This window comes from Podarcis erhardii, assembly GCF_964252035.2.
Source record: "Podarcis erhardii genome assembly, chromosome: 12".
NCBI lineage: Eukaryota > Metazoa > Chordata > Lepidosauria > Squamata > Lacertidae > Podarcis > Podarcis erhardii.
In genome coordinates this window covers 28,272,750-28,344,838 of record NC_138513.1, presented here as the reverse complement: position 1 = coordinate 28,344,838, position 72,089 = coordinate 28,272,750, and the positions used below count along the sequence as shown (strand labels likewise).

The 72,089-nt window shown below is 42.9% G+C and overlaps 1 protein-coding gene and 1 long non-coding RNA gene across 6 annotated transcripts; both read left to right on the top strand.

Moving 5' to 3' along the window:
* The first annotated feature begins 25,270 nt into the window (after positions 1-25,270).
* Positions 25,271-31,703, top strand: LOC309326333. Its single transcript, XR_014150283.1, has 3 exons — positions 25,271-25,483; positions 29,461-29,545; positions 31,218-31,703. It is a non-coding gene; the product is annotated as an uncharacterized lncRNA (long non-coding RNA).
* A 12,402-nt stretch (positions 31,704-44,105) lies between these two features.
* Positions 44,106-67,125, top strand: TMEM196 (transmembrane protein 196). 5 transcript variants are annotated; one of them, XM_081833937.1, is made up of 6 exons: positions 44,109-45,512; positions 58,115-58,171; positions 60,870-61,124; positions 62,170-62,243; positions 64,384-64,465; positions 66,393-67,125. In XM_081833937.1, the coding sequence occupies exons 1-6, from the start codon at positions 45,354-45,356 to the stop codon at positions 66,453-66,455; spliced, it is 690 nt and encodes a 229-aa protein (XP_081690063.1). In that variant the 5' UTR covers positions 44,109-45,353; the 3' UTR covers positions 66,456-67,125. The 5 variants fall into 5 exon arrangements, with proteins under 5 accessions (XP_081690065.1, XP_081690063.1, XP_081690064.1 ...); XM_081833938.1 differs by having other exon boundaries at positions 44,110-45,500; XM_081833935.1 differs by having other exon boundaries at positions 44,111-45,518.
* The last annotated feature ends 4,964 nt before the right edge of the window (positions 67,126-72,089 follow it).

Sequence of the window (72,089 nt, the reverse complement as noted above, 5' to 3'; positions counted from 1 at the left end):
GAAAACAGCCCTGAGTGCTCACTGGAAGGACAGATCCTGAAGCTGAGGCTCCAATACTTTGGCCACCTCATGAGAAGAGAAGACTGTCTGGAAAAGACCCTGATGTTGGGAAAGTTGGAGGGCACAAGGAGAAGGGGACGACAGAGGATGAGATGGTTGGACAGTGTTCTCGAAGCTACCAGCATGAGTTTGACCAAACTGTGGGAGGCAGTGGAAGACAGAAGTGCCTGGCGTGCTCTGGTCCATGGGGTCACAAAGAGTCGGATACGACTAAACAACTAAACAACAACTAGAAACTGTTAAAGGGGGTTTATACATGTTCAGAGATGGTATGTAGGAGTCATAAGAGGGGAGTAAGGTGCCAACTTGAAGAAAATATTTTTTTAGGGGGCAGATAAACCCTGCCCTCCAGTCATTTGCACATGCACAGTCCATTTGCCTCTGTAGGCATCACTCTCAGCCCCCCAAGCCTGGCACCAGAGCGACAGTGGGCAGGAGAGGGAGAAGAGATGGGGAGCATGTGAGCAAGTACTGGGAGGCAGCTGTGTTCCTCCGAGGTGGAACAGAGGTTTTTACAGATACTATTCACCCCAAATATAATGCAGACTGCTCTTGTCACATAGCAGTAGGGTTTTGCTCCATTTCCTCCCCATACGTCTAAATCTGGATCTCATCTCACTTGGCTTGGTGACCAGCTGGAATAACTGGAATACCTCACATTGCCCTCAACCAATTGTTTCCAAAATTCCTGTTCATCATTTCTTTTTTGCTAATGAAAAACCAAAAGGAGACACACCATAATAATGTTATCGCCAGTTTCGTTTCCCATCTTAGCTACAGTGCTATGTAACAGGAGTTGATTTCCAATTTTTCATTTTTAAAAAACTTGGACTTGGAAGAGATCTTGGAGCTGAGGACTCCCCACAGGAACCTGGCCTCACAAATGTATGAAAATAAATTCTAATTTCAACTGCACCATAACTAAGAAAGCTTCTCTGGAAAGACTTGTTCTCCTAGGTAATGCATCCTTGAGTGAATTCTTTTTGATATGATAAAGACTCTCCATCCATCATTGATCATCCATCAACCAAATAAAGAAGGATGAGGTCTTATTTGTGCTAACACACCATTAATTCACCGGCATTCAATCAAGATTAACATTTGACTCAGCTCTCTCTCTCAACATTTTTTTAATGTAGCAAAAAGGGTGTTTGTGTTCAAATCAAGAAAATCAACACAATGTTCAGAGAAATGGTTGGGGGGAAAAATGCCCCAGAGCTTCATCAATTATAGCAATTAATAGAGAGAGACTCTGGAAGGTTTTTTCTTTTTTGAACCAAGTTCAAAATGGTTCGCTATTAAACTAAAAACAGAGTCCAAAATGAATGCCAACTGTACTGAGAAGCAGGATCATTGTTAGGGGGTAGACCTTCTAGAACTTTTGTGGTGGTGGGCCCCAGTTCTCCTGTCTCTTTCCCCCACCTTCCAATGCTGTGCTTATAGGGTGGCTGGATGCAATGGAAAACACAGTGTAATGACAAACCCTCCAAGTGTCCCTATTTTCCAGGGACAGTCCCAGATGAACAGAAGTTGTCCTGGTTTCTGATTTGATCCTGGAATGTCCCGCTTTTCCTTAAGACGTCCCTATTTTCATTGGAGAAATGTTGGAGGGTATGGTCAGTTACGTGACCCCCCAAGGAGTTATGTAACTATAGAACCTTTAGAAGACATCTGAAAGCAGCCCTATATAGAGAAGTTATTTTTAATGTATGATCATGTTTTTATATATGTTAGAAGCCATCCAGAGTGTCTGGGGCAACTCAGTCAGATAGGTGGGGTATTAATAATAATAATAATAGTAACAACAACAACAACAACAACAACAACAAAACTTTCATTATTTATACCCCACATATTATTATTATTATTATTATTATTATTATTATTATTATTGGTGGTGGTAGTAGTAGTATGGAATAGAACCTTCCTATTTTCATCAGAAAAATGTTGGAGGGAATGTAGTGAGATCCCAGCCATCCGAAGACATCTAATACTTAAAAATCAGCATATGCAAATTTTATGTAAAGTTGTGTCATGGACTTGAGCCTGGGCCTTTTAAGTACCTAGCAAGGCCTCTGCTGAAAAGGTACAGTTCATGAACATTATAGAAGGGTAGTAGAAGCTTGCTCTTCATAGCTCAGACTCTCCCTTCTCAACCTCAACTCTCTCTTTCTTTCTCTCTCTGTCCTCCTATTAGCTCTCAGACCAGCTCCTCTGCCTCCAGCAAAACTGTCTCCCAAAGCAAAGCAAGCAACATGGTGCAGTCAGTTGCTGTGTCCTAGAACATTAGGAAGCTAGAAAGCTGCCTTATATTGAGTCTGACTTTGGTTCATCTGAAGCAGCATTGTCTACAGTGATTGGTTGTGCCTTTCCAGGGTTTCAAGCGGCGTCCATAACTCATGTCTCCTGAAGACCGAATTTTAAAATTCAAGTCACCATGGCAAGGTGGTTCAGGCTTTATGTATACATAGAGTCATAGAATTGTAGAGTTGGAAGGGACCTTGAGGATCATCTTGTCCAATCCCCTGCAATGAAGGAATATGTAGCTGTCGCTTATGGAGATCAAACCTGCGACCTTGGCATTATCAGCACCATGCTCTAACCAACTGAGCTATCCAGGGTGAACACCAACAGCACAACCTTATACATATCTGCTCAGAAAGAAGCCCCAATGATTTTAATAAGGCTTGCATCAAGGCAAACGGGTACAGAATTGCAGCCTAATTTGGTTTTCAGAACCATAAACTGCATCCTACCTGACAGGTCATTTTGAACTTGTGACTCACCAGCAGTATTTCACCGGATGGGGATGGGAGAATCAAGTTTCAGAAAATAACTTAGAAGGTACTATTGATTTGTGTTTTGTACAAACATAGCTGAAAGCAAAATTGATTCAGAGCATTTTTAGCAGGGATGGGTCATGCAGTCATTGTTACCCTGGGGATAAGAGTCCGTAACAAAGATGGTAATATATCAAGACTGGCTATGAAGTCATTCATTGGACTGGCCGTACTATTGTAAGGTGGTCTTCTTTCTAGTGTTGGCCCCTAATCAGGAAGAGCTATAACTTAGCAGCAGAGTAGATGCTCTGCATGCAGAACATCAAAAATTAAATCCCTGGCATCTCCAGGTAAAACTGGATGATAACCCAACCTGAAGCCCTGGAGAGCTGCTAACCAGTTAGGCCACATTCACACCATACATTTGAAGTACTATGATACCACTTTAACAGCCACAGTTTGCCCCATAGAATTCTGGGAGCTGTGGTTGTTAAGGGTGCTGAGAGTTGTTAGGAGGCACCTATTCCCCTCACAGTTCCCAGAGTTCCTTGGAAACAGGGCTTGACTGTTAAACCACACTGAGAATTGTAGCTCTGTGGGGGCTCCTAATAACTTTCAGCACTCTTAAACTACAGCTCCCAGAATTCTTTGGTGGAAGCCATGATTGTTTAAAGCGGTACCACAGTGCTTTGAATGTATGGCATGAATGCGACCTCAGTGTAGACCAGGGTTTCCCAAACTTGGGTGTCTGGCTGTTTTTGAACTACAGTTCCCATAATCCCTGAACACTAATTCTGCTAGCTAGGGATGATGGGAGTTGTAGTCCAACCACAGCAGGAGACCCAAGTTTGGGAAACCCTGGTGTAGACAGTACTGAGCTTGATGGGTCAATGGTCTGGCTCAGTATAAGGACTATGTCCCTATAATCATTCCGCTCAGAGCTATTTACAGCACACACCGGGGAAAATAAAAAGACAATACAGGAACTGGTGCTCCTAACTTCCTAACTTGAGTCAAGGTAATTTTGCAACTGAGGACGGTGGCCATTTTGGTTCTTCCCACAGCATTGCCTAATGCCTCAGCATCTGCTCTCTGTATTAACTGGGATCCAAGAAGCAGCTCAGAGCATGTTGACATTCTACAGCTGCTCTCTGCTGCCAGTAGGTTTATGTGATGCTAATTTTGGAACAGAACTACATTCCAGAAAATGTAGAGCTAAAGAGAGAGAGAGGTAAATTTGATAAATTCAAAGATCCTTTTTGCAACTAATCTAACTTGCCAAAGTAGCCGGACAGGGGCTCATTGTCAGATGACGGAGCTGACTCTGCATTTAAATAGGTTGAAAAGTAAGCAGGTTTGACAGTTAGCAGCCATGGGATTCTCTTCTTGAGAAAATGGATGTAAGCCTGTTAACTACCTTAAATTCAGCCTTAGCCTATTGTTCTGGAGCAGATGGGGAACGCTCACCTCAGCTGCGTACTTGAGGCCCTCGCAGCATTCGACAGCGCTTAGCTACTGAATTGCAAATGACTGTACCTCAGGATCAACAGAAGCATATGATCCATCTCTGTGAGACTTTGAATTCACCCAGTGGAATGGCTTGTCCTACGCACACCAGAGCAGCCATTTTCTGTTCCCCCTGAAAGTAATAGATACAAATAATCTGTAATGAAAACGACTGGGGTTAGCAGCCGTACAGTTTCTAAACCACCAAACTACAGTAGCCTAGTCAAAGGATGGCGCTGAACCTCTGTCGTAAGAACATAACAGCCTACTGGATCAGGCCAATGGCCTATCTAGTCCAGCATTCTGTTCTCACAGCGACCAACCAGATGCCTGTGGGAAGCCCACAAGAAGCAACAGCACTCTCCAAATAAGCTTACTGCCTCTGACAGTAGAGATTTAACATAGGCATCATGGCTAGTAGTCATTGATAGTCATACCCTCTGTGAAGCCATCTCAACTCCTTTGAAGCCACCTAAGTTGGTGGACTTCACCAGTGGTCCAAATATGTCTCCCGTCACCCTCTTCCTTGAAACCCCAAATATTTCTTGCATGTCACAACTGCTGATGCCTTCTGAAATGGTGGGTGGTTCTTCTGCTTCTGCAAAGGGAGCAGGGGGTGGACAACAGACCAGAATTCCTTTACCTCAGCACTGTGCAAGGGAGCATCAGATCAGATAGATGGACTACTATTTCACATCGCTCTTTGCGTACATGAGCACGCTCGTCTGAGAAAAATTAAACCCAGTGTTTTAAAAAGAGACTCCTTGCGGGAATTACGAATCTTTTCTTTCATTGATTTTAGACCCTTTTCATTGATTTTTAAAGCTTTAGGATGTTTCAATTATGGAACTTAAAGTACATTAGAGAAGGTCATTATAGACGTAATTCAGCAAAGTATATCTTCCAGTTAAAAATAGAGGAGGGAATGAAAAATGATTCTTGTGCAATCGGTGGTAGACCAGCTCATCTTGAAGACCTCTTCTTCCTCTTATAAGTAAATAACATTTCTACTGGATTGTAAATAGTCCACTCCAGTTGTCCAAAGTAGTTGCAGCATTTCAACATCCTTGCTGCAGAACATCATCCATATTAATAAACCCTTTTTTGCATGTGGAAGATGTCTGGAATGAAAGGGAAGATACTCACAGCTGTTCTGTTAGGTTAAATTTCTAAAAGTGAAAGTATGTTTTGTGTTGTCTTGCATCTTGGGCTGTAGCCCAGTAGGCAACATCTGCTTTGCATTCCCAGGACCCCTGGGAAAGACTCCCTTCATGAAACCTTGCTACCAGTCAGTTTAGACTGTGCTGAGCTGTACTGAGCAATGGTCAGATTCTGGCAGCAGCGTTCACACAGCAGTTTATTCCATTTCCCTGACATGCCCCTAACTGTTAATTTCGGCATTATATTTGAGCTTTTGCACAATGTAAAAGGCTCTGCTGGAAAACTAATGGAATATAGTGCATTTGGGTGATCATTTCCATGTTATTTGCTTCCAGAAAAGAATCTGTTTGCAGTCCCCTTAACCTGGAAAATGGCAAGAGTAAAGTGATTGAATTGGGGACAGCACATCAACAAACAGCTCTTTCCTGCCGCTTTCATGAGGGAAAAGAAGCAAGCATGTTCGAAAGGGTGGGGAGTAGTGATGTCGTCCGATGACCTTTGTTGTTGTGTCACACCACACCCACAGGTGTGGATGACATTATTTATTATTATTTGTTAAATTTATACGCTGTCCTTCATCTGAAGATCTCAGGGTGGTTCACAAAATAAAAATACAGGATAGAAGCACAAAATAAATAGTTAAAACCATACCAAAACAAGACTATAACCTCCCACTCCCACAAACACATTCAAAAGGCCTTAGAACATTAACCAGCCAAAGGGCTAGTGGAAGAGGAACATTTTTGTGTGGTACCTAAAGATATGTAATGAAGGCACCAGAAAAACTTCTCTGGGGAGTGCATTCTACCAAAGTGCCCGTTCTTTTGTTGCCACCCTCCATACATCTTGTGAAGGAGGCACACCAAGAAGGGCCTCAGATGATGATTGCAGAGTCCAGGTCAGTTTGTATGGGGAGAGACGGTCTTTGAGGTATTGAGGCATTGCCAGTTTAGTGGTCAAAAAGCAACAGAAAAGGGATAAAAGCCCAGACATTATAATCAGGAAAACCATAGCAATATTCCCGATGTCTGAATGTACCCTTAGAATAAATTGGCTCCTTATGTTCCTACACTATTTGAACGTAAATTAAGTCCTGTCAGTATCTTGCTTTTCTTATCTTCCTAAAATGGACATCGTTAGGGACTTCCTAGAAAAGCGAAGGACCCTCTTATGAAGGGCTACACCACAACCAAATCCAATCACCATTTCTGCCACCATGAGGTAACTTCCACCCCTGCCCCTCTGTCGCCTCCCACCACTTATCTGCATGCATATATCTTTTTTTTTAAAAAAATTATTTATAAAATTTTCAAATATAATAAAAGAAAAACATTCCATTTGAATTATACATCCAATTCTAATCTTTCCACTTTCAGACTTCCTTCAGTCTATCTGGGAATTTTCATGTTTTCACAGTTATTCACATTTCTTGCATCTGTATTGTTGTTGTTTTTTTAACCAAATTAATCTTAGCAATTATTATAAAACAATATTTCTTTCCATTATTATCACAGAGCTTCTTGAAAGCCTACAAACGTTAATTGACCTTCACATATATTTTTAATATACTCTGTAAATTTATTCCAGTCCTCGGTAAATCTCTGGTCTCGCCGGTTCCGAATTCTCCCCGTTAGCTTGTCTAATTCTGCGTGTTCCATCAACTTCATTCTCCATTCTTCTTTCGTCGGAATTTCTTCCTGTTTCCATTTTTGTGCCACCAAAATTCTTGCCGCTGTTACTGCATATAAAAACAACTTCTCATCCTTCTTTTTTATGTCATTTCTTAGTATTCCTAACAGAAAAGTTTCTGGTTTTTAAACAAAGGTATATTTCAACATTTTTTTCAATTCATTATAAATCATTTCCCAGAAACCTTTAATTTTTTTGCATTCCCACCACATATGATAGAATGTCCCTTCTTTCTCCTGACATTTCCAACATTTATTACTCACTTTATACATCTTTCCAAGTTTTACTGGTGTAACATACCATCTATATAACATTTTCATAACATTTTCTTTTATTGTAGTACATGCAGTAAATTTCATTCCTTCTATCTGCATGCATATATCTGTGGTGTGGATGACTCAAAGTTGAGTTCTGAGGGCAAAAAGTCACTCTGGGGGAGGGGAAAAAATTATAATGATGTGAATCTGCAATGAGTCATCCGCCCTCACAGAAGTGTCAGTGGGAATAAAGACTATTTAGCTGTTTTGCGTTGTCAAAGTTGCTGGCTGGCAGAAGCAGCCAAGCAGCCTAGGTTCCTCCAGGCAAGCTGGAGAGTCCAGCCTCTGCTGCATACACGCCATCGCTGCTATCACTCTGAACCTACACTAGGGTTTTGTAAAGGGTTGATACAGATAGGTGACAAGCATAATAAGCCAGTGTTGATTGTTCTTGTGTGTTCGTACAGAGCCCCCGGTCGTCTCACGGACTATTGACCCGTACACCCCTAATCCGCTGCCACCAACCAGGTCCTCCCCCGTAAATCACTTAGTCTCAGTCAGGTTCTTAAGTTAAAAATGAAGACTGTAGTTTATTACAAAAACAAATAAATTTTAAATGCATTCGAAACGCTGTTACCCTTTACCCTCTTAAAGGTAAAGGTAAAGGGACCCCTGACCATTAGGTCCAGTCGTGGCTGACTCTGGGGTTGCGCGCTCATCTCGCTTTACTGGCCGAGGGAGCCAGCGTACAGCTTTCGGGTCATGAGGCCAGCATGACTAAGCCGCTTCTGGCGAACCAGAGCAGTGCATGGAAACGCCGTTTACCTTCCCGCCAGAGTGGTACCTATTTATCTACTTGCACTTTGATGTGCTTTCGAACTGCTAGGTTGGCAGGAGCTGGGACCAAACGATGAGAGCTCACCCCGTCGCGGGGATTCGAACCACCAACCTTCTAATTGGCAAGTCCTAGGCTCTGTGGTTTAACCCACAGTGCCACCCACGTCCCTCTTTACCCTCTTAGTCTTATTTTATTCTGTCTCTAACTCTTCTACCTCCCCTCACACAAGAACCAACTGCACTAACTGTCTCTCTAATTCCATTTGTCTGTCAACTGTTTTCCCAACTGCCTTTTCCCAACCAACTAACTAACTAACCAAACCTCGGGCTAAGCCCTTTTATAAACAGGTAGGCTCTGCCTCTGGCTTTTCTATTGGTCTACCTATTAACCCTTTCTCTCTCCCTGTACAGACATTTTCAAACGAACGGGCAATCACCACAGTTCTAGTCATGGGAAGGGATGTAGCTCAGTGGTAGAGCACCTGCTTTGTATCTGAAAGATCCCTGGCATCTCTGAGTCAGGCTTGGAAGGACTCCAGCCTGAAATCCTGAGGAACCACTGCCAGTCAGAGTGATACCTAATGGTGTGGACCAATTGTCTGACTCCATAAAGGTGGCTTCCTATGCACAGTGCAGCATCTTTGCAGGTTATATTTGCTTGAGAAGAGGAACATCTCTGCAGAAGGAGCAGAAGAACCCTGTTGTTATGTACTAAGCTTGGATCCTAGAACAATAGGCAAGTAGGATCCTAGAATGCAACAACTGATTGGCTTGCAGGAAAAGACCAATCAGGCTCCAGGAGGAAGTTAATCAGCCAATCAGACGGGACTCATTGTGTATAATAATGTATATAAAATAATGTATATAATGTATATAAAATAATGTATATAAAATAATGTGTATAAAATAATGTGTATAAAAGCCTGAGGTTTTTTTGGGGCAATTCAGTCACTGTTTTACAAGCTGCAATAAAGAGCATGAAATCACTACAGGACTCCTGAGTATATTTCACCTGTGCTGTATCTCACGCTCCCTTCAGAGCCTCGCTTTCAAGGCAAAATGATTTGACGTAGGGCTGCAAAATGGCCGTCGGGCATTGTGAGCAAATTTAAGCACTCTCAAAAGCAAGTGCAAAAATGCCACAAATTGGAGCTGCGCTGGGAGGGAAGGCATCAGTGCGGAAGCAGTAGACTGCTAGCTCCTTCTTCCTTGGCCTTCCCGTGTCTCTGATGAATGGAAGCCACAAAATGGGGCTGCAATTTCTGGTGGGCTCTGAGGTGCACAAATGGAGACATCGAAAGGAAAAGCCATTTTACTTATGTATGAGCTTAGAATATCAGCTTGGCTCTCTGGAAGGGAGAAGCTTGACACAAACCAGCTCTCTCTCTCTGTGTGTGTTTTAATTCATAAGCAAAGGATTAAAAAAAAATCTGTTGAAGCTCAAATGTTTTCCCCCACCTCACATTTGGATTTCAAATGGACTATATCTCATGGGGATGTTTGCTAAGGAACATATGCACTAGGGAGCAAGCCTATACTTACTTACCACCTGATTTCAAACATCTATTACAGCCCAGCTGCGTTCAGTAGGTTTATATAGTTTACATGCTCTCTAAGAACAGTGTTTCTCTGAGAGAGGCTCCTGACCTTCACAAATTGAATGGAGAAGATAACCATCCTTCTGCAATTGCTCTAACAGAAAGTTAACTCCCACAAAAAATCTGATTCCCACCCCCCCCCCCCGTACTTTTGGCAGAACCAAATGGCTTTTTGCATGCCATTTCCCCTCAGTAACATTTCCCCTCTGTTCACTGTGGAGCTTAAAACTAGAACTAATAATGTATTCAGTAATTACAATATTCAGGTGCTATTGAAATGGAGGATCAGGGGCGCCTTATCCATAGATGTTAGTGGTGTGGGGTGCCGAGGGCGCCACAAGCTGAGTGTCCGAGAAGGAGAGTCAGGGTGTGCTCCTTCCCTGCTCTGGGGCAGCCCGCTCCTCTCCTCTCAGCCGCCCATCGGAGGGCGCTGTGTCAGGTTCAGGGACACCTCTTTGCGTCCCCTCCCGCCGGGGCTGCCTGGGCACCTGGCAGGTGCAATCGGGGGTGGGCATGTCTCTCCCGCCTCCCTCTGGCCATGTCACTGCCTGAGCACCTCCCTGCAGAGTCTGCGAGTGGAGCAGGGAAGCACCCTGTGCAATCCCGGCGCCGAGCGAGGATGGGACAGCCGGCGAGCCACCTGATCTGCTTGCTTGCTCTCCTGTGGTGTGGACTTCCCCAGACGGGGGTAGGTAAGGGGCGCCGGGTGCTTAGAGATGTAGCCTTATTAGACTTTACCGATTGGTAGGGTGAGCGTTGCTCCCAGAACAGGGAGGAAGGAGTCAAATGACACCAAGGTTTGGTTCAGAGAAAGAGTTTATTCTGCTCTGTGTGAATCGGTTCACAGCAAGCACAAAAGCAAGAGAAATTGCATACAGTATATATATATCCTCCAGGCACCCTCTCCCCCCTTCCCAGGAATCCAGACACGCCAGCTTATACATGTAAGTTGACATCCATGACCATAAACAGATATTCCTGTTCCTGTACTCTTGACCATAAAAGGATGTTCTTGTATTCTTTATCTTGGGGTAAGAAGATCACCAACTGTAAGAGCACTCCTGGCATCATTCCAGAGCGTGGGGTGTCTTGCAAGGTCTGTGTGGCACACAAGATAAGATAAGCCCCAGCTCTGTCATCCTGTCTCCACTTCGGAACTGGCAAGGCCATTCATTAAGCATCACGTACTGATAAAGGAGAGAGCTTCGCTGGAGGGCACAGGAGGCAGTCTGGGCTGTGATCCGGGCGCCTCTTACTTACGTGCAGTGCCGAGCGCGCATCAGACCATGTGATGTAAATGAGCCAGACCGAAGCCCCCCCCCCCGCTTAAAAATGGCCAACAGCTCTGGGAAACGGTTTCTGCTCTATAACCAGCCCTTAGCATTTGTTTTTATCCTCTCTTCCATTTTGTTTCTTAACTTCTTTTAGTGCTTCATTTTGTTGTTTTAATTTATTGTTTTATCTCATTGTTTTATTGTTCTAACTCCCCTAAACTGTGAGGCTGCATGAAGCTGGGCTGCATGAAGTTTGGCAGTGCCAAGCGCAAGGTTGAGCCAAAGTTAACAAGATACAGTGGTACCTCGGGTTAAGTACTTAATTCGTTCTGGAGGTCCGTTCTTAACCTGAAACTGTTCTTAACCTGAAGCTCCACTTTAGCTAATGGGGCCTCCGGCTGCTGCTGCACCGCCGGAGCACGATTTCTGTTCTCATCCTGAAGCAAAGTTCTTAACCTGAGGTACTATTTCTGTGTTAGCGAAGTCTGTAACCTGAAGTGTATGTAACCTGAAGCGTATGTAACCCCAGGTACCACTGTGCTAGTTATAAATTAAGGAAGAGAAACATCTTGATTATCAGAACTGTTGACGAGCAAGCCCACGTAGCAGCTGCAGAGAGTCTCCAAAACACTCCCTTCTGCTGGATGGCACTGACTCCAGACTCGTAAACTCAAGGCCGCCACATTTGGAGATAATTGATTTCTGCAAACTGCTGATGAATAATCATAATTATTATGGTACTTACTAGAAAGTACTGCAAAGATCTGGGAATCATGCCAGATTCATTAACCAGCTCCCCGGAACCCTGAAGGAGACAGAGCAAAATCACTCATTATTTTCTCCAAAAGGAGGAGAGTAAGAGGGAGCTGAATGAGTTAATTCTAGATGAGGCCATTCCTCCTCCTTCCACTGTTTCGGATTGGTCAACTCATCTTAAAGGGCTCCGACAAGATTCCGAAAATATTAACTACCCAACAAGCCTGGCTCAAGAACTGGCCTTAGCTGAGAAATCATAGAAGGCAAATATAACTGATATAACGACTCAGAGGCCACCTCCTGAGCTTGGAAAAAAACTTTCAAAGTCAACAGGTTACTTCCAAATGTACTCAAACAGAGGAGAGAGATGGCTAACTTCAGGACCAGTTCCACTTGATATGCATGGACCTCTCCAGCATGAAAAATATTCTAATGATAACAAATGGGCTACTTCTGACTCTAGTGAAAATTTTACACCTCAAGAAAGAGGCACAGAGCCAAATAACACTGACAAAATGAACAACCTACCTGAACCAGCAGATATGAATCACCCAGTAACCAGCAAGAAATCATAGTTGCGAAAACTATAGTGTTCTTATCAGCACAGGACAAAAAAAACCTGACTTTTTTTGGTGAAGCAAAGGGATTTGTGCCTTTGCTACAAGTACCTAGTACATTGCCCCACTTATATAAATAAAGCAGAAGAAAATATTTTTTCTTCCATTTCACTGTGTGCATTTATAGTATTAGAATAGTTTTATCCCACACTAAAATTTCACCCACAATCCTGATTTAATGTTCCTGAAAAGACACAGAAATGAAAACACAATTCACTCTTTGCTTCCCCCTTTTCGCTGACTGTTTTGTTTGTTGTTTGCATCTCATTTTCTCAGCTTGGCATCTTTACAAGAATAAGAAATTAATATATATAGTTATCGGGTGTCATCTGGGCCCAGATGGTTTTCTTTGGGAGGGCTTCAGCAGCGTAACGTGTGCTGGCATGCATAGGAGTGAGAAGAATGATGAAAGACTCATCGCTTCTTAATCTTCTGTCTCTCTGTCTCATTTAGACACAATAGGTATTCCATATTTCCAAACTCTAATGTACCTAATGGCTATTGTTAAAAATGCAACATGTTCTTTGGAAGAAAAATTGTCCAAAACCTGGAGCTTTTCTTTTAAACACAATATGTCCAACAAGCACTTGTCAATCACAATAGTAAATGATAAAGACAATGACAAAACACACACACACACGATGAGGAGAAATAGGATCAGTTTGAATTACAATGTGAATTTACCAAAACTGGACTTCCCAAGCCGATATGCAAACCCAAACTTCAGCAAACACTCCAACATCCCTAAAATGAAAATGGAGACATTTATCACTCACCCCACCAACTGATCTTGACTCCCCCCTTTTTTTTGTTCCTCCCACCCCACAAAGCATTTCCTATAAGGAAGACAAGTGCCACTATAACTATACCAATAGGACACAGCACACATACCTTCCATTGTCCTGAGAAAACCCCAAAATCCCAATTTTATTTTATTTTATTTTATTTCTTTGGGCATTTTTTTTTAAAAAAAGAAAAACACACACCATTAAATAAATTTTAGAAAGTGGCAAGATTCAGTGGTGGAGGAAGGGGTGTGCGGGGTGTGTGGTCCGCCCTGGGTGTCATCACTGAGGGGGGGGGAGGGTGACAAATTGAGTTTAAAATAAAAAATTAAAAATTGGGCTCACGAAAGTTTTTAGGAGTGACTTGGTGGCTTAGGCGCCTGCAGGTACCACACTGCCTAAAGTGGCAGCATGGGACTTGCCTCTGCCTACTGCCTCTCCCTCAGCCACCCTACAGAATAGCACGATAAGGGGTGGGAGAAAGGAATGATTTATTTATTGAAAACATTTATATACTCTCCCTTATCCAACACATCTCAAGGTTGTGGCCAACAAATATATAATTATTAATTATTCATATCCTAAAACACTAAAATAAGGGCATGACGCCAGCAATAAGGTAAGGCAGAAGCTAAGGGCAGACAGCAAGCTAAAGTATGACACTAACAAGCTCAGTTGAGGATGACGTTCCCTCCAGCCCCCTGTGCAATCAATGTTCACTTCCTGGAAATGGAAATGAGGAATTTCCTAGGGCCAGGGCAGCATTGGAGTTGTTAAATTATGGTGTGGCAGCCTATGCCCAGGGGCGTAGCTAGCTCCTCCGGTACCTGGTGGGGGGGTGGTGCGACCCGCCCACGGTGGCCACAGCAATCCTTGCGTGGGGGCCATTTTGTCACCCCCTCAGGGATGACACCCGGGGCACACTGCTCCCACACACTCCTTCCTACGCCTCTGCCTATGCCCTTGTTTGGCTCTCCTGCTTGCTGCACAGCAAATGTGGTGCTGGGCTCAGGGGCAAAACCCAGGGTCTGGCTCAAAGACTGAGGAGGTAGATCCTTGGGGCCAGTTCCTGATGTCAGTCTTGTTTTAGGCAGAGCTATAATTGTTACCAAATGTTCTCTTTTTCTGCAAATATTTCAGTTTTCTAAATGGAAGCGATAACATCCAGATAGGGATCGGTGAACCTGCATAGCTGTCAACTTTTCCCTTTTCTTGTGAGGAATCTTATTCAGAATAAGGGAATTTCCCTTAAAAAAGTGGAAACATTGATGTTAAATAGTGGAAAAGATGGATGAAGGACACACCTCTGTTGGATTCACAGCTCTTTATTGCAGCAGTTAGAACTGCTCCTGGAATCAGACTGACTGCAGCCTAGCTGGCTGCTTTATGTAATACTAAGTAACTTGAAACAGTAACAACTCACAACTAGCTAACTAATCAGGAGTGGCAGTTTTCAATCCTTCATTTACATACTGGTGGCCCTGAGTGAGAACTGCAACTAATCGTAATACATAACAGTTGTGAACTGTTAGGGGTGTGAACCTGTTAGGGGTGTGTGTGTTTGTTTGCTTTGATCCACCATCCTTCCCTCTTCCAGTTTCTTTCTTTCCGTCTCAGTCTGTACCTGGTACTTCTTGCTGCAGGATACAGACTTTTAAGCAACATCCACCGTACAGAGTATTGAACCATTATATTGATAGGATAGCCTCAAGTACCTCTGAGAGAAGCTCAAAGAATAATTATTTCTTATAATTTTTTTTGCCTGTGTACTTTATCTGTAAAGCTACTAGTATCATTTGAAAAGCTGCTAGTCCCGCGCAACACAATCTTGTAACAAATTGCTATATAGTTAAGGAAACAGGATAAGAAACATAACAATTAATATTAATGGTTACTATCATCACCTCAGTAAAATAGAGTTCAAGGAAATGCGTACAGTAGGTCAGCACAGCAGCTCCAAAACAATGACAGCAAACAAAGTAGCATTAATATAATGGCCTGGGTTCAAAAACATTGTTTTTAAAATCATGATTTAAAAATATTTTTAAAAACAAAAACAAAAAAACAGTACCATTAAATATCTCCAGCACTCAAATGAAACCTGACTGGCTCATACAGTTGACGAATCAGAGAACACCGCAGAGCTTGCTTCAAAGTTCAATTACTGTGAATTTTCCCACTGCCTCTAATGATAACCAAGAGCAAGTGCAGACAGTGAATTCTTTTTCTGCGTTGAAAAGGAAAGCTGCTGTCAGCACCGCCAAAGTCAGAAGGATGCTAAATGTTCCAGCACTTCCAGCATTCACAGAAAGTAATGAGGTGAAACTATTTTTGCCGTAATGCGCTGAAGACAATGATTACCCATGGCAGTGTCCACACAAAGGCTCGAAGACTGTTCTCTAGAGGCCTGTATCTGTTAGCTGCAGGCACTATGCCGACTCTCTCCCCAAGCCCACTCGTTTCCTCCGAAACCATATGAAGAGAGCCCACACATTTGGTCTGAAATGAGCTGAAACAAGCAGATAAATATAGGTACAAGGTATTTGCTGAATAGAAGAAAAATGTGCAAGTCTACAGGACATTGTTAACCGACAGTCACTGGCAATTATCTCCCAGAAACATAAGCCTAACTCGAAAGCAGAATAAACAAGAAGATATTAAATACAGCATCTCACTTATTAGAGGCGTTCAGTCACAGACCACTTCCAACCACAAGAGACTGGAGTCTGCTCATTTTTGCCATGATATAAATACAGAATAACACCCGCTTAATTCAAGGATATTTTCTGCAGTGTTACGAAGAGAGAGAGAGAGGGAGCTGGAAGGAAGCTTTACAAAGAAAACAAACCTTCCAAGGTGATGGCACAATTGAAGCTTCCTTCTAATCCCCCCCCAAAAAAGTCCTCCTGGATCATAATGCAATATATCTGGAGCCAATGGCGATTTTGTACATAGCTGCTTCACTTGTCTGAGCTGTTCAGAAGAATCATTGTTGTTTTTGTAAGGGCTCCACAGGAATACAACAGCAACAAGCTTGTAATGCAGAGGTTCACAACCCTTGGCATCCTGATCGTCCTTAAGTCAAGGACAACCCTCGCCTCCAACTCTTTGAGCTCTTGAAGGAGCAATTAAATTAAAACTTTGGGAGCTGCCTTATACCTGGCCAGGCTATGGTCACCCCCAGACTGCCAATATTTTGTGGGAGGGATTGAAGGCCATCCTGAGAAATTCAGGGTGGCACAATTAAAGCCGATTAAAGTGTTCTTTTGTCTTAGAGCTACAAACCCAACTTAGGAAATGCATGGAAAGGTGTTTAGCTGGAAGATGTAGAAATGCCATGAAAGCAAAGCTGAGTGAATACTCATTGCTTTATAAAAGCCCCGCAAACAAATCAGAACAGAGGCTCAATAAAGACTGAGCATTGTCTAAACCCTTTGTCAGCTTTGTGTAAGCAAGTCAGGATGGGTGCTAAATAAACAGGTGATGCGGAGGAGCCCTGTTTGCCCATTTAGGCCAGTTTGTCAACTCTCTGGGGTCTTCAAAATGAGGCTGTTTTTACCATTTGCCATTCAGCTTCGTAGAGCTAAAAGAGAAAGGTTCAGGATCATAACAAAATGCCACTTGTGGGCTTCCCTAATTCAGCTTCTGTGAACATTAATGTCATATCCTCCAACACAACACAGCCCAAATACAGGACACCATTTTGGGGGTCCAAAATCCCATGTGAGTCATGAGACCCATGCAAGATCACGGACCTAGGAAAAGTGCTTTTTCAGGCACTTTCATTCAAAAATGCACATTTTTGGGTGCTGCACAAGATCATGGACCTCAAAATGGTAGCCATACTCTCATGGGAAAAACAGTATGCCCTGGTTTTTCAGGGGCAGTTGGTGGATATGTAATATATTATTATTTTCCCACCTTCCTTCTGTAGCACTCTGGTGTAAAAAGAGCCCTGGTGGATAGAGAATGAGACTTGTTCACGGGGTTATTGCTTTGAGTCCCATGTTGGACGAAAGATTCCTCCATTTCAGGGGGTTGGACTAGATGATCCTTGTAGTCCATTCCAACTCTACACTTTCATGATTCCATGATTCTAGCTCAAAGGCCCATCTAGTCCAGTGTCCTGTTCTCATGGTGGTCAACCAGATGCCTATGGGAAGATCACAAGCAAGAACCAAGGACAAAAGCACTCTCCACACTTGCAATTTCCAGCAAGTGGGAATTCAAAGGCTTACTGCCTCCAACAGTGAAAGTAGAATACAGCTATTGTGGTACATGGAGTCCCGTGCTGGTATTGTATCCAGGAACTAACCAATGGTCTACCATGTGCCTTCAGATGACACCCTGGGAGACAACTCTATATACTCTTTACATTTTTTAAAACTCCTCTTATTTAGATCCTTTGATAGATGGTTATCAGATGTCACAATATTCAAGGTCCCAGGCAATAATTAAGGAGTGCCTACCTTAACAGGCTTTCTTTAATTAACTGATTAATGCTACCAAGAAAATGTTCTGCCAACAGCTCTGAAGTACTGGCAGGTCTGGGCTTCTCTGCATTCTTCTGGCTATAACTGTTGGGCTTGTTCCACCCAAATATGTCTGTCCCCGACAAGGTTTTAGCCGTGAACTTAAAATAGAAAATTGGTATAAATCTCCAATGAGTGCTATGGGCAAAAGGCTTCAGATGTAGATCCAGCACTTGGCCTGAGAGTTCAGAAAAGGAGGGGTGGGGGATCAAAGCTGTTGAGTAAAGCCATAGACTAGGGATCAAGCCCAGTAGCATTTGATGCCTGGCTTAGCTTTGTATCAACTGCTTCTTCTCAAATGTTTTTGGACAGAAAATAATAGGGAAGAACAAGACAAGAAGAACAAGACAAGAAGAGGGGGAAGGAGCAAACACAAGCAAGCATGGAAAAGGACAGGAGCATCCTCTGAATTGATAAATGATAGCCAACACAAGCTATTACCCCATCTCTGTTTGGCGTTACGAGAAACATGATTGTGGACGAGATCAACATCTGGTCTGATCCAGGAGGGGGGGTCTTCTTATGTTCTTAAAGGTAAAGGGACCCCTGACCATTAGGTCCAGTCGTGGACGACTCTGGGGTTGTGGCGCTCATCTCGCTTTATTGGCCGAGGGAGCCAGCGTACAGCTTCCAGGTCATGTGCCCAGCACGACTAAGCCACTTCTGGCGAACCAGAGCAGCACACGGAAACGCCGTTTACCTTCCCGCTGGAGTGGTACCTATTTATCTACTTGTACTTCATGCTTTCGAACTGCTAGGTGGGCAGGAGCAGGGACTGAGCAATGGGAGCGTATGTTCTTACACATTAACAAAAGGGTTGCAAAAACAAACATTTCTTGCAAAGAAGCTGCAACGTCAAGTGCAGCAAAGCAAGGCCATGCAGAAAAAGCACGGTCAAATAAGATACAGGAATGCCATATGCAAAATAAAAAGATACAACATGGATATATATGTAAGTAATTGCAAAAGAGTCACATATAGCAGTTCAGTAGGGTTGCCATATTTCGAAAAGTGAAAATCTGGAAAATGTTTTGTTTTGTTTCGCTGACCTTTCTTTTTTTTTTTTTTTGCAAAATAAAAAAGTAAAAAAGTTTTTGAGCTATTTTTTTAGGGAATTCACCCAAAAAATCAATACTTCCAATATGGGCTGCCATACACCTGGATTTTCCTGGGCATTTTAACTGATTTCTGAAAATTCTGCCCAAACGCTATTTTCAGCGAATGAATCCTGAATATGGCCGGGAAATTCCGGACATATGGGAGCCCTAAATTCGGCATTTCACCTTTAATTTAGTTTTGTCTAGTATTATGCAGGTTGTTAAGTATATTCCACTGCATTAATTATCCAGGAGGGCAGGTCATCTTGGTTGAGTTTTGCTATTCGAAACGATTTCTTCAGGAACTAGTCAGTGTTTTGTGGGAGTTACCCTGTAATTTAAAAGTGCAAGATAAGGATTGGAATCAACAGATTTCCCACTAGCCCACTGAACTGTAAGAACTGTCAGAGGTTTTCTGATAGAATCCATATTTGTATGCAAAGCCGTCAAGTTCATGACAATCAATATGAAAGGCATTAGCTGCCCTCACTGGTTCTGGAATCTCATAATCGACACCACTGCTTCTGAAACCTTGTGGTGTATATAAATTGATTTTATGCAAAGCAAGGGGGTCGGAACATCTCAGTGGTTATTAAGTTTCTGAACAGGGCTGGGGAGGAGGAAGGCTGCGGAAGAGGTCAATTTCAGGACCGGGGGGATAATCATCCATCACCAGACTGCAAGTAATTATTTCCTGCTTGCACAAGCTGACCCATACAGCTCACTAGGTGGAAAGCATGGAATTAGGAACTTTATTAGAAGTGCCATTGGCACCTTCCTTTGATCTGACCTGTATTTATGGCAAGCGGTGCAGGTCTACTGTTTATAGTTTCCTCTGTGTCAGCAGCTGTAATATACTAAGCCAATATAAAGCATCTCATACTTTGTTCGCACACACACACACACGTGTGCTGGAACTCGCTGGAACTCAGTTCTGCCATCTCTCAGGTGGGCCTGAACCATGTGCACTTTGCTGTGGAGATTGTTGAACCCCTGCCTGTCGCTTAGACTATAATGCATAAAGCTACTCATTAAATCCTGATAATCAATGAAACCAGAAGACACCGCACCTCCCAAATGCCATAGATAACCAACCTTGAAATTCCAAAACAACGAAGGGCTTTCATTCTGTGCCATTGCCAGCTCCTCCCTTCAGCCATCTAGGAAGACCGCTTTAGGAAGATACCATATGAGGACATGAAATGCCCTTGTGGCTCTGGGCAACTGGAAACAACAGAACATGCTTTTTTTCCATTGCCAATACTATACAGATATGTGAGCTAGGTTCATCTTGCCTATACTACATAAATTTCCAGGTTGCACAGAACAGCTTTATACCTCTCTACTACTTCAAGATGAAAACCCATCTTGAAGTAGTAGTACATACTTTAGTTGCTAGATTTTGCGCTCCTGTGATGGATACTCGTCAAAGGATGGCTTGCACCACAAACTAGGCTTAAACTGAAGGACCTGTGCTCCTAAACCAAAATGCAGGACCTGTGCTCTTTTACACCCCCTCCCTTAACAGTTTGTCCTTGTTTTTATGTTATGTGTGGTATAATCAGCTTTTAATTACTAGTTTTTATCCCTTACCTGTTTTAAGCCTTATGTGTTCAGTTTATCTGTATGTTTTATCTAATGCTGGTCTGTGACTGAAATAAAGTTTGATACTGATACTGGTAATTTTAGATCCCAGAGCACAGCTTGTCAGTGAACCTTCTACACTGTTATCTATTGAGCTCCCAACTTTTTAGATCCGTATGAAGGGACATTTCATATATTGACGAAGGTTATATTAAGCATGATGACCAAGATTAAAACGTGTGTTCCCTTCTTCCAAACACCACACCACATTCTCAGGCCATGCACAACTTAAACCTAGATGAATAATTGCCTGCATATTAGCTGAGGTGACACATGCATCGAGGATGTAGCACCGGCATTTTGCTTTTTGATGCAAGGAGGCTGCATTTTGATGTTTTCCTGCCTTTTCAGATTGGGCATCCCTTGTGACTTGTGTGTAATGGAGAACAGGCTACTGGTGTAGAAACAAAAGAGCTGGAAGCTTTATAGCTGTGCACAACCGCACATGGGAAAACAATGTCTTCTGCATTCTTTTGGTTTTGTTTGGGCTAACTAGAGCCTCGTGGTTGTTCATGCCACATAAATGGTGTGCAAATCTTTTATGAACGTAGCCTTGGAAGTGAAATATTCACGCAGTGGCTTCTTCCCTCTAATCTCAGTTAAATTCTTCAGGGCATTCCTTTCTGATTCCTTTGAGCTGTACTTACATTAGGTCCCTTGTAAATGAGAAACACTTTCATTCATTTTCCTCTGGCACCGACATCTAGACGTTTAAGTGGAAACAATCATTACACAATTACCGAACTGCACATCCCACAGGTATAAAAAGTTTTCTCATAATTAGAACGGGGGAAGGTAATGGTAGAAATGTTTTAGCGTGGCTTTAGTCCTTTCTGAGTGTTCAGAAAACTTGGTAAAGCAACATACAAAGGAAGCACAGGAATGAATTCGCTTTCTCCTCTCTGTTCCCACATCACCCTCCACAACAGAGGGCAACTGTCCTGAATGGCTACCAACTTGGATAGCTTTCAAGGGGAGCTGAACAAATTCATGAAGGATAAGGTTATTGATGTTACTAAGCATTATGGCTGTGGACCTCCATCAGAGGTTATAAGTCTCAGAGTACCAGCTGCTGCAAATCCCAGTTGGGGAGAGTGCAGTTGTGTTCATGACTTGCTTTTATTATGATTAACATTTATCAATCTACATAACATGTAATTGCTAAATGGGCTTCTAAGCCATTTTTCAGTATAAAACCAATGGCGCTTATTTAAAATGCACTCCAACGGATTGTCGTCAAAGCATTAGAACAAATATTCACAATTAAAATGTTCAATAAAATAAGCCCATTAACACAGCACAATAATTAGAAGAGTTAAAACAGCAATCCAGTCAGGAGGTGTGTGTCTTCACAAGTGTGTGTCTGTAGGCTCCCCATAAGTCTCTGGTTGGTCACTGCCAGAACAGCATGGCTGACTAGATGTCAGGATGCTCCCAGCGGCTCCCGGCTGTTGCCCAGGAAAGTATAAAGACAATGAAAAGTTTCTTACCATCCTTTTTTATTTCAGTATTTACGGAGAGAGACTTTAGAATCCAGCCTCTTGGATAATGGTGTTGTCTCAAGTGAATTTCCACACCCCGTCTCCCCCACTTCCTCATTTGTCATTCTCATTCTCTCTTCTATGAGTGCTGCTACATGCCCTCTGTCTTTGAGCTCTTTGCTCTCCTACTTTTAAGGCTCACCGAGTTCTGGGAGATGGAGGGTCTGGAATGCTTTCTAATGACAACGTGTCAGCTGGATGTTGTTCCGGTTGTCCCATGATTTCCCAGCTTTCCCCCTCATCTGCGTCTGAGCTGCTACCTCCTTGAAACCCCTGTTGTAAATCTACACTGTCTTCCTCTTCCTCTTCCCTGGAAGGGTCAGGATGGGGAGGTGGTCTCCACCATTCCTCCTTTGCCCAGTCCCTGACACTAGATGGGCCTTTGGTCTGATCCAGTGGGATTCTGGAGAGCATGCCTGCATAGATACACCTGCAGGAACATCAGACTGGATTTACTGGTACACCTGCCCAGCCCTGACTTCACTGCTTTGCCTTTGTCCAGCACCATTCAGGTAAGCTGAAGGCTTACAGAAGGCTTTTCCTAGTCTTGTGTGATGGACTCAACCGTGATGAACCCAGGGCAGTCTGGCATTCCGATATGGGCCGAAGAATGGATCTGTCGCAAACATTGCACACACTATTTACGCATGACTGATGCAGTCACACAAAGACAACATCCACAGACAGTCTGTGGACCAACATTGTAACACTTGGGTAGGGCACTGACTCCTTTCACTGTGCAACATTTCCACCAAAAAGCATGCCTGGGGTGCTTATGGATTACAGTGGAACCTCTACTTACAACCATACTACATTCCGGAGGTCCGGTCATAACTAGAAACATACATAAGTAGAGGCGCACTTTTCCATAGAAAGTAATGGAAAAGTGAATCGATCTGTTTTAGATGATGAAAAACACCCCCTAAAACAGCAATTTAACACATATTTTACTGTCTAACGAGACCACAGATCCACAAAGAGATCCCCTCAGCTTTTCCCTTCCACCAGTGGCGTAGCGTGGGGGGTGCAGGGGGTGCCGGCCGCACCGGGCGCAACATCTGGGGGTTAGGGTTAGGGATAGGGTTAGGGGGCGCAAATCCAGGGTTAGAGGGCGCAAATTACTTGCCTTGCCCCGGGTGCTGACAACCCACGCTATGCCACTGCCTTCCACAGCCCCAAATCTGAATGAATCCCTCCTCTACCTTTTTCCTCGATGGAAGGCGGGGGAGCAACATTATCAGCGCCCCTCCCATTCCCCCCACCCCCTGCGCTGGGCAGCTTGAGGCTCATTTGCCGCATGGGCTTCCTCAGCAGTCCCGCTACTGCCACGGGGCGGGCAGGAGGGAGAAGGGCGCCGTGTAGCTTTGCACGCCACCGCCGCTACCTCCTCTCCCAGGCAGGAAGCGAGAGAGCGCGGCTGGCCGTAGGAACAGCTGATGCCGCCGCCCAGTATACCCTCACAGCTGCTCCTAATCGGTCCCGGACTCCCGCTGCTGGGCGCCCCTGATGGGTGGGCGCTGTGGTGCAGGGCGTCACTAACCCTAATGGGTAAGATGGCTCTGCTAAGAGCAGCGGTAAGACTGGTACGCAGTGTACTCTATTACTTTTCAGAGTTGATGGCCTTTAATATTATTTCATTACACCGTAGTTTGCTCTGCTCTTCACTCAAGTCTCATTGAAAACTCTGTGAGTTTAGATTTGCAAAACGCACAATAGAGAAGGCCCTTTGGCACTGGGAGCGGCTTTGCTTCTGCATCTATCATATCAACTTGAGACTGAAGCTTTGTTTAATCCTTCTTAAACAAAGTTAAAGAAGGATCGAACATTTTTTATGTATGCAACAACAGCAGCAAGGATACTCGTTGCCAAGCATTGGAAAACTCAAGATATACCCACACTGGAAGAATGGCAGATGCAACTGATAGACTATATGGAATTGGCCGAGATGACGGGCAGAATCCGAGACCTGGGAGAGGAGACGGTGGAAGAAGACTGGATAAAATTTAAGATTTATTTGCAAAAATATTGTAAATTGTATGAATGTTAAGCAGGATGCTTGATCATAAACAATTTGGCACCATCGGAACAGATGAAGTGAATTATGAAGATAAGTTAAATTTACGAAAAAATCAATTTTTTTAGATAACTATTAGGCTAAGCTTATTGTTTTAATAGAGTGAAATGAATATATCTAAAATTTAAGATATAACATTGGAAAACTAGATTGTAAGGTGGGGACAAGGTGATAAATTTGCTGGATTAATTTTTATAAATTTGGAACGCAGGAGCGGGAGATGTGAGGAAGTCCAAAGAGGATAAGAAAATATGTTCTAAAATGTGATATTTTTGTATGTTTTGTTTTGTGTGTTGTAACAAAAAAACCCTTAATAAATATTATAAAAAAGAGAGACTGAAGCTTTGTTCCCTTTAATGCTGCCTGCTAACCGAACTGAGCAGTTTAACTAGTGATCTAAGTGAAATTGTATGTTTTTGTGGTAGTAGAAGCAGGATCCCTGCCCGTTTCGCTTGTTCAAGAAAGAAAGAAAGAAAGAAAGAAAGAAAGAAAGAAAGAAAGAAAGAAAGAAAGAAAATTAGCCTTTTCTGCATGGTCACCTCTCCTGATCCAGGAAGTCTGCTCTTCCTCTCCCCCTTCTTCCCATTTGTTGTCACAGTACAAAACCTGGAATGAGTAATCATTTAATTCCACAGTGCTGGGCTGTTTTTATCAGATGTGTTGGTTATGGCTCACATTCCAGACAATGGCTGACAGCCGATGTTAGAATCAAATACTAAGTTGAGCTGGAATAAAATAATGCAAAATGCTTCTGAATCTTATAGGAAAATGTAGTACAACTTTAATCCAAAGTAGAAGTATTAAAATGTGGTCAAAATAGCCTGCAGTTTTATCTGTGTTTGACTACTGGTCTGTGATCAGTTTTGTTATCTATTACCTCAGGCTTTGATCTGACTAGATAAGTCAATCTGTTGTTGTATTATCTTTGTAATTTTATCTATTTTGACCACATTTTATACTTTACACTGGATGAAAGTTGTCCGGTAATCTGCTGCTGCAACCACCGCTGATTCCCAGAATGCCTTGCCACTGCTTCTGGCTGCCTTCCTCCTCCCTGAGCTCCTCCTCCTGCCAGACCGACTCTGTTCTGATTTCCTGATTTGCAGTTCCCAGACACCAAATGTTCAAATGGGCCTCTGCTACAAATTCCCTTTTCCGGCACTGCGAGATTCTCTTTTCATTTTCACGATTAAGCGCAGCTTGGTCTTTGTTCCGTGATCGTAATCAAAAGGCTGGGATCGGGATTCTAGAGATGAATAACTTAAGGACAAAGGGGTAGGCTGTAAAATGGGGGGGCGGGGGGGAATTAAGCTTACAAAACCAAGTGATATATAGTTTGGTCACAAACTGATTTTGATTTGACAGGAGATGGAAGATTGATGAAACAGGGTGATACATTATTATAAACTAAAAGGGGATGAGAGATTTATGGTAAACAATCATTCCAGATTGTCAGTACACTCACACTCACACTCACTCTCTCTCTCTCTCTCTCTCTCTCTCTCTCTATATATATATTAAAGGTTTTTTGAGTTACAATACAAATAAATAAACACAGTAGTACATATCATAACATATTTTCTTATCTTCTTTGGACTTCCTCACATCTCCCGCTCCAGCGTTCCAAATTATAAAACTTAAACCAGCAATTTATCACCTTGTTTCCATCCTTTTTATCTAATTTTCCAATGTTGTATCTCAAATTTTAGATACGTTTATTTCATACCTTAAAAAATTAAGCTTAGCCTAATAGTTATCCAAAATTTGTCTTTTCCTAAATTTAACTTATCTTCATAATTCATTTCGTCTATTTTAATGGTGCCAAGTTATTTATAATCTAGCATCCTTCTTAACCTTCATACAGTTTACAATATTTTTGCAAATAAATCTTGAAATTCTTCCAGTCTTCTTCAACCCTCTCTTCTCCCAGGTCTCGAATTCTGCTGGTCATCTCGGCCAGCTCCATATAGTCTATCAGTTGCATCTGCCATTCTTCCAGTGTGGGTAAATCTTGGGTTTTCCAGTGCTTGGCGACGAGTATCCTTGCTGCCGTTGTTGCATACATAAAAAATGTTCGGTCCTTCTTTAACACCCTCTGGCCGACAATACCCAGAAGGAAGGCCTCTGGTTTCTTAGGGAAGGTATACTTAAATACCTTTTTCAGCTCATTATATATCATTTCCCAGAAAGCCTTCACTCTAGGGCAGGTCCACCAGAGGTGAAGGAACGTTCCTTCGCTTACTTTACATTTCCAGCATTTGTTATCGGACAAATGGTATATTTTTGCAAGTTTGACTGGGGTCATGTACCATCTATATAGCATTTTCATAACATTTTCTTTCAAAGCATTACATGCAGTGAAGTTCAGCCCAGTGGTCCACAACCTTTCCCAGTCCTCAAACATGATATTATACCCAATGTCCTGTGCCCACTTTATCATGGCCGATTTTACCGTTTCATCTTGTGTGTTCCATTTTAACAGCAAGTTATACATTCTTGAAAGTACCTTAGTCTTAGGCTCTAACAATTCCATTTCCAGCTTCGATTTTTCCACCCTCTCACTCACACTCTCACACACTCTTTCTGTCACTATATAACTTTTGTTATCTCCCGATGGCCCTTAAAGTTTTCCAGGCAAAATCGTTAGCCCAACTCCTGTATGGCTCTCTAATTAGCCCTTCTACCAACCTTAAGACCCTTGAAACAGTACAATCAAAATTCTTAAGATCATTATTTGCTACCCCAAAGTGTACACCTAATGCAGTCTTAAGGCAAGAGGCAGGACTGCCCAGAGTGGAATTAAAAGTCTGGGAGCAAGCAATATCCCTCTGGTTGAAAATCCATTACAACCCTAAGGGACTGTTACCTTACTTCCTGGCTGCAGTTCCCTATCCTCCTTGGCTTATGCAAATAACTAACAAGATCAAACAAATTGGCCTAAACCCTGAAAATCTTCTTATTGGAACTCTGAACAAGGCTAAAGTAATTATCACTCAGAGACTCTACGATGTCGAATTACAACAAGAAGACGCCCTACTCCCGGAGACGTATAGATCTTTAAAAGCTTGGTCTAATTTTTCAGCTGCCCCTTACTTAACTAACATCACTAACGAAGCTTATAGATGGGCTTTCTCCAGAGCCCGCTTTGAGACAATGCCCTCAGCAGTGCTGTACGGCAAATTTACGCGGGTACCAATGCATGCGCGTCTCTGCCCCTGTATGTCTAATAAGGTAGAATCTGTCACTCACATCCTTCTATTTTGCGAATTCTATAGTGAAGAACGAGCTCAACTTATTTTGCCGCTTTTATCAAAATTTATACCCCTTCAACATTATTTGGAATCCTCCCCCGAAATTCTACGAAAATACCTTCTGGAAGATTCCTCAAGCTCAATATCATATGAGGTGGCCAAATTTTGCACTTTAGCAATCAGGAAGCGTAAATCTCTTTTGTTGAACGGCACACTGCGAAGCTCCCTTGTGTAATAATTTTCTTTCTTTTCTTTCTTTTCCTTCTTGATGCTGTTGTTGATTTCCTTTTGTATGATCTTGTGGTGTTCTGTGTCACTGGCTTTTGCCGCAATAAAACTTGACTTGACTTGACTTTTGTTATGACAGCTACACAGTTTTGGAAGAAGGGCAAAGACATAAATAATCATAGCAGACCTGAGTTGGAAGCATGTAAAGAAAAGAGAGGAATTTGTCTAAGCCAATGACCCTAAGAATACCGCGTGCAACTGAAGTTCTACTGAAAACAAGAGGGCCTTCTTTCACATAATTCTCATAACTCAAGAGTTATGCATGTTGGATGAAAGCAATGGATATGCCAGTGCTATTTTCCTAGAAAAAGAGGTGCCGGAACTCACCATGAACACCTCCCTCTTTCTCTTAGAATGGCAATGCCACCCACCTGAGATGTTCTGGAACCCACCTCAGAAGTGCCAGAACTGAGTTCTGGAAAGTTTCCCCTTAACAAAAGTCCTGGATATAATCATGCCTCTCTCATTGCTGAATTGTGGCATTGGGTTTATGACCAGAAAGAAAGAGTTCACTCCTCAAGCTCTTTACTTCTAGGGCATTTCTGTGGAGCAGAAATCGAGGGACTCCAATCCACCTTTCTCAGGTTATTTGCCGCCACACTCTGTGGATTCAGCAGTGGCTGGTGGAGGAGGACAAACTGTTGTCATTTATCGCCCAACCCACAGAACGAATTGTGCATTTTATTCCACAGAATAGGCTTGTGTGCTCTTCAGAGGAAGGAAGCATAATAATGACATCTCTGGCAGCAAGAGATTTTGCAGACTTCCCTCCTGGAGTGCACCATCATAACGGTATGGATCTGAGCCAATGGATTTGTTATGAATACATGCTCCTCAGTGGTGCCAGGAACATGTCCTCATGGTGTGTGCTTGATGGAAAGCTACCACAGTGAGCCTCTCTCTCCCCCTGCTGTTAGATATTCATGACTCTGTGGCTGTTTGCATTTGACAGAATTGTCATTCAACCTGAAGACAAAACTCTATGCCTTTTAATCAATGTCTTTAAACCCAGTTCTCAAGGTTCTGTCACATTTTTCCATGGCAAAGATGGGCTTCTTAGTCACTGTATTTAAGTCTCACCTTGAATTAAAAGTCGAAGGCCACTGACAATTTGCTACAAAACAACCACATTGAAAAGTCACAATATATTAAAAAAATTAAAAACTTAAAACAGCAAGAGTAGAACATAGATTATAATAATACAGTGGTGCATCACAAGACGAAAAGAATCCGTTCCGCGAGTCTCTTCGTCTTGCGGTTTTTTCATCTTGCGAAGCAACCCTATTAGCGCCTTAGCGGATTAGCGCTATTAGCGGCTTAGCGGCTATTAGCGGCTTAGTGGCAAAGTGGCAAAGTGGCAAAGTGGCTAAGCGGCTATTAGCGGCTTAGCAGCTTAGAAAAAAGGGGGGGAAGCGGAAAAAAATCGCAAGATTCGCAAGACGTTTTCATCTTGCGAAGCAAGCCCATAGAGAAATTTGTCTTGCGAAGCGCCTCGAAAAACGGAAAACCCTTTCATCTAGCGGGTTTTTCGTCTTGCAAGGCATTCGTCTTGCGGGGCACCACTGTAAGAGAATCCTTAAAACGGTAGCCGTGTGAGACACATCAGAATTTAAAGCTGCAGGATTAAAACACAACAGCAGAGTAAAAGGCTAAAAATAGTGTTAATAACAGCTATGGTTCCTAATAATGGTTTCTTAATTGTTTCCTTTCTAGAAATAGAAGTCTTTCCTGTATGGTGGAAATCCATTAGAAAGGAACAAGGCGCACTTCCTTTGAAAGAGAATTCTGAAGCTTTAGTGTGAGTAGCAAAAAGACCCCACTTTCCGGTCCCAACCAAAGCACACACAACCTTTTCAAAGTCCACACTTTTCAGGATTTTGTGATGCCCAAAAGAAAGTCTGGATGAACCCTCAATAATATCAAATAAACAGAGTTCAATGATGAAAAGAGGTAACCAAACTGATGAAAGCCCCCACCAGGTGGGTTACGACAATGTAATCATACAGCTAAAACCAGGTAAAACAGTTACTACAATTATAAAAATGAGCAAAACAATTCCAAACAAATGCAAATATTAAACAAAAGGTAAGAAGTGGGCCCCACAAAAAATAACTCTCAAAGCACAGGCTAAAGAGACATATCTTCAGCATGCGACATACAGTGGTACCTTGGGTTACATACGCTTCAGGTTACACACTCTGCTAACCCAGAAATAGTGCTTCAGGTTAAGAACTTTGCTTCAGGATAAGAACAGAAATCGTGCTCCGGCGGCGCGGCGGCAGCAGGAGGCCCCATTAGCTAAAGTGGTGCTTCAGGTTAAGAACAGTTTCAGGTTAAGAACAGACCTCTGGAACGAATTAAGTACTTAACCCGAGGTACCACTGTATTACTCTGCTGATTTTATTTTATTTTATGAAACATGCACAGAATTGGGCTACGCCACTGAATACAAGCTTTCCAAGAGGCTGGCTGTCTTATCAGAATTAAGAATAAACAGTTTGCAAGTGTTTGTTAAACATGAATATAGCACTGAGCGTAGCTTGCCCTGCAGAATAAGAGGATTAAGAATCAAAGTCCAAAGGGAAGTTTGGGGGGATCTTATTACTTGCAAGCAGAGCACATGACATTTGAAGCTTGACTAACATCTGTTACAGCCAGTTAATTAGTGCATAGTCCTTTATTAGCCAGGAGGGGGAAAATAATTGCAGGTTTCCATATTTGTGGTCTGGGATAACTGCTGCCAGATGAGGCCAATTCAAAGTCCATAATTCGCTGCCCTTCGTGTGCATTCAGTAGATGAGTCTTCAGATAGCTTGAACTTGAAAATCCTTGCTCAACAATTAGTTTTGCTGAGTGGTGCTTTTTCTTGTACACCCTGTAAGTGGGGGAAAGTGCTGTAAACAGTGAATCACATTACTTTGCCATTCCATCACTACCAGTTTCAGGATCTGCAACTGAATCACCCAGAGCACAATAGCACCAGGGAGCTTGCAAAAAAACACGTGGAATGACTAGAGTAGCCATGAAATGGGAAGGGGGATGGGGAAACATAGGGACGTGGGGAGAAAGTCATTTCAATTTGCATTTAAATGCAAGCTTTTAATTTTGCACTTTCCGAAACAATACATGAGCCGAAATTCATCCAACACAATTGGCACTTCACCACATTTTGAAATGCAGTTCTCCAGCCAAGTAACATGTACAAAAAGGCATGTACCAGAGCATAAAAATTGTATATATGTTTGACAATAAATGTATTGGGGGAATTTCCTTTGCCAGGAAAAGGGTGTGCCTGTATTAGAACGAATTGCATGCAGACATGTGTATTTTAGGAGACATTTGCACTAAAATGCTGATGACTTTTCATGAGGTTTTGCAAACTGATGCAGAAATGTGGAGAACTGAACTCGGCACTGGAAAAATGAGAAGCTGGGAGAAACCGAAATTGACCAATTCACCCATTCCTACAGGAACTTAGATGGAAGTACTTCCTGATCCCATCTCCTACTCATGAACAGTTTTGTGAAATTCATATACACACTGCCAGCAATATCAACCATCATTGAGAGAGATACATTGCTGAAGTCCTCCCAGCTGTGAAAACTTCAACCAGGGCCTTGAAAGGCTTTTGACATATTATCATCGGAATAAGATTTCCCCAAACATTTATATCCCACTTTTCCCCCACACTGGGGCTAAAAGTTGTCTTCCATCCAGACACCAGACTCGCAGCTCCTTAGCTTCAGTTAGGATGTTGTATTATATGTCTTCCTTGGCCATGGTTATTTCGATCATCCCAGCCTAGAAACTACATTGTCATGAAGTGGGAGCAACTTGAAACAAAACAAACTTTGGAAAAACAAGCAATTGCTTCTTTGATTGTCTGTACAACACCTCGTGGTTAGCTCATGGTTTGTTAAACAAGCCATAGCTTAAAGAAATCATGACTTGGTGTTATGTGTGAATCAGGCCATTATATGCACTTGGAACATTATCTAGTATTCTGAAAGCATTTTCTCTTGTTTTTCCTAATGCAGACCTTTACATTACTCTAAATTATACAACAGCACCCAATTTGCACTAAACATAGGCCCAGTTTTGTGTTATAGGATACCTGTGTTCCAATGGCTGCATCCTATTGTCATGAATGAGCCAGCCCCCAGGGAAGGTTTGCAGCCAGCTCCCAGTGACGGAAGTAGCCAGGAAGAGAGAGGGCTAACTGCCAGGCAAGAGGAGCACAGCCCAGTGCCAACTCCCCCTCCCTTAGGAATGTCAGTTGATAAGAGAATGGCGGAGGGTGAGCCTTAGCCCTGTAGCCCTGCCAACGCTCTTGAGAAGTGCAAAATACTGGGAATAGAGAAGGAAGCAATTCATCAGGCAGGAAAAAGTGAACAGACAGTCCCTTAGAGAATGAGGAAGAGGCGGGAGCTGACCCTCTTAATCCCAGGTCTTGGTGAATGGGAGGGCTACAGAATAGGAGGCAGTGCAAAAGACGTCAGAGGAAAAGGTCAGTTGCTTCTGGTCTCGCCGGAAGCAGACTTCAGAAGGGTCATCATGATAAATGATGGCAACGGCTGTGTCAGAGCCATTCGGAGTTATCTCTTTGTTTTGACAATAAATCATCCTTTAATGAACTATGTGCATCGTGTTATCAAACCAGAAACTGGATTCCTGACACCTATGCTGCTTTGGAAATGTATGAATGTAGGAACCACAAGAAAGGAGTAGGAGGTCATAAGAAGGACCACACAAATGTCTCTTCTCCAATCTGATCTTTCATGATCCTGATTACATGGTTCTTCTTCCTAAGTGTTCTTAGCCCCTTCCCCATGGGGCCATCCTATATTATTGGAGCTGCCTGGGATGGACCTTGCCATCAAAATTGGACCATGCTTTTTTTGTCAATGGATATTTGATCTATGCTCGGATGTAAGGCTGTTGTTAAAAACACCACAACTAAATTGGCAGTGAGGGATATCTAGGAGAAGTGAATTACATGCAGCCAATTGGTAGCATCTTACAAAATCAACTGATGAGGCAGTTGCTCAGATGGTGTCTTCGTTTGATTCTCCAGTCTGCAAAGAACTGTCACGAGTCTGAAATAAATGCAAGTTTCAAAAGCACATTTTTACAAGCTGGAAATAACTGCTCCAAATCTTGACAATATTATGCCAACTGCAGTGTGTAACAAGGTTTTGCTTTTAAATTCAAACAAGCCTTGCAAGGTGCAGGTTAAAGGTGTCTTAAAAGAAAAGGAGGGGGGGAGATGGAAGGAGCAACTATAGTGATTAATGTAAAGGTCACTTGACTGTTCAACTAAAATCAATCTCCTCCTCTGTAGCTATTTGGAACTTGGAGAAATGTAGCCCCTGTGGGGATTTAATAAGAGGAAATAGCAGGAATTTAGCCTTAGTAAAGCACGTGGAGAGGCCATGGTCGCTATTGCTCCTATGGCAGAACATTATATTGTGTATTTCTGTCAATGAGTGGGAAGATATCATGGTGCTCTTCCCAGACCAGTGGAAATATGTATTATGCACTCGAAGACTGCAAGGCTACAAAATGTACCCAGGATAAATGACTTAGCCTGGCATAGGGTTGTATCCAATGAAGTCATCCTGGAAGTATAAGGACTTCTGATTGCTCAGTAGGACTTCCTCTTCTGCCATCTTCTCATGCATCTCCCCCATGTGACAACTGATTTTACAAACAAACAAACAAACAAACAAACAGCAAAAATGAATAATACCGCCAGATTTCAGAAGCATCACATTTCAGGTCTACTGGATACAAAGCATCTTCATGAACCATTTATATCTTACTGTGTCTTGATGCAGCTTCCGTTCCATGCAGTTGGGCTGCAACAGCTGAGCTTATTGGCATCTATTCTAGCAGCAGTTGCTCCCATAGCCCATCAGGATTTGGAACGATTTTCCAGCCGTGATTATGGTTTCACAGATAGCGTGGACCTTATCTTATTTGGAACATTTATAAACAGCTGAACATTACAAAATATGGTATATAAGCACAGAACAATAAAAAATGCAATCAGTATGGGGAGATTAAACAGTTGTCAAAGAAGAAATCGGATGCTGCCTGCTGGTCATCTCATCCTTCGGTAGCCTGAAAACCCTGCAAAAATAGCATCTGACCAAATGTGTATGAACCAAGTTGGAACATTTAATGGGCAGCGTGTTCCGCAAGGCTGGCGCCATTGCAAAGAAAGACCCTTTTCTTCCTTCCTTGTATCTGAACATAATACTTGTGCCATCTGACACATGTTGTTGTTGTTGTTGTTTAGTCATGTCTGACTCTTCGTGACCCCATGGACCAGAGCACGCCAGGCACTCCCGTCTTCCACTGCCTCCCGCAGTTTGGTCAAACTCATGCTGGTAGCTTCAAGAACACTGTCCAACCATCTTGTCCTCTGCTGTCCCCTTCTCCTTGTGCCCTCCATCTTTCCCAACATCAGGGTCTTTTCCAGGGAGACTTCTCTTCTCATGAGGTGGCCAAAGTATTGGAGCCTCAGCTTCAGGATCTGTCCTTCCAGTGAGCACTCAGGGCTGATTTCCTTCAGAATGGATAGGTTGGATCTTCTTGCAGTCCATGGGACTCTCAAGAGTCTCCTCCAGCACCATAATTCAAAAGCATCTATTCTTCAGCGATCAGCCTTCTTTATGGTCCAGCTCTCACTTCCATACATCACTACTGGGAAAACCATAGCTTTAACTATACGGACCTTTGTTGGCAGGGTGATGTCTCTGCTTTTTAAGATGCTGTCTAGGTTTGTTCTGACCTGGAGCAGGAACCGGCAAGCCACTCCAGTATCCCTGCCAAGCAAACCTCATGGAGAAAGACTGACACATGTTACTTACAAGCAATTGAAATGCTGGAGTCAAATGCCTACAAAAGCAGTGCAGAATGGATTGCTAAGAATATAAGATGGATCAGATCAAAGGTCCATCTAGTCCAGCATCCTGTTCTTAGAGAGGCCAGCCAAACAGCTGTGGGAAGCCTGCAAGTGGGATCTGAGCATAACAGCACTTTCCCAGCAGCTTGTGTTCAGAGCCATGCTGCCTTGAACAGTGGAAGTAGAACACAGCTAGCATGTCTAGGAGCCATGGACTCAAAATTAAACCTGTAACTGGAGGGACTGCCCTTTATTTTTTTACACCTAGTACATTTCTGAGCACAATTCAAAGTTTTGGTGCTGAAGTTTAAAGCCCTAAATGGCCTCGGTCCTGTATACCGGAAGGAGTGTCTCCACCCCCATCATCCAGCCCGGACACTGAGGTCCAGTGCCAAGGGCCTTCTGGCAGTTTCCTTGCTGCGAGAAGCCAAGTTACAGGGAACCAGGCAGAGGGCCTTCTTGGTGGTGGCACCCACCCTGTGGAACACCCTCCCATCAGATGTCAAAGAAATAAACAACTATCTGATGTTTAGAAGGCATCTGAAGGCAGCCCTCTTTAGGGAAATTTTTAATGACTGATGTTTTAATGTATTTTAAATCTTTGTTGGAAGTCACCCATCTGGCTGGATTTCCCCAGCCAGATGGGCGGGGTATGTATGTATGTATGTATGTATGTATGAATAAATAAATAAATTACACCCCCCATTTTTACAAACAAATAATGAAATCTATAAGATTCCTTTGTCATTTTTTTTTTTCCTCCCAGAGGCCAAGCAAGCCTGAAGATGTCCTACCTAACCAGGTAGAACTAAACATTCTTAATGTGACTGTTTGCATTTTCGGGTCTGAGGAACTCATGCATACCTGCATACTTCACCAACTATTTTGTAGCAGTGTGCGTGTGAGGGATTTGTTCTTATTTCATTTTTTAAAAACCACAAGGCAGAGGACAGGGGGCACAGGTTTCCTTCGAGCAGCATGACTCAGCAGCATCTTCTTCATTTTTTCTGTTTTAAAATGCTTTATTTACACTTATGCGTCATACAAATAGACAATGAATAAAACGAACATATAATACCAAACCAGAAAAAATACAAAGCAAAAAACAAACACATAAATACAATCATGATAACAAAAACTGCAGACAAGAATATAGGCGCTATATTCTCCTATGAAAAAGAAAAACTCTACTTCAAGAAAAGAAGATTAAAAAGAAACAAACCTAGAAGAAAAAGGGAAAAAGAAAAAAGAAAGAGAAAAAGATGACTTCCAACTAACTCCATGTGGTTAATTCTTCTTATATCACTGGTTATTTGTAGTTGATTAAATTTTGGAGAAACATTTTGATTACCTGTGAGATTTTTATTCTAAACTAAGCCAAGTATAATTCTGCATTTTCTTCTTTGCTAAGGTGGGTTGTGAGAAAAAGGGTTTGCTGACGACCTATTGTTCTCAGTTGGGGGCAGGGGAGAAAAAACGTGATGAGGAAGGGAGGAAAAATGACTATTCACATTCTATGTCCTTTTACATGTGTGGAGGGAGAGTGGGTGCTATTGGTTTGCTTTTGCTTTCGTTATGTATTTTGTGGCCATATTTCGTATTTGAATATTGTGAACTACCTTGTGACCGTCGGATGAAGGGAGGTTTACAAATTTAGTAAATAAATAAATAAATAAATAAATAAATAAATAAATAAATAAAATATTCTGGATGCTTCTGTTGAAATGCATGGGAAATCCGTTGCAGCTAGGATTGCTAGCAATCCTGTACGCTGGGCTGTAGTCAACAAAGTTCTATGCAGAATAAACCCATTGAAGTTCATTGACGCAGCTACAAAAGATGCCCACTCTAGTCAGGCAGCAGGAAAAGCCTTTGCAGGAGCAGGAGACAATGCTAGCAGACACAGTCAAGGATGGTGTATATAGCATTGAAGTTCACTGTGTTATTAATTTGCCATAAGATCCTGGAAGAGCCCATTTAGTTGCTATAGAAAAACTTTGGTAACTAGAGCCAATTGCTACTCTTCATCAAGACAACCTCATGCATACAAGCTGCCTGCCAGGCCCAAAGAACCTGATAGGCAAGTATAGCTCTGTGTGTTGAGATGTCAATGGCAGTCAAATGAGTATGTACACCTCTGGGACACCACCAGTGTGTTCTAGTAGGTAGGAAGTGATATTTAAAGTCAGAAGGGTTGTGGTTGGCAATAGAGTCTGTACAGTGGTACCTTGGTTTGTGAACAGCCTAGTTTATGACCATTTTGGATTACAACCAATTCAAACCCAGAAGTGCGCGTCCCGGTTTGGAAACTATTTTTGTATTACGACCTGTTTCTTTTCTATTACAAACAATTTTTTTTTGTTTGCGAACAATTTTTGGGGGATTACAACCCAGGTTTTTTTTGGGGGGGGGGGGTTTGAGGCCCCATTGGCGAAAGTGCGCCTTGGGTTATGACCTGTTTTGGTTTACGAACAGACCTCCAGAATGGATTATGGTCATAAACCAAGGTACCACTGTATTATCATTAGCACTCAGTCTCACTCCCCAGTTTGTAAAATGGGCAATGGCGCATTCAGGGCAAGATATCCAGGGCCCATCTCAGCAGAATGAAAAGCTCTCCCAAATGCAGAAGGACTCTGCTACATTAGTCAAAACACAGCGTTTTGAACGCATTATAAACATGCAACATAAGATGGTGCTGGAGAGCAAAAATAATACTATGAAATTTTCCATAGCGTTTTTCTTTTGTTATGATTTATTTTCTTACTTATTTATAGCGTATCCACCCTTACTACATTTTGAAGTCATAGAACAGGATCAATAGAATAATAGAGCTGGAAGGGACTGCAGGGGTCATCTAGTTCAATGCAGGAATATTTTGCCCTACGTGGGGCTTGAACCCACAACCCTGAGATTAAGAGCCTCATGCTCTACCAACTGAGCTAAGTAACACATAAAGAGGGGGTTTCTATACGGCCACTATGTCCTGAGTGTAAAATTGCCTAATGGTACCTCTGGAAAGTGGACGGATGTGTGATCTGCAGTGAACATTTGTAATGAAGATGAATGCAGTCAGAGTTATAAAATTTGCCTGCTCGTTCTGTAATTGATGGACGGTTAGATCTCACCAGTTATTTCTGGGTGCATATTCCACTTACATTCCTTACATGGACTGTATTTACACTTCAGGGAGAAATTATCACATGAAGAAAAAACTTAGCAAAGCTTGGCAGTTTCCCCATAGTTTATGATGGGAAAGTATAGTCACAACAGAAATGCCACCTGCCACCTAGATGAGTAATTTAAAATTCTCTGCTGTTGTATCAGTTTAGCAGCCCTTACACTATTGCTTCTTTAAAAAGTGGTAATGGACGTCAGATACAAGGTGAAACTAGCGGGATGAAAAGCAGCAAGGGGGCTCTTTGTTTTTCATGCGCAATATAGTTTTCCTTTAGGAAACTCAGACAAACTGTGGACAGCAGCTGCAATACAAAATGCACATACTCCTGCGTACATCAAACTGCTCTCATTTCCTAGTCAGTAATGGAGCAATTGACACAATATAGGCAAGTGTGTGTGTGTGTGTGTGTGTGTGTGTGTGTGTGTGTGGTGTTTAAGTTCAATTTATTTCTATGGGGAAATGTAAAAAAACACATCCATGTTTTCTCTCCCACTAAAATCAATAGGATTTAAACAGTTTTAACATCGACTGGATGATAGCCCATTTTCTCCTTGCAGAACTTTGGTGATAGCTATAACACACAACAGTGTCGTCCTTTACATGCTTACTGTAGGTCCTGCTTACTTCCTAGTAGTTAGTGTGTTCTGGATTGCATTCCAAATCGTGGCAAAGGACAATAAGGTTCCCGATGCCTCCTACTGTTCTAAAGTACTGTTTTCTTCATTCACCCATATACACTTTGAAAACTTGTTTCCTGCATGAACCCAAAGTATGGTATGCTCTAAACCAGGGTTTCCCAAGCCTGGGTCTCCAGTTGTTTTTGGACTACAACTCCCATCATCCCTAGCTAGCAGGACCAAGTGGTCTGGTCAAACTAAGCATTGCTGTGCCTTTGGTTTAAACATACACATCTAAAGTATGTATAAATAGCACTAATGGACCAAAGTGTTATGACCCCTGAATCCAGTATCAATCCAGACACAGATGACACAGCAAGTTCGGAGCTCTTAGAGCAGAAGGTCAGGGATGTGCTGAAGCTCAGAAGACCATCATGTCTGAGGCTGGAAGGCAGTAACCTCCAGAAGAACCTCCTCAAGTGCCAGGGCCAGAGTCAGGGCCCTCACAGGCACTTCCTCCTGAGTGTGAAGAACCACATGCCTCCCCAGTAACTCACCACTCCAGCAAAGCAGGGCGTGCACTAAGCAAGAGGCTATGGAATGGAGAAGAAGGGCCTGCCTTCAGGCCAGAGGGTTGGACCTTTAAGAATCTGAAATCTCTGCGAGTGGGTGGGGCTAAGAAGAAGGGGCAGAAGCTTAAAAGGCCTTGGTTTGCTCTCAGCCTCTGTCTGAGCAAATTGCTCACTTGGAACTATCTGTGATCCTGCAGCTTCTGGCCTGCCTTGCTGTTGTCGCTTTCGGATAAGCAATTAACAAGTATCGCCACTATGCCAAGGGGGGGGGGGGAGCTCATGCCTGGAGGCTGAATGTGGTTCTGCCTCTGGTCCTTGAACCCAGGACAACCCCCTCATTGGCACTGCTTTACTTCCTGATTGTTTTTGCCTGCCTGGAATGTGTTATTGACTTCTGATATGTTGCACTTATTTAAATGTTACATTAAAATGGTGTATAATTGTAACAGAACTGTATTCAGGTTACTGCAAAGAATGTTTGGACACATGGCTGAAGCCTTGTGTTTTTCCATTGCAAAGGTGGGATGAGCTAAGTTTTATGACAGGTTTTTGGATAGAGTTTCAAAGTATTTACTTATGTTAATGAAGTAGCCCCCATCATTCAGAGTCATGAGTTGTTTTTGCAAGCAGACGCAGAATCTCCCTGGGTGTGGACCAAAATGGAGCAAGCTGGAAAGAGGGAGATAAAGTTCTTTTGTTTTTTTAGCTGAAAAAGCTGGTTTGGGGCAAATATGTTCATCTTGAGCCTTACACTAGGACCAGAAAGTATAAGAATAGAAATGTATTACCGAGGCAATGTATCTTTCGTTGTTTTTGTAGCATTTGAAACTAGGTTTCTGCAAGTAAAGCTTTACAACTTTTGTGTGTGTGTGCTGAGGATTTATTTCTACACAAAGAGTCAGATCATTGAGAGAACTTCCACAGGCTAAATTAACAATCTTCACAATAAAGCCTCTGGTTTGCCTGAATAGAGGTTAGAGAGGGATGTGTGAGTGTTGATAGAAACTAGCCTACTGTACAAAGGTAAAATAAAATAAAAATCACATTGCTCCACCCACTATAGCCTCTGACCCCACCCACTACTGACTAGAGCTGGGCAATATCTGGTTTTTAACATCATGATATATCACCAACTGAACATTGCGATATATAGATATGCCACGATGTCTGAAATAAGGATGGAGCTATGTAGAGGCATTGGCTGGCTTCATGGTTTTCCCCTGTATTGTGATTTTTCCATAACAGACACACACACATCATGATTTGTGATATATTGCCAGGTCAAATATTATGAAACTGATATCACAATAAGAACTTCAAATCAGTTTTGGAGGATATCTCGCCCAGCCCTACCACTTACCTGCAGCTCTTGGAAAGTTCCCAAGAAGGAAATGTGGCCGTCTGACTAAGAAAAGGCTTTCTATCCCTGCATTAAACAATAAGCAATAATCAAAACAAACTTCTCTCAAAAGAAAGAAATCAAGCAAGCCTCTTTGCACATAGGAAGCTATCATGTCAGGGAGATAGCTCTGTGACATTAACTCTGCTCTTAGTTTTCCATGTAGATGGAATTCTTTTGAATGGAGGAGCATGAATTCATGTGAGCCCCTGCCTGCAGCCTGATGTTGCAGTCCAGACACAATATGATTTGCAGAGAGGTGGTGGGTATCTGAAATATTATGATATGCATATCTGCATGAGAACCATATATACACCTATACACATCTTGCTGTGATTTGACTCTCACAGGCTCTTGCCAGCCCTTCTTTGTTCCTTCAGTGTTCGTCATGTGTTTTCAGTACATAAGCTATATAGAACAACAGTGGAACGATGAAGGACAAATGTACCCGTTCAATCAGCAAGCTGGAATACTTACAAGTCATTTTACTTACTGGCACACCTTCAAATATAGGAGGCAGCAATATCCCGCACAATCTGTGAGGCACATTGCAGAAAAGTTGATTCCTCTTTCATAAGGTTCTGACTTCCTGGGGAGAACTTGGTCATGGAGTCTTAGCCAAGGACACCACTTGCAGCTATGATCAGGGGTATCAAAGGCTACTAGCTATGATGACTATGCTCTGCCTCCACAGTTTGAGGCAGCAGTGCTTCTGAATACCAGTTGCTGGAAACAAAGGGGGGGAGTGTACCTGTGCTCCATTCCTACCTGCAGGTTTCCCATAGGTATGCGATTGGCCACTGTGAGACGAGGGGGGTCATGCTGGCTACGGGAGGCCTGGAAGCCCACTGCACGGCCTAGCAGAAGGCCACACCTTCCTCGCAGCCCCGATCCTCTCACCGGATGAAGGGGGGTAGCGCCGGCTATGGGAGGCCTGGAAAGCAACCGCACTGCATAGCAGAAGGCCTTGCCATACTCACAGCCCCAATCCTTCCACCAGATGATGGGGGCAGCGCCGGCCACAGGAGACCTTGAAGGGTGCCGTGTGGCTTAGCAGAAAGCCGTGCCATCCTTGTGGCCCTGATCCTTCAGCTGGATCCTTCGGCTATGGGAGGCCTGGAAGGCCACCACACTGCCTCGCAGAAGGCCTTGCCATACTCATTTTTTTTTTTAAATTTTTTATTAATTTTACAGAATAGGAAAAAGAACAAAAAAAAAAAATACAAGAGTTTCATAAATCATATGTCTTTTACAGAATCTTTTGGACTTCCCCACATCTTCCCGAATCTGCATTATTTATAATACCAACTTCAGCATTTTGTTATCTTATTTCATCACTTATTGTATCTTTCATTTTGTCATGTTACCCATTTCAGTATATTTGTAACCCAATGTTCATAATACAAAGTCTTCAGCTATTTATTATCTTATTTCATTACTTATTGTATCTTTCAATTCATCATGTTACCAAAGTCAAAATTATTATAACCATGATCTTATGTATTGTGATTAAAACATAATGCAATAAAAAATTTTCTTAATTTCACCTCTATCTTCTTGTGCCTTAGTTTTCATTTCACCTGATTACCATTGCTGGGGCTAATATTTCCTAAAAAGTGCATTTTCTTAACATTCATACAACTTAAAATATTTTTGCAAATAGTCCTTAAATTTTTTCCAGTCCTCTTCCATTGTTTCTTCTCCCAAGTCTCGGATTCTGCCAGTCATTTCAGCCAGTTCCATATAGTCCATCAACTGCGTCTGCCATTCCTCCAGTGTGGGTAAATCTTGTGTCTTCCAACACTTTGCGATGAGAATTCTTGCTGCTGTTGTAGCATACATAAAAAAGGTTCTATCCTTCTTTAACACATTCTGGTCTACAATGCCCAGAAGGAAGGCCTCCGGTTTCTTAGGCAAGGTATATCTAAATACCTTTTTTAACTCATTATAGATCATTTCCCAAAAGGCCTTCACTTTCGGACATGTCCACCAGAGATGAAAGAATGTCCCTTCCGCCTCTTTACACTTCCAGCACTTATTATCAGACAGGTGATATATCTTAGCAAGCTTGACTGGGGTCATGTACCACCGGTATATCATTTTCATAATATTTTCTTTCAGGGCACTACATGCCGTGAATTTCAATCCGGTGGTCCATAGCCTTTCCCAGTCCTCAAACATAATGTTATGTCCAATATCCTGTGCCCACTTTATCATGGCGGATTTAACTGTCTCATCCTGTGTATTCCATTTAAGCAGCAAGTTATACATTCTTGAAAGTAATTTGTCTTTAGGTTCTAACAATTCTGTCTCTAATTTCGATTTATCCACCTGAAACCCAACCTTTTTATCTGTTTTAAAAATTTCCCGAATTTGAGCATAATGCAACCAGTCTCGCACCTTGCTTTTTACACTTTCAAAACTCTGCAGCTTCCAATTGTCACCATCTTTTTCAATTAATTCCCAATATTTTGGCCAGTAGGCCTCCATGTTAAGTCTCTTACGTGCCTTGGCCTCCGCCGGTGAAAGCCACCTTGGTGTTTTGCTCTCCAATAAGTCTTTATATTTTGTCCAGACCATAAAAATTGCTCTTCTAACAATATGGTTTTTGAACATTTTATGAACTTTAACCTTGTCATACCACAAATACGCATGCCACCCAAAAGCATTATCAAACCCTTCCAGATCTAGGACATCGGTGTTCTCTAACAAAAACCAATCTTTCATTCAGCAGAAGGCTGTAGATTCATAATATAACCTCAAGTCTGGCAGGGCAAATCCCCCCCTTTCTTTCGCATCTGTTAGTATTTTAAACTTAATTCGGGGCTTTTTGCCCTGCCAAACGAACTTAGAGATATCCTTCTGCCACTTTCCAAAACATACCACTTTGTCCACAATCTGCAGGGTCTGAAACAAGAATAACATTTTCGGCAAAACATTCATCTTTATAGCTGCTATTCGGCCTAACAAGGAAAGTTTTAGTCTTGTCCAAATTTCCAAATCCCTTCTAATTTCTGACCAACATTTCTCATAGTTGTCCTTAAACAAATTCAAGTTTTTAGAAGTCAGGTACACCCCTAGGTATTTTACCTTTTTAACCACATTTAATCCTGTTAACCACATTTAAGCCACACCTTCCTCGCAGCCCCGATCCTCTCACCGGATGAAGGGGGGTAGCGCCGGCTATGGGAGGCCTGGAAAGCAACCGCACTGCATAGCAGAAGGCCTTGCCATACTCACAGCCCCAATCCTTCCACCAGATGATGGGGGCAGCGCCGGCCACAGGAGACCTTGAAGGGTGCCGTGTGGCTTAGCAGAAAGCCGTGCCATCCTTGTGGCCCTGATCCTTCAGCTGGATCCTTCGGCTATGGGAGGCCTGGAAGGCCACCACACTGCCTCGCAGAAGGCCTTGCCATACTCATGGCCCTGATTCTCCTGCAAGATGAAGGGGGACTGCACTGGCCAACTCTACCTAGAGAGGCCAAGGATTGAACCTAAGACCATCACACATGAGACCAATGCCCTAACACTGAGCCCAAGGGTTACCCTCAGCCTGCTATATGCTATGAAAATCATTCCATCTGGAAGTAATCCCACTTAAATATTTCAATTGTTTTATTTTTAATAGCCTTAGAATCAGAATGGGGGAAGCAGGCTATATATGTCATTATTGATGTGTATTTATTGGTAACTGTGAATGTTGAAACCAGAAGAAGAGATGTTACATAACTCCAACACTTTCCCAATATTTCATATATTTTAAAAGACCAATCCTTTCTGGAATGGAGGTATGGGGAAAGTATTGCATTATCTGACTGATTCTTGTACAATGGTACTGTCAGGGCAGGACTTTGGGGCAGAAGCCTGGGGTCCCACTCAGTGTGGGTGGGCAAAACCAGCAGGACTTGCTTACCACATTTGAACATAAGCGCGGCGGGGGGAGAACCCACCAGATTACCATCTATAGAGGAGGAACCCCAGTAAGAAAGGTCTGGGTTGGGTTGGGGGGGCTGTGTCAAAAATTACCTGACTCCACCACTGCTCTTCCCTCACACAATGCACCAAAGAGACCTGCAGTTTTGCACCCCATAGATTATACAGAATTATACCAGCGTCGTCGTCGCTGGGGTTGGTTCAAAGCGCTGGGCGTGAGCGCTTGTGTCGGGGCTGCTGTGAACTTGCCGCGTCCAGGCTCATGCATAATTCTTGCTAGGGCTGGGCTTCCCCCTTCGGCGTCTCCTCCCTCCAGCCAACTCTTAGCGAGGTCATTCCAATGAGAGCGAAGGAGGCGCTCAGACAAGGTCGCTTCCCCCCCTCTCTCTTTTCTGGAGAAGACACCAGCTGAGAGCGAGAGGAGAGGAGTGTGGTGCTGAATTTAATCTGCCTTCGCCAGCCTCAAGGATATCCAGACTCTTATTATACAGCGTCCGCAGAAAGAGAGAGCAAGGCAGAGACAGACACCCCAAAGGAGAACGAGATCGATGCCACCGCTGAGGAGAGTCGTGTGATCAGGAAGCGTCTGGAGAGCGCGCGTCGGGGAGGTTTGGGGAAGGAGGAATCAGCACCTCGGACAGCTCCCCGCTGAAGCTTTCTTCGGGCTCTGCGTGGCGGCAGCGGCGCTTTATCCGCTCCGGGCTTCCTCGACGCCCAGCACCGAGCAGCGCGAGAAATCCACCTCCCCGATCCATCAGCTGGAGGCGCACCCAGATTTAGGATCTCCGGCCCGGCTTGGAGAGAGAAGCACGCCCAGACTCGAGGCCATCAGGCCTTCACCGTTGTGGCTATATGCCTGGCCGCTTCTGCTGAAGAAGAGGACAAAAGTTTGCCGCGGAGGGGAGAGCCCTTCTCCTCCCTCTTCCCTTCCCCTTGGAGAAGGCGAATGCGTCGCTTTCGGAGCTGATTTGGTAGGAACGATGACCGAGCGAGGATGTGCACCAGCAGTCAGATCATCGGAGGCCTCCTGGTGCTCTCCGTGCTGGAGATAGGGCTGGGGGTCTCCAGCGTGGCCGTGGGGGCGGTCAGCTTCAGCCTGGCTCTTTCCGAGCGTGCGCCTCAGCTGGGAGACTCTTCTCCGGTATGGAGCGGGGTGTGTGTACGTTAGCCATTTCACTCTCTCTTTAACTCTTGATGGTGATGATGTTGTGCTCAGCGGGTGCTAATTTTCCATACGGCCCTTTCTCTAGCTTGCATGCTCAGTGGACTCTTGATATCTGCATGATCCATGTGTATAGACTGCTTCCTTTCTTCCCTCCCCTCCCCTCCCCTCCCAACCTATTTTAGGACAATATAACCTGAACTTTATTTGAACCCTCTAGCATAAAATCTCACACCCCACCGCAGCCTTCATCAGATTTATACCTGCAGAACACTGGGCCATGCTTTTGGCCATGGAAAAATCTACAGTGGGGTGTAAAACTCTTCCAGCTGCCCTGTTCCATGCAAAGCCATGATCATAGTTCAGTGGCATGATCATAGTTCACTGATCATAGTTCAGTGGCAGAGTGTTCATCATGCATGCAGCTCCCAAGTGTCTCTAGGTAGGGCTGGGAAAACTCCTACCTGAAGCCCCAGGTCAGAGCAGATAATATTGAGCTACATGAACCAATGGTCTGACTTGGTATAAGGGGTGGGTGGGTGGGCAGGCAGAATTCCAGGATCCCATGCAGCAGAATAGGCAGAAGACTCCCAAATGGAACAGGGGTGGCTTAACACTTTGGAAGTAAGCGAAGTAATGCACATTGCCATCTTAAGCCAGTACCCCCCACCAGATGTTTATGTCTAAAATTATCTAGTTGCACCATTGTGCAAAGGACCAGGTGGTAGTCCAAAGACAGAAAAGGTATTTCCAAATGATGCCAAGGACATGCCTTAGACTGCATATTTCTGAAAGAATGAAAAGGAAGCATATTCTTGCAGCATTACATCATTTTATTGTGATCAGGATAGAGCAACTGCATCTTTTAGTCAGGATTTTACCAGGAACTGAAAATGTGGACAAAGTCAGTCAACATTCAAGCATATTCACAATTCATTTTGACATCATATGTTGTTTGGTTGAAATCACTTACCACCACCACCACTTTAAATATCAGTAAATCAAAGATTGACACCTCAGCTTCAATAGAGGGTGTCTTCTTCTTCTTCTTCTTCTTCTTCTTCTTCTTCTTCTTCTTCTTCCTCCTCCTCCTCCTCCTCCTCCTCCTCCTCCATCCATTGTAACTATTTGTTGAATGAAAGTACATTGTACTGTTTTCTATTGCAATTCATGAGACTGGGATCCAATGTGCTTCAGAGCTCAGCTTTAGGCACCCTTCCCCTAAACATATTTTTTTGGAAACCAGTCCTATTAATTTAAATGGAATTTGGTGCAACCCAAACAAAACTAAGTAGGTTTAATTCCCATTCAGATTAATTGAATTTTAAATCTCAGTTACATTATTAAATCATTACATTATTAAGTGGGATAGGACTGACGTATGTGTAACTTTCAATGTTATGCCCAGCATGGCTAACATTGTGGTGCATGGTAATAATCATCAATGCAGCCATCATGGAGTAGCACTGGAGTTTTCAGCTGAAATTAGTTAGGTTACAGTGGGGTATGCTGACCAATGATTTCACTTGCATTTGTATAAAAAGCATAGCATACAAGGTATATTTCTTCACTGGTTCTGTTTAAATCATTAGAAAGCAAAGCAAATGTGACCTGTATTAGGATTCATAATTTTAACTGAATAAGAACTTTAAAACTTAAAGAGAAACAAAGTGGAAAAATATTAGAATCATATAGACATATATTGGTCAAAGAAAAGAAATGATGCACAAGGTGTTTTGAAAGTGCACCATTTCCTCTGATTTTAGACTAAATAGCTGCATATTCCTGTGTTGAAATGTCTAGTTAGTACATTTACCTATATATTAGTACATGTATCTTGGAAAGTTACAGCACCACATTAATTAAGCTGCTGAGCCATAGAAGAAGCACTTATAGATTGTGGTAAGAGCTGGGAATCACAATTTCACACTTTCGGGTGGCCTGAGTATAATAGTGGGCATGTGTGTGGGAAGGTATAGCTTTCTGAAGAGCAGGTTGGCTCCAACCCAAATTACTTGCACTTAGATCCCAATGAAATCAATGGGACTTAAGTTCCAACAAACTTGGGTTGGCTTCAACCCTATGGCTTTTGTCAGACTAGGAGTAATCATTAAACCTTTGAATGGCAGTGCTCAGCTGAAGAAGCAGCTGTGGATAAAAAATACTGATGCTGATAATTTTATAGGTATAGACAATTAGATAATTAGGTGCAGATTCATATTAGCCTAGAGGGTTTCCTGCCTCAGTGTGAGCCTGGAAATGTTATACTATTACGAAGTTTTATTGGGTAAGGATCTCGCATATTTTTAATCTATTTCTGGGCTTCCTTGCTAGTTGCCTCTGTGCATACCGATATGAGTACACCTTTAAAAAAAATGATATATGAACAGCCTGATCTAGAACATGGTTAAAACTCATGATGGAGTCATCCAACCATATTAATTTGCAGCTACCTTGTTCCACGTGGATAGTACACACAGAGCAGGGTACACAACATACAGGACGTATAGGACATTTCCATAAGCCTGGGTTCTGGGTGGATGCCTAACTTAAAAATGTGCCATGCTGTATGGTTTTGTGATTGCATCCTCAAGTATTTGGTTTCAAGCCTACCTTTGCTAAACTGTCATTGTTTTCCCACAAGGGTGAGATCTCTGCCTTTTTCAAGAACTGCAAGGGGTATGAGCTGGTTGATGCAGTTAGATGTACCCTACTCAATGGCTTCTGAGAGCTAATTCATACAGTCAGCTTCCCCACATGACACTGGCCAGGTTGTAACCCTATCAATGGCGCAGCAAGCTTTCTGAGACCACTGTGTCTGTTCTGTAAATGTGCTCTGTGGTTGGACTAACAATCTCATCTTAGACATATTTGCTCTGAAGAAGGCCATATTGAATTCATCGAGATTCATGTCCAAGTAAGCATGCTTATAACTGCAGAATTAGGCTTGAAACTGAATGGTTTTGTTTTAATTGCAATAATTTCAGGTATCAGAGGGAGAATAAGTCAGGTAGGGTGGGATGAATTGCTTCAAACTTCTGAAGAGCAACCCATTAGAGGAAAGCTGATTTTTATACACTCTTCCTAAAAATAACATAACATGGAAATTTAATTAAAGGCCTTTGACCCACTTCTGTCTCCAAATAGCTGCAACTAGATGGGAGCCCAGTTTCACACATAAGTGGCTAAAGGGAAGGTTACTATGGAAACCTTAGCTCAGAATATCCTGCTTTGTGTAGATTGAAATCATGCACATCTCTATTACACATATTGTCTCACCAACCACAATATCCTATTAAGCTGCCAAATGATATATTTGCTTTTATTTGTTTACTGCCAGGCACCTTTAGCCACCTTTACTATTTTAAAAGAACACTCAAAGTGGCGAAACATTTATAAAGCAGAGAATAGCAGTTGAATGCACCATCACTGCCAGTAAAGGTTTTAAAAAAATACCCCAACATTGTTACCCTGTAATTCAGATACAGTTAAAAAGTATCTCAAAAGCCAACTGTAATAAATATATTTTCACAAGGGGAGCAGAAATGGGACCAGGCAGACTTCCTTAGGGAGGGTGTTTCATAACTTTGGGATTCCATAATTTTGGTGTTTATACCTTCTCATTGCTGTAAACCAATTTATATTGACAACAATGGTATGCAGTATAGCCATAGTTGCAATATGTGGACTCCAGTCCACAGCAGTATTTTTTTTGCATAAACAAGCCCATTATTGAAATTGAGGTCACATTTGTGCAGAGTTCTGATGCACAAGATAGTTTTATTGCTAACTGCCTTCATGGATTAAAAAAATTGGTTCATGGTTAGTAGCAGACCCACCAAGATCAATGGAACTGCTCAAATAGTCAGTGCTAATTGCCTCCATAATGATAAGGGTCATGTATGAGTGGAAACTTGTTCATAACTGAAGGCCAGTTGGAAACATACTGTGAGATGCAGACTTTGAGGTATTGGGCATATTCTTGCAGAAATTGGCTATATCTTACTTACAAGTAATATCAAAAGATGTGGTAGACAAAGCCTATTACACTTCCTGAATACCCAAGACATCTGGGTGGAGCAAGAACACTAAAAAATGTTGGCATCATTAAATTGATTTAGAAATCTTGGGGCAGAAAAGCCATATAAGAATTGTAGGGTTTTGCTTACTTTGGTACATAATCCAAAGAAGACTGTCTGGCTGCAACCATGAAAAACATTATTTTAAAAAAACCAGATATTATTTATATTTAATGGGAGCGACGTCAGTCATACCATATAGGATGGGGGGGGGACCTGTGACTCTCCAGATATTGTTAGACTCCCAACCCCCATCAGTCTCAACCAGAATGCTCAATGGTGATGGGTGATGGGAACTGCAGACCAACATTTGGAGGGTGCTCATCTCTGTATTCATGATAGGGATATTAGACCTGGAAGATCCTTGGTACCAAGGATGGTCCAAAGATGCTAAAAATTCATGGCTTTGCTTGGATGAGAGTAGCCCACACTTAGAAAGATATGAAGCTGTCTCATACGGTACTAAATCTAGTTCAGTATGGTTTTGACGCTAAGGGCTTGGGTGAATATCTTGTCAGCTCATCTACCAGCTGTCTTTTAAGTGAACCTGGGACTTCTGAACCCAAAGTATTTTGGAAACAAGACGTAAGAGTCATCTTATGCAAACATATGGGAGCAAGCTCCATTGACCACAGTGGGACATGTGTGGGATTGCTCTGTACATGTTTGATTAAAAGGAATTTGGACTGTCAAAATATAGCGCTCTACTCCAATAAGGGACCTCAGAACAGAATGGTAACACTAATTACAAATGTGAGAGCTAATGAGTTTTCCAAGCTCAAGAGCAGAAAGGTTAATATATCCGAGAAGAGAGAAATGAAAGAAAAGAAATACATTAAAATATGTAGTTAAAATATATTATGGATCTGCTTCTGTTCACCTAATTTTTCTGGCATTGAAATTTGGCATGGTTCTCACTCTATAAGAAATCAGTTTCACTTAAGGCAACAGATACTGGAAGAAGAGTCTAGTTATATGGCAACAACCTAAAATCAATCACTCAGTTAATCTCATCTGTGTGGAGACCCTTATCTTGCTTGTGATATGTCTGTCCTCTCAGTTATACAAGTGGATAAAAGACTGAAATACAAAAATTCTTTGAATCCAGCCGTTGTATCCTGGATGCCTTTCCACTTGTATTACTTGTCATAGTCATACAATGTGAGGTGTAATTAGTCCTTTGAGGTGAATAGAATTGCTGCTAGATTTGACTTTTTAAAAAATCTACTACTCACACGGAATGAGCTGGTTCTCCATAGAAACGGCAGAACCAATTGCACGAGCGTGTTGAGCACACAGGCATACACTGCGAAGAGAGTGACAGCATGCATACAAATTGCCTCTACACACAGAGGAAGGCATGCAAGCATGCATCCACCAAAAAGGAATAATAAATCTGCTTTAAAAAATAATAATAATCCTGAATTATGTAAGTCACATCAGTGGTAGTGGATGTGCTAGCTACTAACTTCAAAAGTGCCATATCAGTTCAGTGTTTTGATTTCTCAAACAAGAAGTGCCCAGGCTAAAAACTGTCTAGGATCTAGACAGGCCTTTCTTCTCATTTCAGATGTTTGAGAGGGCTGCTGGCAGTGGTTCCCTGTGGTGCTTGGAAGTCACTCTGTTCATTAACAACAGAGACACCCACCCACTCGCTCACTTGCTCTCTTCTTCACTTCCTCTGATTCTGGGCTGAGCCCTGACACCATGGCGTAGCAGGCCAGGGAGGAAGCACCACCATTTATTGCACAGCAAGGATGATGATGTCATTTCCTGGAGGGGGGTATGATTGGCCAATCCTCTTCATGCCAACCATTTCATTAATCAATCAATCAATTAATGAGATTTAATATCCTGCTTCATCAACAAAAAAAAACATCTAAGTGGTTTACATAAAACAATATAAAAGGTTCATTGAACAATTCTGATCAAATCAAATGATAAAAGCAGGGTATCCAAACAAAAATAAAACCAGAAGTTTTAAAAGAAATATACATAATGCAGGAAGCTCACAGCCTATGCGGGATTATGTTCATACTAAATCATGACTAAAACCAAAATCGTGTATAGTCAAAATGCATTGGGTTCAGTGGTGGGCAGGATTGCCAAAGTTATTTCCTCCAAAAAGCTGTCTCCTTTCCACCCCCTTAAAAAAAAAATAAATCCCCATGTGCGTAAAGCTCAATGTGCACAAGCTAAGTGCACATAAGTTGTGGGTTTACTGTAAAACCACATAACAAAATGATGTGCTGCCCTGGGCTCCTTTGGGAGGAAAGGCAGAATGTAACTTTAATACATAAGCAAATATTAAAAATACATGTATGGGTAGGTTTGATTTTTTATTTTTTTTAAATTTTGTAGCAGGTGCTGAAAACAATACAGTGAAGGCTCCTACCTAACATTAATGGGCAGGGACTTCCAGAGAGTAGGTGCTGCCACAGTGAGGGATCAATTCCTTGTAGATGTGAAACATACATCATGTGATACTTAGATCCACAGATCTAAGCAATCAAGTGGGCACATATGGGGTAAGGCTATCCTTCAAGTAAACTGGTCCCAAGCTGTTGAGAGCTTTAGATATGACCCCTGACCATTAGGTCCAGTCGTGGCCGACTCTGGGGTTGCGGCGCTCATCTCACTTTATTGGCCAAGGGAGCCGGTGTACAGCTTCCGGGTCATGTGGCCAGCATGACTAAGCCACTTCTGGTGAACCAGAGCAGCGCACGGAAATGCCGTTTACCTTCCTGCCGGAGCGGTACCTATTTATCTACTTGCACTTTGACGTGCTTTCAAACTGCTAGGTTGGCAGGAGCAGGGACCGAGCAACGGGAGCTCACCCCGTCGCAGGGATTTGAACCGCCGACCTTCTGATTGGCAAGTCCTAGGCTCTGTGGTTTAACCCACAGCGCCACCCACGTCCCACACCTGGGAGAGTACCTGAAGGTAAAAGCTGGACATAGTCTTCCTCTTTGCCAACTTTCTCTGCTAACCTGGCATCTGTTCTCTTAGATCACGGGTCGGCAGACTAAGGCCTGGGGGCTGGATCCAGCCCAATTGCCTTCTAGATCCAGCCAGCGGACGGTTCGGGAACTGCCACGTGGATCAGCGTGGGGATTCTGATCGTTCGGGCTGCACCATTCCCCCTCCCCCCCCGTCTCCCTCCAAAGTCTAACTTGTGTGCGAATATTAAGGAAGAAGCCTTATGTAATAGCAAGAACACACAAAAAGCAAACCTGCTAACTTATTGACAGTTAAGCATTTATATCACTCATACAGAAAACCCCAGAAAACCCAAACTCAGTTCTGAAATGAGTGACAAATGAGTGACATTCAAATGCCAAAACTGATCCAATGATTATTCATTCTCTGAATCTTCTCTCTGGTTTAGTCACCTCTCGGTCTGCCTACAGTAAACCCTGTTAGGCTCCTTTACAGAGAAACTAGCTGCACCTAATTTCATTGAATGAAATCAGTGGTATTTTAGGTGCTCTTCAGACAAGAGACACAGATGTGTGGTAGCCCCTTTTTTGTGTGACACAATCCCATCTGCTGATTTGGATTCTGTATAGTCACAGCCCCAGCTGCACGGACTTGCTTCAGAGAAAAGCAGTCCAAAGGCAGCGGCAGCTGTGAATAAGGGCACCTTAGTCACAACTGATCTAAGTCACTGATTTCAATAGAACTTAGAAGCAATTAGCTCAGAAACCTCCAAGTGCCCCTCTTTCCCAGGGACAGTCCTGGATTTACAGAAGCCCCCCCAGTTTCTGATTTGATTCTAGAATGTCCCCCTTTTCCTTAGGACACCGCTGTTTTTCACTGGAGAAATATTGGAGGGGATAGAGTTATGAGACCCCTGAGCCAACCTTTAGAAGACACCTGAAGGCAGCCCTGTATAGGGAAGCTTTTTATTTATTTTTTAAAAAATGTTAGATGTTTTATTATGTTTTTTATATATGCTGGGAGCATCCCAGTGTGGCTGGGGCAACCCAGTTAGATGGGTGGGATATAAATAATTAAATTAGTATTAGTATTATTACTCCCTATTTTCATTGGAGAAATGTTGGAGGGTATGTTACCTTCTTCTGGATAGAAAGCATAGTTTTTACATGGGGAAATCAATATCTACACTAGACATGTCTTTTATGCCAGTTACTCGCAGGCTGATGCTATGCATTTTTCTGCCCAGGGACTTCGGTCACTTTTGGGAGCATGGGAAGAGGGATGAGTTTCTAAAGCTTTCTGTCTTTACAATGCTGCTGCTTCAGAGTGGCCAGAAGCCAAGAGCAAAGGCAATGGGACATCTCAGAAAAGAGCTGCTGCAACAGCTTTGGCATTGGGCAAGCAAACTTCCTAGTACTACAAAAAGGTTGAAGGAGACCATCTTCCTTTGAGCCAGTGTGGTGTAGTGGTTAAGAGCAGTAGTCTCGTAATCTGGGGAACCGGGTTCGCGTCTCCGCTCCTCCACATGCATCTGCTGGGTGACCTTGGGCTAGTCACACTTCTTTGAAGTCTCTCAGCCCCACTCACCTCACAGAGTGTTTGTTGTGGGGGAGGAAGGGAAAGGAGAATGTTAGCCGCTTTGAGACTCCTGAAGGGGAGTGAAAGGCAGGATATCAAATCCAAACTACTACTCCTCCTCCTCTTCTTCTTCTTCTTCTTCTTCTTCTTCTTCTTCTTCTTCTTCTTCTTCCCATAATACATTTTCTTTTTCCTCTGCCTGTCCTCACATACCTGAATCCCACAGTCAGAATCTTGCGAATCATGGGTGGTGTGGGGATGCAGGGCTGAACACCCCCCCCTTCCATGATCTTCATTCATGGGTGCCCTGATTCACCTCCCTGATTAATTTATATATTTGGTTTTTACATGCTGCTTCACAAAATAGCTTAACTCGGTTGGTTAGAGCGTGGTGCTGATAACATCAAGAATGCAGGTTCGATCTCCATGTGGGAAGGCTGCATATTCCGCTTTGCAGGGTTCTAAGATTCCCCCCAAATAGCCTGGTGGCCAATCTCTAAGACCTGATAAGCATAAGCAGGCCCGTGGCCTGGAAGGTCCACACCAGTGCTTTGCAGCAACCTAACTTGGATGTAGCCAGAGTATGTTTTAACTGTGGCCAGAGATCATCTCCCCAAGAAGGGATATGGCTGACAAGCTGGGCAACGCTTATGGAAGGCACTACAAGCAGCAGTAGCCCAGGATCTAAACCAGGTGTAGGAAAGCTTTGGCCCTCCAGATGTTGCTGAACTGCAACTCCCATCAGCCCCAGCAAGCATGGTTCATAGCCAGGGATGATACACAGTTGAACAACATCTGGGGGACCCAAGCTTCCCCAAACCTGATATAAATGCTTCCCCCGAGCTTTGCACCTCTTTCTTAATGGACAGTGCAGCCCCATAACAAAGATTGACTTCAATTGCATTCCCTAAATCATTGGCTGACTGTATTATGTACTCTGTATTATGTACAATGATCTTCAATTTTATTTTTAGCTTTCCACCAGCCTATTACTGTCTCAGGGTCTGCTTCCTAAGTTACAGAGGGTGTCCTCCACAGTTTATAAAAGGAGAGACCTGGCTCCTTGCCTCAGTTCCTCCCCTCTCTGCTTCAGACCCATTTTTTCTGCCAGCAAAGAATCTGCAGACAGCCAAATCATAGCATTCAATAGATCTTCCAAGCACTTCCCGGGTTGCAGGCTGAATATATTTTAGTCGCTAGGAAAGAAATTGCCTGTAAGGGGATTTATGGCAGTCTTTTCGTTTTGGTTTAAGAAGCTCAAGTGGATCAGAACAAAGGCAATTCATTTCCAAACTACATCAGAAACTTATTGGATTAATGCACATTTCGGCCTGAATGGCCTCCCCAAGTAACTTTATGCAACCGTTTATGTATTTTTTTTGCCTCCAGTAATATCCAATGACAGTTTATTCATAATTGGAGTTTATGCAGATTGTGACATGTCTTGCTTTCTATGCTTTCTATGCAGACTGAGGATGTGGACTGGAGTAATACACAAGTTAAAACAATCTGGGCAGAGGATGAGAATCATATCTGATAAAAGTAGTTGCTTCAGGCCAAACATGATGTGTGTCAGAAAATGTGCCTAGAAAAAAAATGAGTGAGCAATTTTCCAGTTGACCCACACTTTCTGCACATGGGTCCAAGTGGTTTCTCCCTTGCCCTGCTCCTTTCCCCCTAGGGAAAACCCATTTTCGCTCTAAATAGGAGCAAATGTCAATCCGGATAAAACCTGAATTGCTGTTTGTTCCAACTGAGCACTAAAGAGTGGTTTTCCCCAGGGGAAAAATGGCAGGACAAGAGGAAGCATGGATTAGCCTTAAATGTGTGTGTGTGTGTGTGTGTGTGTGTGAGAGAGAGAGAGAGAGAGAGAGAATGAATGAATGAACGAATGAATGAATGAATGGAGCAAGAGCTTTAAAATGCACCAGGAGAGAGCTGAACACCCCCTTTTGCACCTGGTAGGGCTCTGTAATTGAAAGTAACATGGAAGAAAGCTGGCAGGTGAGAACCAAGTTTGGAGAAGAAAAGGGTGACTAGGGGAGTCTGTGGTCCTCCAGATGTTGGACTCCACTTTCCATCCATCAGTTGCAGCCTGTATGGTCAATAGTCAGGGATGGTGTATTCCAACAATGTCTGGAGGGCCCCAGATTCTTCATCCCTGGTTCACCTACTTTTGTCTTTCCTGCCTAAGCTGCACTTTAAGTCACTGCACACCCCTGACCTTTTTATAAGATATTGGCAAGCTGAGTCTTGCTGCTGCTCTCCTGTATTATCGTGCCTGTAGCCTCACTGCTATAGGTGGAGATTCTTCCTACGTCACAAGGTAGTTAGTTTGGGGTACAGATGGTTCCAAATTACTGATCACCTAAGGAATCCTCCAGGCATCCTGTTTATTGAGAATTCAGCTCAATTAAGCTACACAAAGCTTACACCGAGGTTAGACTATGTCTACCGGAAAAGCTAATTGTGATGTGTCTGTGTATCAATGATTGCATTCCATCAAGTCATCTACCACCAGAGAGCAGAAGTGCTTCCAAGCTTGAGGGGGACATAACAAGAGAGCCAGTGTGGTGAACCTCACTTCACTACAGAGTAATTTGCCATGTTGCAAGTACCACTGCTGCATTGTGGGTTGCTGGGCCCAGAGAACTACTCAGACGTGGTGACACCAACTAGTATCCATGCATGTGTGACATCTTACACAGTGTTGGGCTTAGGTATAACCAAGCACACTGGGTTCATCTTGGTTTTCCAACCATTAATATTTACAGACCACAGACCACTCTGACAGCATTTAGGTCTGGTGACATTTGAAACAGAATTGAACTTTTTCAGGAGGATGAGGTGGAATGAGTTGAATTTCCCTAGATTTTAAAATAATAATAATAATTGAATGTTAATGTGAAACAGTGTTTTCATGTGTAAGCACTGTATGGTGGTAAAGTGGAGGGGTTAAATTTGGGTTTCTACAATTTCTCTGTTGAGAATAAGAAACAAGTTGGACATGCAGTGCGATTCATGTAGCTATTCTTGGAAGTCCATTGAAGTATGTTCAATGATGCTTATTCCCAGGAAAATGTGCTGAAATCTAAATTCCCAGTTTTAGACTTTGTGCTTCAGTTTCTGCACTAAGTACATCAGATTCATTTATTGAAATTCACTGTTTGAAATTTTCTGTGCATGAAGATGCTTGACTTGTAGCATTTGGCTGACTTTTCCACATTAAGTATAATTGGGTTCATGACCATTATTGCCACTGGTTGTCATTTCTTAAGGCTGAACTGAGAAGGAAAAGTAGAATCCATAGCCCTACCATTTTGACCAAAAGTAAAAGGATGACTGCAAAACATTTTTGCAAAAGGAGAAACATTCAATAGCTGGTTAATAGGAAATATGAATAACTTTGCATGCACTCAAGGATAGATATGACTTGCCAAAAGGGCAGGCTGTAGCTGACCTTGCAAACAGGCCTGGAAAGAGACTTTCAGAGCAATCCTAACTATAGAATATCAGTGTAACAGGTTGGCATAGTTTGACTCATTCCAAGCTCCATCTGGGAGCCTCTGGAAGGGGCTGTTGCTGGCTGAGTCTGCAGGTGAGTGTGGGCCTAAGTGTTGAGGATTGGGCCCTAGATGACAGGATGGAGCCGAACAGGGTTTTGAATAAGTGTAAGACTCCCCTTTCCCTTTCGCACAACTCCTCAGAAGTTCCCCTTTTAAGATGGCTGCAATGGGAAGTTGATGTGGCTCCAAGATTGCCGAATCCAAACTCTCATCCCAGCGGATTTTGGATTTGGTTTGTGCTGTTCCTAAATACAAAGAGGTTTGTCTGAAAACTGTTTTTTGAAAGAGTAATCCTGTCATCTAGATATAGCCACAGCTTTTTTTAAAAAAAGAATATTCTGCTACGGTTTTCATTGTTTTACAGCGCGGCAGAGTTGACGCTGCTGTTCTAGACTTTCAGTTATGACATATGTTCTTCTTCTTGTTACAGTTTCTGCTTTGTGGAGCGTGTGGAATACTGTGTGCCAAAAAAAAATCAGGACTTGTCGTAAGTTTTTGCATGACTTGTATTATGTATCAATAGATGAAATGCAAACTGCCGTGTGCCTTGAATTATTTACTGCTGCAGGACGCCAGGCTCCATCTCCAAAAGGACAGTGGAAAGGGCCCTTGGGAAAGGTAGGTACTTTCCTACCCTGCGCCAGAGGTGAGCAACCGGCAATATTCAGTTTAATTCTGTGCTTCCCTTGGCCTAATCCCACAGGAGAGGGAAGCCCTGAGGGCAAGAAGGAGTGTAAGAGGAGGAAAAATGGGTGAAGGAATGGAAGGAGGAGGTGGGAAAGCTCTTTGAAAGCTGTCAGTTCAGATTTCTGGCAAGAATGAGGTAATCCAGTGCTATTTTTCTAGAAAAAGAGGTGCCAGAACTTGCCTCGTTCCCTCGTTAATAATAATAATAATAAAATTTTTATTTATATCCCGCCCTCCCTGGCCAAAGCCGGGCTCAGAGTGGTTAACAACAGTAAAAATAGCACAATTTACATAAAATCACAGTCAATTAATTAAAATACATTCTAAAATCGATTCAGAATCAAATTAATGGCAACCATTGGGGTAGAGTTCTATGAGGATTATAGAAGGAGAGAGGAGATCAGACTGTGCCTTGGCCAAAGGCCTGGTGGAACAGCTCCATCTCAGAAAGATGTCAAGTCCTGCAGGGCCCTAGTCTCTTGTGACAGAGCATTCCACCAGATTGGGGCCACAGCTGAAAAAGCCCTGGCTCTGGTTGAGGCCAGCCTAACCTCCCTGTGGCCTGGGCTCTCCAAGATGTTTTTATTTGAAGACCTTAAGATCCTCTGTGGGACATACCAGGAGAGGTGGTCCCGTAGGTACGAAGGTCCTAGGCCATATAGGGCTTTAAAGGTTAAAACCAGCACCTTAAACCTGATCCTGTCCTCCACCGAGAGCCAGTGCAGCTGGTATAGCACCGGGTGAATGTGATCCCATGGCAAGGACCCTGTAAGGAGTCTTGCCATGGCATTCTGCACCCGCTGGAGTTTCTGGGTCAGTCTCAAGGGCAGCCCCATGTAGAGTGAGTTACAATGGCAATGTAATCCCTTATAATGGCAATGGCACCCACCTGAGAGGTGTCGGGATTGAGTTCCGGCAAGTTCCAGCTGAAAAAATGCCCGATGTTATCTAATATTATGATTTATAATGGCAAAGAGCCCACTGATGCAAAACAAAGAAGGACAATCTTACCTAAGCTCCTCTTTAGCTTGGCTTTTGATATCTGAGGTGGACCCCTGTTGAAAATAAGCTTGAAAGAAGCATTCTGTGGTAGCCAATATGAGAAGCTGTCCAATCTGCCTGGCTGTGGCGTATGTGGTACCCACAATGGTTTCTATGGTTTGCAGATGTGCCCACAGGCCCCAAAAGAATGGCAACCCCTGTTACACATACTAAGAAAATGTACACACAGGTGTCAGAAGTTCTGTAGAACTCATAGCTACTTCTTACACCTTTCATATATGTGTTCATTGACATGCTGGGTGTAACTGGGGTCGAAAGCTGTATTTCCATGAAAGCTCACCTCCCCCCACATGTGCCTACCTGATTTTCTTCAGAGGCCCTGCTATGGCTATGAGTGTCCCACCACGTGAAGTGTAGCAGGTGGCTATCAAGCAAAGGGCCTTTTCTGTAGTGGTACCTCAGCTGTGGAGCAGCCTAGAGAGGCTCACAGGGAGGCTGGTGAAGAGTTGTTGTATTTCATTCACCTAGGCTTTTAAAATTTATGTTTTGAATCTGGGCTGTACATCATTTTATGCTGCCTCTGGGCAAGGAAGATTTTTCTTGTTCTTTTTGGCCGTCTTTTATCATATATGGTTGGTTTTCGGAAAATCTAGATTCTTGGAAATGTAGAGTTGGGATGGGCCCAGAGGGTCATCTGGTCTAACTCCCTATGATGCAGGCATCACAGCTGAAGAATCCCCATTGCATATACAGTGGTACCTCGGGTTTAAGAACTTAATTCGTTCTGGAGGTCCGTTCTTAACCTGAAACTGTTCTTAACCTGAAGCACCATTTAGCTAATAGGGCCTCCTGCTGCACCGCCACTGCACGATTCCTGTTCTCATCCTGAAGCAAAGTTATTAACCCGAGGTACTATTTCTGGGTTAGCGGAGTCTGTAACCTGAAGCATCTGTAACCTGAAGTGTCTGTAACCTGAGGTACCACTGTAACGTATTGGCCCAAATATAAGCCACACTTTCCTCCCAAATTCTGACCGTGCAGCTTATATTTGCGACCTTACGGTATGCAGTTAGGAGTGTGGGTCAAACAGCACCAGGAGCTCCCCCCCCCCGAGACTGAGGAAGGGGAAAGTCCACCGGGAATGCAGCACGGCTCCCCCCCCCCAGTATGCAGCCCCCCAGTATGCAGCCAGGAGCAGCAAGGAAGGGAGCGAGTTATATTCGGGTATTTTTCTTCTTCTTTTCTTCCCCCTCCCTCCAGTTTTAAAGCTGCGGCTTATATTCGTGTGCGGCTTATGTTCGGGCCAGTACAGTATTGTTTGCAAAATACTTTGTCATCACCTGCCCAGGGGAGTTTTATTTATTTATTTAAATGTTTTGGGCCGTGCGGCTATATATCCGTCAGTCCGTCACTCTGCTTTCTAGCTCCCCTGCACCGCAATTGCCTTCTCTGGCCGAGAAGTCCATGGTAACGTGATCTTTCTTGTCTCCTCCTAGATGATACTTTTCTCAGCCTGCTGTATCTGTGGACTAATTGGAGGAATATTAAATTTTCAGTTCCTTCGGGCTCTGACAAAGAAATCCTCAGCTCTCTATCCTTTGCATGTCACCTCCATGTCCCTGGCTTGCATCGGCATTGGGGGCTGCACTCTGTCCTCGTGGCTGACTTGTCGGCTCGCCAGCTACGAGCAGAGAAGAATGTTTTCAGAAAGAGAGCACTCGCTGCATCACTCCCACGAAATGGGCGAGAAGGTAAGTTGGGCAGTCTTCCCAAACCGTTGCGTTTCTTCCCGGAAGGCTCTTCTTGTGTTCTAATATATTCGTTCAGCAGTAAGGGGAAGAATTCAATTTTCGGCTTTACAAAGGACTGGGAAATGAAACACTGCTGTTTGGTGCTCGCTTCGTTCTCTTATAGAAAGCTATTTTTGGATACCGTATCTCCGCAGTACACCCATTTCAACAAAATGCGTCAATTATCTACATTGTTCCATTGTATAAGATAGACAAATGCTTAGCCGCTAAGTCTAGCACTCCCTAAATAACCTGCTTAATTAATGTGAATATACAGACACACCTCGTTGCATGGAAATATTGTTTCCAGTGATATTTTCCTAGAAAAAGAGGTGCTGGAAATCACCATGAACACCTCAGTCATTCTCTTATAATGACAATGGTGCCCACCTGAGAGGTGCAGGAACTGAGTTTTGGCAACTTTTGGCTGGGGGAAAAAGCCCTGAGTGTTTCCCCCTGCTTAGTACTTTGTAAAATGGAGAGAGTCCAAAGATTAAATCTATGTGGGACAGGGATGGAAAACCCATGGCCCTCCAGATGTCCTTTTGAATGACAACTCACACTGTCTCTGATCATTGGGAGCTGGGAATGATGGTAGCTCGGATCCCAACAACACTGGAGGCCACAGGTGAACTCCACCCCAAAGTTGGAGGTCAAGCTGAACAATCAGCAACCCCATGCAATGGATGTGTTGTTGGTTTGTACTGCTTCAAACTGCAGGTGGAAGAATCAGACGGCTGAATTTCCCCCACATATTCCCAGAGCATACAAAACCTGCATACCAGGTTTGAGGTTTGAGCCAGGCTTTCTGGGGATGTACAAGGTATTCTTAGCAAGAGAATGCCCTTGGGCATCTGCTCCTATACTCTAAAGAGGTACAGTCCAGCACTAGAGTATATTGCCAGAAGTTGCTGATTGTGTACATCTGTACAGGAAGTACAACTTTCTATATATTGATACTGACATGCTGCCTGTTTCTCTGCCTCATTTGTGACTGTTATATTAGAGATTGAGGGGTATTGAAATAACCGACCTGCCCAGCTGCCCAGTGGTACCCCCGACACCAGAGTTACCTTCAAGGTATGCTAAATTATAGAATGCTACAATGCTTGGTTTGGTTTTTAAGAACTCTGTAGCAAGTTTAGTTTCTTACAGGAATGCATAATCAGACTTGGGGTGGATCTACACACAGGGGGGAAATGCTATGAATAAGTCAGAAATTAAATCTTTAAAACAAAAGAAAGAAAACATTTTGGAAAATCGCAAAGTTTTTTGGGGTTTTTTTGGTCTCCAGCGCTATCTTGTGTTGTATGTTTATAACACATTCAAAGCACTATTTTTTGACTAATGTAGCTGAGTCCTTGGTTGGTGCTTTGAAATCACCCCCAGAAGTCTTTATTCACTTACAATACTTCTAGGAAACATGACACAGAAAACTGCACAGTAAGATGTTAGAGTTGGAAGTATGTTCTTCATTTAACTTATTGATCCTTATTGTTGTTGTTGTTTAGTTGTTGTAGTCATGTCCGACTCTTCGTGACCCCATGGACCAGAGCACGCCAGGCACTCCTGTCTTCCTGCCTATAGGCATCCAAATAAGCATTTTGTTGAATGTACCGGTGGACTGACTTACACCTTTTCAAATCAGTATGCACTTAAAATACAGACCCTTGTCACATACAGCCAAATCATCTTTTAAAACAAAAAAAACCTTACACTTTTTTGCATTGCACTTTCCTGATTTAGACTGACACGGTTGCAGTGCTTTTTTTCTAGAAAAATAGGTGTCGGTACTCACCATGAAATTGTTACAGTAAGTGCCACACTTTTTAACAACAAAAAGAGGTGCTGGTACTGTGTACCCTTGAGTACCCCCTGAAAAAACCCCCACAAAGCACTGCACAGTTGTAAGCTTAGTGTCATGAGTTAAACAATTTCATTAAAAAAACTGACCATCAATAATCATATTGACTTTCAGAAGCAAAATTTAAATAGCTAACTTTATGTAAGCATTTTTGAATGAATGTACTGAGAATTTATTTCTTATAATAATTTTTATTAGTTTTCATTTACAATAATCCAATAATAGCCTCATTATAACAATGCCAAATTATAATACAATTACTAATACAATTACTAATACAATTACTAATACTAATTACTAATACAAATTAGTAATACAATTACTAATACAAATACAAATACTAATTATTCAGATGCCAAATTATATAATTTAGGTGACCCCCCACCGCATGCTAGAATTGATGGCTTGATGATTTACTTTATTTCTGCATTCCAAAGTCTTATTAATTTCAGTTACACTCCAGTCAAAATAACAATTCCTTATACAACAACTTATATTAACAACTTCCATTTGTATTGACATATTAAATGATTTATAAATTTACAGTTAAACATTCAAACTATTTCCTTGCTCTTCCTGTGTGTGGCAATTATTCTGTCTGTGATGTTTCTTCCTGTCCTTGTAAAATATTATGTCTATCTTTTCCTGGTTGTTGCTCTTCTTCATCGTGCCTTGGGTGGAGCTAATATCCTGGCAAGAGCCAAGTACTGAGATGAACTGCGAGTGAAGCCCATTCCCCCCTGTCCCTGGGGCGAACTTGCAAGGATAATTACCCTCAATCATCCTTGTTTTTCCTTTGGCAACGATCTCCTGCTGTAGTGGGTGTTGCCTCCATTAAGGCAGACCGGAACCGGAAGCCCAAATGAACTGAGAATTTAGACCCCCCCCCCAATAGCTCACAAAGGATACAAAACCATGATGTTGCACTTCCCATGTGAGAAGTGCCTAAAACGGCCCTTTATCCATCCATCCTCACAACTCTCCTGAGTTGTTCTCCTCTTTCAACTATTTCAACAAGTCTGGATTTGTTTACACTATAAAAAGTTATATCTGAGGCAGAATCCAGTTATAATGGGTATAATCAGGGACTTTCCTCCTCCTCCTGTATTTTAATGTGATAGTACTCATAGTACTGATACACCCTCCGTTATCGCTGATCATGTAAGCGAGCTCCATAATTTCCTTTTTATAAATGGGGAAACCTAAGCAAACACAGTGACTTGGTTGACTGAAGAGCTCCTGAGCCCTCCTCCAATATTTGTTTTACTGGATGATACTGGCTTTCACTGGTGACATCCATTGGCTGCTTAATGGCTGAAGGGATGTTAAGTTTACTCATCTCACTCTGTTTCCCAGCAGACAGGTATCTACATCACCACATCCTCACCTCAACCGACATTATCTGGCGCCCTTCCTGGAAATCCCAGCAGAGACCAAGGTATCAAATTGTGACCCAATTGTCATCTCTTCCATAATACAAACATAGGTTCCATTTCTTCCATGGGGCATTACAGAACAAGACAGATTTATTGTAAGAAACTGCTTAGGGCGACCATTAGGGAAGTTTTTTAATGTTTGATGCGGTATTGTGTTTTTAATATTTGGCTGGAAGCTGCCCAGAGTGACTGGGGAAACCCAGCCAGGTGGGTGGGGTATAAATAATAAGTTGTTGTTGTTGTTGTTTCTGCTGCTACCGCTTGTCAAAGACACTTTTTCCAGTCACATGCTATCTGCTGTCTAGGGTGAAGGAAGGGCAGATGTCCTGTTGCTGTAAAGAGAGTTGAAATAACCAGGAGGCAGATCCCAACAGCACTGGGAATGAAGAAGAAAGAAGTCAGTAGACCAGGGGTGAGGAGATAAGGAGTCTAGGGCCTTCCAGATGACATTGGACTCCAATTCCCATCAGCCCCAGTCACCATGGCCAATAGTGAGGGATGATGGGAGTTGGAGTAAAACAACTAGATGAGCCACATCCCTTAAGTAGGTCCACATCTCAATGTGAAATATAAGTTGTTGAGAAACAGAAATCTATCAGGACCTAAGGAGAACTGGAGCTCGAGGGCCACCATGAAAAGAAAGTGAAAGCTAAGTTAAAGCGGCAGTGAGGCAGATGCTTAACACAGGAAAATACCAGACAAGTCATAAAACTTAGAGGGATGGGTGACAACCAGGCCATCAAGCTTAAGAACATAAGAGCCTGCTGGATCCAGCCAGCAGTCCATCTAGTCCAGAATCCAGTGGCCAACTAGATGTTTATAGGAAGACCGCAAGCAGAACCTGAGGGCAACAGCACTCTTCTCCCCATGGTTTCTTGCAACTGGTATTCAGAAGTGTACTGTCTTCTGAATTCATAGCCATTTGGGGTAGTAGCTAAGCTTCAAGATCAGTTGCAGGTGTACAAGGGATGTCTTCATTTTAACTTGTTGCCTTTGTGCTGGAATGGGTAAGATTGGTGAAGAAGCTTTTGTTATGCTTCCGTGCGTAGCATCCTTCCATTTGGGTGGCTGAAGAATGTCTGGGGTTTTTTTTCTAGCTCTCTCATACAATCACTTTTCATTACATCATGTTACACAGCATTAAGCTCCCCTAACCGATGAGCCGGGGAAGCAGCCTCAGACCTGTGGGCCGCAAACTACCAAGGCTTTTCCACACCCATGACTAAGGGCGCTTCCAGACTGTCACTCTTTTGGGTGGGATTCAATCATACCCCAGGAAATTCAGGCTGTGGAATTGAAGCTGATTTGGAGCCCTCACACAACAAGCCTGATTTCCAAAAGTTCAGAACTTTTCCCTAATAAGCAAAGGGATGAGGAATGACACTTGCTTGGGATGACACTTGCTTAGCAGAATGTCTTCTAATCTCACAAACAGATCAGAATGACGGCTCATTAAATGTTCATTTATTTTCTATGCCACTTTTCCCTCCAAGGAGCTTGAGGTGGTGTACTTAGTTCTCCTTCTCCTCATTTTATTTTCACAACAACCCTGTAGGGAGTAGGCTAGGCTGAGAGGGAGCAACTAGCCTAAGGACATCTTTAGAGCTTCATGGCCAAGTGGGGATTTGAACCCTGGTCTCCCAGGTCATGGTCCAACACTCTAACCACTACACCATGCTGACTCCTAATAGTCAGGGTCATCCAATCTCTCATTGAACAGATTGTCTGGCAGCTCCACACTGTCATTGTGTGGCAATGCACCCATAGGCTGATCATTCTGGGTGGAAAAATTCTAGGAAAGAAAATCTGGCACAGGCCAGATGTGAGCTTCAGTCCTTACGTTGCTTAAATCTGTACTAGCTAATTAGCAACATGCAAAGCTGACAAAAAAAATGTCTTTAATCATAACTCCCCATTTTATGCTTACAGGAAATGACAGACAACATGTGTAATGGAGGCCCACACCTAATTTATAATGGAAGAGCCTACTGAACAGTTTACAGTTTTCAAGAAGAACAACTACTTTCAGGATTTTCTTTAAGAGGCAAAGATGTAGATGGTAGCGACTTTTGAGAGAGGGCACTGGAAACATGGCGGCTTTTTATTGGCAATAAGTTCACAGCTGAAAACAACAACAGCACAGTGGCATCTCCTTGCAGAGATTCGTCTTGATTTTCTCTCCCGTTATTTGAAGATATTTTACTGCATATTTTGACGATACACAGTAGTGATAACGTCCTTAATGTTTTCTTCTTCCTTTGTCTGAATGATTTTTGGATGGCTGTGATCATATTTTAAAATGAATTTTTCAGACTCTTACTCGGGCTCGCCTTATGACGATTTTCTGAAATTAAAACTAAAACACAACAACCCACAGACGTGAAAATGGAGAGCATTTAAACAATGGATTGCACAATGGCAGGAATGGAAATGAGACTTGAAAGGCTCGCCTTTCCTATGCAGAGCCTAATGAATGAATTATGAGTATGCTGCAACAACACGGATGTCTTTGTTTTGAAAGACAGAATGCTTTAAGGATGCCATAAGTCAAAACCTGAACAATGCCTTGCTGTAAAGAAACTGTAAATATTTCCAATTTGTGAGGTATATTTCATAATTTGTTCATACAAGATGTCAAATAAAAAGAAATCTAAAAGTGTGACAGTTCAGAGTATTTGTGAAAATGTTCCACAATCATCCTGAAAGATACATGGGAACAAAAAACCCTGATTTTGACTGACCTGTACCTCCTAACCACTACAAACAATCTCTCACATCCTGACAGAGTGGAACAGTCTCCTGGCATGGATGTTGGATTATTTTAAATGGAAGATGGCGACTTCACTTCCTATCTCTGTCGCCTAACACGGAATAGTGTTGCACTGAGTACCCAAGCAGACACAGCTAGTTTAGCACAGGGCTATCCAGATTATTTGCCCAGGACTTAGTTAAACACACCAGGTTGTCCTCTGTATCCACAAACAAATTATGGATGATAGATGCTTTATTCTGGGCAGACCTGGGATGGATCTACACTTGTCGTTTATAACGTTAAAAATGTGTTATTAAAATGTGACACTAGAGGGCACTGCAGAGCAGCAACCCACTGGCAAAGGGAAACTGCCATTAAGCATTATAGATCGTTATACTTTATAACGCTTAGAAGGTCAATGCAGATCCTGCCCACCACCACCACCAGACCAGGGGGTCAACTGACTAGCACACAGAAATTCTAACATGTAGCAGGGGAAGCAGAAGGAGCAAGGCTTTGATGCAATAACCCTCCTTTGACTACCTCCATACCGACCCCTACCTACAATCACAGGGATTACAACCAAAGTATAATTAAATTGCTTGGTCAAACATTGCTGCCAAGTTCACAGACTCATCCTTATCACAAGCAAGTGTATAAGAAACTCAAGTAGTTCAGCCGAAATTCACAGTAAAGAGGCTTCCTCTGCCAAAGGTGGCCCTACAATGCAGAGCGCTTGTCCTCTGCATAATTGACAATCGGGATCATGTGTAAGCCTTGCTTCTGGGGAACAATGATCTGGCTTACACCCAGGTCATAGATTGCAATAACATAGACAATACTACTTTTCAGGGCACACAGATCTGCAATGTGTGTATCTGTGGAAGCAGGATCTGGGCCAAGGACAATAAACCCAAAGTGTAATTGAATTGCTTTGTCAGACGTTGCTGCCAAGTTCATAGAGTATAGACAAGTAGGCAAAGGACTTTGTCATACATCTGTGCACAGCATGAAAGCTCTCACAAATGCAAAACATGAAGCTGCCAAGAAATTTATGTTCAGGTCACCCCTTTCATTAAATCAAACAGAGAGGCATCAGTATAAGCTAGATCTGTTCGGTTTGATTATTACAATGTATTTATTCACATAGAATAGCTTATCTTCCCCTTTGCTAGAACTAGAGAGAGATGATATAAGTGGGTCTTGCTGTAAATGTTGGATGCATCCTTGAAGGGGACCATTCTTGCCGCCATTCACCCCAACCAGTGGCTTGCATTACCACTGTAAAGCAGTAACTTTGGCCATTAGTTATATGCACAGTCACAGCAAGCACAACTGAGTCACATTGCTAGCATTCATCATTTGTGGTCAAAGAGAGACCTCATGCATTCATCCCTCTGTTACAGGGATGGCTTGTGTATCTTGCCTTCAGAGATACAATTTTCATCTTTCTGGTCCTGTGAATAAGACCTTAGGGTCCAGCCTTAGACTCCTTTCACCCTTTGCTACTTCCTCTTTCCACTGCAGCTCTCCAACAAACTTACTGCCTGCTGCAATGCTGCAGGTATCTAAGCGACTTGAGACCACTACAGGCAGTGGCATAGTGTGGGTTGCCAGCCCCCGGGGCCGCACGGGGGTGTATGTATGAGGGAGGGGAACAGATGGAGTGCACAAGTGCATTCAACTGCCTGACAGCATCCACGTCACCCATGAGATCACAGCTGCCACAGAGATAAGAAGAGTCATTCCGTTGTCTAGAAAAGTCACTTCCTGGCTTGCATGGAGAAGCCAATTTCAATGGCTGACGGAAGCACACAGCTGTATTGAGGCAGCACCAGGTGTTGAATTTTTGTGCCCTTAACAATTTTTCACTCGGGGCAACTGCCCCTGTGCCCGCACCCCCACTATGCCACTGACTGCAGGGCTAACAAGCAGGATACATTTTCCCTATTTAATTATACCTTCGTCTGTTTCTGGATTTAGGGCGGCCAACTAGAACTGGCATAGACAGAGCAATGTCATTATGCTAGAAAAGCTATAATGTTAAGAACTGGAGCCTGAGATTGCTTTATATATATATAACTTCTCCTCTCTCCCTATCTGCTTTTCCTTGTGTGTCAAATCTTTTCAGATTGTCAGCTTGAGGGCAGGGACTGTCTTACTAATGTTATTTGGCTTAAGGGCAGGTTATCAATGTTTAAAATAAATACTCTCTAGATCAGGGGTCAGCAAACTTTTTCAGCAGGGGGCCAGTCCACTGTCCCTCAGACCTTGTGAGGGGTCAGACTATATTCTGGAGGGGGGGGGAATGAACAAATTCCTATGCCCTATAAATAACCCAGAGATGCATTTTAAATAAAAGCACACATTCTCCTCATGTAAAAACACCAGGCAGGCCCCACAAATAACCCAGAGATGCATTTTAAATAAAAGGACACATTCTACTCATGTAAAAACATGCTGATTCCCGGACCGTCCGCGGGCTCGATTTAGAAGGCGATTGGGCCAGATCCGGCCCCCGGGCTTTAGTTTGCCTACCCATGCTCTAGATTTTGATGGCTTGTTTAATAATAGTAACACTTTCACCGCTCCTAGAAAGGCCCTTTGTCCCTCACAAAGGGGCGGGGGAAAGAGGGTGATTGTGTGGGAAGTGCAGGCAATTGAAGAAGAGGACCCAATCCCGTCTTGATCCCCTTTCACAATTTCTTGTGACTAATACTGATACTCAGATTGCCCACATTTGACATTGGGAGCAGTACTGAAGATCACGGGCAAGCCACCCATTTTCTCTGCAACGAAGATTTTCGCTCAGTTGCGCTTTCTTGCTTTGTTTTTAACAACACTTTGTTAAGACTTTCCATATGAAAGAAGCAACAAAACCCAGAGGATGTACACCTATATATTTGGTCGCAGTGAACAGAATAGCAAAGCAGAACGAATAAACAACATAACGTCTCCTACACATATCACACAGACAAATAAAGTAATCAGGGAACCATCATAGAGCTAATCAGGTAGCCAAGCATAAAGAGAAGGCCTATAATATCACTCAGTAAAGCTGCATGAGCTGATGTAGAAAGCCGCACATGCTCTGTGACCGAAACATATTTGATCAGTCACTTTTAAGTATGCTGTGAATCCATGCCAATAATTAACTATTTCCACTTTGCTTTGATGTGCAAGTTCCCTTGCCATCAATGGCAGATTTTTTCCTAATGCTAACTGCTGTCTCAGGAAGGGAGAGGTGATTTCCCACCCCCACCAGTATTATAGATGCGGAGGGAAGCCTTTGCCTTCCCAAGCATGGCACACCTGAGAACACTGGTCATCCCCATGCCTGCTAGTTAATTTATAAAAATTTGCAGTGGGTAGACTTTGGTCTTGTAAATTTCAGCGGCGCCCTGAGCAGGACCAAAATTTGGTGCCCCCTGCCTCTTGCCTTCCATTCTGCTCAATTTACTACATCATCATTGTGACTCTCTATGACATCACCTAGGCTCAGCACACAGCACAGCTGATTGGATGGCTCTGAATACATTATTGCCCAATTTTAAGCTATTCTCTGAAAGCTAAACTGTGTCAGAATGACTTGGAGGTGTGGGGAGGAATCTCCTTCTGGTGTACATTAACATTTAGACAGGCTGTAGAATATTTATGCCTGTGATTTATGGGAAATGAACTATGTGCTCCCATGAACAAAGATAGTTTGAATTTTGACAATCAAAAGGGGGGGGGGAAACCTCAGTGCAGATTATGAGGGAGAAATTGTTGCATGTGATATATGGCTGAAGACTTTGCACTGCTCTCTCTTGAATACATATTTATCACATATAAAATGAATTAACAACTGCTTGAACAGTGGCAAAGTCAAGTTCAGTGCTAGGCTTACATAAAGCCATTCATTATCTTAGGCAGACCAATATTCATATCAAGAGCTCTCCTGGAGGGCCAAGATTTTCCCTTGTAAAGTTATCGCTGAGCTGTCAGGCCATCAAGACTTGATATATAATTGGATTCTGAGTAATATAGCTTCTTAAATCTCAGACGGGCAAGTGTTCCATTTTTAGAATATGAGACAGGAGGTTAACAATAGCCCTAATAGATTAACGCATGACACACGCGGGCCATGGGGACGTTACACCTGTATCACTAAATTTTAAAAATACACCCAAAATGAATGTTTCAGACTGGAAGAAAGGCTGTGGCTCAGTGGCTTTATATGCAGAACCTTCCAGATTCAATCTCCAGCATCTCTAGATTCGGGCTGGGGAAAGGCTGTTGTCTAAAACTCTGGAGAACCCATGGCAGTAAGATCCTGAGTTCTGTAGTTTGTTAAAAGTGCTGGGAATTGCAGCTCTGTGAGGGGTCTCCTAAAAACCCTCAGCAAATACAGTTCCTGTGATGCTTTGAGGGGAGCCACGATTGTTAGAGTGTGAACACGGCTCATTAAAGATCTCGTGTTAGGTTATAGGTATGGGAAGAAATTTGCTTGGGTTGGGCTTACATGCTCTTCCTAGAGGAAAGAGAAAGGAAAGGAAAGGTAGTGTTGAATAATAATAATAATAATAATAATAATAATAATAATAATAATAATTTATTTTTTATACCCCGCCCATCTGGCTGAGTTTCTCCAGCCACTCTGGGAGGCTCCCAATCGAGTGCCAAAAACAATACAGCATTAATTATTAAAAACTTCCTTAAACTGGGCTGCCTTCAGATGTCTTTTAAAAATAAGATAGCTGCTTATTTCCTTGACATCTGATGGGAGGGTGTTCCACTGGGCAGGCGGCACTACCGAGAAGGCCCTCTATCTGGTTCCTTGTAACCTCACTTCTCGCAATGAGGGAACTGCCAGAAGGCCCTCGGAGCTGGAC

Bases quoted from the DNA above. Each gene is read 5' to 3' on its own strand.
- TMEM196 (XM_081833935.1), top strand. From the start codon at position 45,354: ATGTGCACCAGCAGTCAGATCATCGGAGGCCTCCTGGTGCTCTCCGTG. The intron at 61,125-62,169 runs GTAAGTTGGGCA...CTGTTATATTAG, and splicing joins CCCACGAAATGGGCGAGAAG to AGATTGAGGGGTATTGAAAT. The intron at 62,244-64,383 runs GTATGCTAAATT...TCTGTTTCCCAG, and splicing joins ACACCAGAGTTACCTTCAAG to CAGACAGGTATCTACATCAC.